This window comes from Hypanus sabinus, chromosome 9 (genome assembly GCF_030144855.1).
Source record: "Hypanus sabinus isolate sHypSab1 chromosome 9, sHypSab1.hap1, whole genome shotgun sequence".
Classification (NCBI taxonomy): Eukaryota; Metazoa; Chordata; class Chondrichthyes; order Myliobatiformes; family Dasyatidae; genus Hypanus; species Hypanus sabinus.
Window position 1 is genome coordinate 109,031,523 of NC_082714.1, and position 72,089 is coordinate 109,103,611.

General features: G+C 52.6%; 1 long non-coding RNA gene across 1 annotated transcript; it reads right to left on the reverse strand.

Annotated features, from left to right (window-relative positions):
• Positions 1-42,790: 42,790 nt before the first annotated feature.
• LOC132398894 (uncharacterized) lies at positions 42,791-49,966 on the reverse strand. Its single transcript, XR_009513834.1, has 3 exons — positions 49,873-49,966; positions 46,670-46,726; positions 42,791-43,341 (listed from the first exon to the last, which is right to left on the reverse strand). It is a non-coding gene; the product is annotated as an uncharacterized LOC132398894 (long non-coding RNA).
• Positions 49,967-72,089: the final 22,123 nt, after the last annotated feature.

Genomic DNA, 72,089 nt, shown 5'->3' on the forward strand with positions numbered 1-72,089 from the left:
TCCGGGAGCAGCGAGAGGGACTGTCACACACAGACACCTTCCTCCGGGAGCCGTGAGAATGTTACACACTGACTGATGCCACCAGGAGAAGCAGGAGAGTCCGTCACACACAGGCACCTTCCTCTACAGGCAGCGAGTGAGACTGTCACACACAGACACCTTACTCCAGGAGCAGCGTGAGGGACTGTCGCACACAGACACCTTCCTCCGGGAGCAGCGAGTGAGACAGTCACACACAGACACCATCCTCCGGGAGCAGTCAGGGAGACAGTCACACACAGACACCATCCTCCGGGAGCAGCAAGTGAGACTGTCACGCACAGACACCTTCCCCTACAGGAAGCGAGTGAGACAGTCACACACAGTCAACTTCCTCCAGGAGCAGCCCAAGAGACAGTCACACACAGAAACATTCCCCTGGGAGCAGAGAGCAAGATTGTGTGAAACAGACACTTTCCTTCTGGAGCAGATAGCGAGACTGTCAGACGAAGTCATCTTCCTCCGGGAACAGGAAACGTGGCTGTCCCACACAGGCCGATTCCTCCGAGGGTATCCAGTAAAATTTTCACACTCAGACACCGTCCTCCACGAGCAGCTAGCAAGACTGTCACACAGGGAATTTCCTCCGAGAACAGCCAGGGAGACAGTCACACCCAGACTCCTTGCTCCGGGAGCAGCCAGGGAGACAGTCACACACAGACACCTTCCTACGGGAGCAGCGAGTGAGACTGTCACACACAGACACATTCCTCCTGGAGCAGCCAGGGAGACAGTCACACACAGACACATTCCTCCGGGAGCAGCCAGGGAGACTGTCACACACGGACACCGTTCTCCGGGAGCAGCCAGGGAGACAGTCACACACAGACACCTTCCTCCGGGAGCAGTCAGGGAGACAGTCACAGACAGACACATTCCTCCGGGAGCAGAGAGTGAGACTGTCACACATAGACACCTTCCTCCGGGAGCAGCCAGGTAGACAGTCACACACTGACACCTTCCTCCGGGAGCAGCCAGGGAGACAGTCACACACAGAAACCTTCCTCCGGGAGGAGCATGTGAGACTGTCACACAGGGAATTTCCTCCGAGAACAGCCAGGGAGACTGTCACACCCAGACTCCTTGCTCCGGGAGCAGCCAGGGAGACAGTCACACACAGACACATTCCTCCGGGAGCAGCCAGGGAGACAGTCACACACAGACACATTCCTCCGGGAGCAGCCAGGGAGACAGTCACACACAGACACATTCCTCCGGGAGCAGCCAGGGAGACTGTCACACACAGACACCATCCTCCGGGAGCAGCCAGGGAGACAGTCACACACAGACACATTCCTTCGGGAGCAGCCAGGGAGACAGTCACACACAGACACCTTCCTCTACAGGAAGCGAGTGAGACAGTCACACACAGTCAACTTCCTCCACGAGCAGCCCAAGAGACTGTCACACACAGAAACATTCCCCTGGGAGCAGAGAGCAAGATTGTGTGAAACAGACACTTTCCTTCTGGAGCAGATAGCGAGACTGTCAGACGAAGTCACCTTCCTCCGGGAACAGGAAACGTGGCTGTCCCACACAGGCCGATTCCTCCGAGGGCATCCAGTAAAATTTTCACACTCGGACACCGTCCTCCCCGAGCAGCTAGCAAGACTGTCACACAGAGAATTTCCTCAGAGAACAGCCAGGGAGACTCTCACACAGAGACACCTTCCTCTGAGTACAGCGATCGAAACTGTCAGACACAGACACGTTCCTCTCGGATCAGCGACTGACTCTGTCACACACTGACACCTTCCTCCGGGAGCAGCCAGGGAGACAGTCACACACAGACAACTTCCTCCGGGAGCAGAGAGCCAGATTGTCACAAACAGAAACTTCCCTTCAGGAGCAGATAGTGAGACAGTCACCTTCCTCCGGGAGCTTTGAGACTGTTACACACCGACAGATTGCAACAGGAGAAGCAGGCCAGTCCGTCACACACAGGCATCTTCCTCTACAGGAAGCGAGTGAGACACTCACACACAGTCGCCTTCCTCCAGCAGCAACCCAAGAGACTGTCACACACAGAAATCTTCCTCCGGGAACAGCCAGCGAAACTGTCACACATCGTCACCAATCTCCGGGAGCAGTATTTGAGACTGACACACACACCTTACTCCGGGAGCAGCGAGAGGGACTGTCACACACAGACACCTTCCTCCGGGAGCCGTGAGAATGTTACACACTGACTGATGCCACCAGGAGAAGCAGGAGAGTCCGTCACACACAGGCACCTTCCTCTACAGGCAGCGAGTGAGACTGTCACACACAGACACCTTACTCCAGGAGCAGCGTGAGGGACTGTCGCACACAGACACCTTCCTCCGGGAGCAGCGAGTGAGACAGTCACACACAGACACCATCCTCCGGGAGCAGTCAGGGAGACAGTCACACACAGACACCATCGTCCGGGAGCAGCAAGTGAGACTGTCACACACAGACACCTTCCTCCGGGAGCAGTCAGGGAGACTGTCACGCACAGACACCTTCCCCTACAGGAAGCGAGTGAGACAGTCACACACAGTCAACTTCCTCCAGGAGCAGCCCAAGAGACTGTTACACACAGAAACATTCCCCTGGGAGCAGAGAGCAAGATTGTGTGAAACAGACACTTTCCTTCTGGAGCAGATAGCGAGACTGTCAGACGAAGTCATCTTCCTCCGGGAACAGGAAACGTGGCTGTCCCACACAGGCCGATTCCTCCGAGGGTATCCAGTAAAATTTTCACACTCAGACACCGTCCTCCACGAGCAGCTAGCAAGACTGTCACACAGGGAATTTCCTCCGAGAACAGCCAGGGAGACAGTCACACCCAGACTCCTTGCTCCGGGAGCAGCCAGGGAGACAGTCACACACAGACACCTTCCTACGGGAGCAGCGAGTGAGACTGTCACACACAGACACATTCCTCCTGGAGCAGCCAGGGAGACAGTCACACACAGACACATTCCTCCGGGAGCAGCCAGGGAGACTGTCACACACGGACACCGTTCTCCGGGAGCAGCCAGGGAGACAGTCACACACAGACACCTTCCGCCGGGAGCAGTCAGGGAGACAGTCACAGACAGACACATTCCTCCGGGAGCAGCCAGGGAGACTGTCACACACGGACACCGTTCTCCGGGAGCAGCCAGGGAGACAGTCACACACAGACACCTTCCTCCGGGAGCAGTCAGGGAGACAGTCACAGACAGACACATTCCTCCGGGAGCAGCGAGTGAGACAGTCACACACAGACACCCTCCTCCGGGAGCAGCCAGGGAGACTGTCACACACAGACACCTTCCTCCGGGAGCAGCGAGTGAGACTGTCACACACAGACAACTTCCTCCGGGAGCAGCCAGGGAGACGGTCACACATAGACACATTCCTCCGGGAGCAGCCAGGGAGACTGTCACACACAGACACCTTCCTCCGGGAGCAGCCAGGGAGACAGTCACACACAGACACCTTCCTCCGGGAGCAGCCAGGGAGACAGTCACACACAGACACCTTCCTTCGGGAGCAGCCAGGGAGACAGTCACACACAGACACCTTCCTCTACAGGAAGCGAGTGAGACAGTCACACACAGTCAACTTCCTCCAGGAGCAGCCCAAGAGACTGTCACACACAAAAACATTCCCCTGGGAGCAGAGAGCAAGATTGTGTGAAACAGACACTTTTCTTCTGGAGCAGATAGCGAGACTGTCAGACGAAGTCACCTTACTCCGGGAACAGGAAACCTGGCTGTCCCACACAGGCCGATTCCTCCGAGGGCATCCAGTAAAATTTTCACACTCGGACACCGTCCTCCCCGAGCAGCTAGCAAGACTGTCACACAGAGAATTTCCTCAGAGAACAGCCAGGGAGACTGTCACACAGAGACATCTTCCTCTGAGTACAGCGATCGAAACTGTCAGACACAGACACGTTCCTCCCGGATCAGCGACTGACTCTGTCACACACTGACACCTTCCTCCGGGAGCAGCCAGGGAGACAGTCACACACAGAAACCTTCCTCCGGGAGGAGCATGTGAGACTGTCACACAGGGAATTTCCTCCGAGAACAGCCAGGGAGACTGTCACACCCAGACTCCTTGCTCCGGGAGCAGCCAGGGAGACAGTCACACACAGACACATTCCTCCGGGAGCAGCCAGGGAGACAGTCACACACAGACACATTCCTCCGGGAGCAGCCAGGGAGACAGTCACACACAGACACCATCCTCCGGGAGCAGCCAGGGAGACGGTCACACATAGACACATTCCTCCGGGAGCAGCCAGGGAGACTGTCACACACAGACACCTTCCTCCGGGAGCAGCCAGGGAGACAGTCACACACAGACACCTTCCTCCGGGAGCAGCCAGGGAGACAGTCACACACAGACACCTTCCTTCGGGAGCAGCCAGGGAGACAGTCACACACAGACACCTTCCTCTACAGGAAGCGAGTGAGACAGTCACACACAGTCAACTTCCTCCAGGAGCAGCCCAAGAGACTGTCACACACAAAAACATTCCCCTGGGAGCAGAGAGCAAGATTGTGTGAAACAGACACTTTTCTTCTGGAGCAGATAGCGAGACTGTCAGACGAAGTCACCTTACTCCGGGAACAGGAAACCTGGCTGTCCCACACAGGCCGATTCCTCCGAGGGCATCCAGTAAAATTTTCACACTCGGACACCGTCCTCCCCGAGCAGCTAGCAAGACTGTCACACAGAGAATTTCCTCAGAGAACAGCCAGGGAGACTGTCACACAGAGACACCTTCCTCTGAGTACAGCGATCGAAACTGTCAGACACAGACACGTTCCTCCCGGATCAGCGACTGACTCTGTCACACACTGACACCTTCCTCCGGGAGCAGCCAGGGAGACAGTCACACACAGAAACCTTCCTCCGGGAGGAGCATGTGAGACTGTCACACAGGGAATTTCCTCCGAGAACAGCCAGGGAGACTGTCACACCCAGACTCCTTGCTCCGGGAGCAGCCTGGGAGACAGTCACACACAGACACATTCCTCCGGGAGCAGCCAGGGAGACAGTCACACACAGACACATTCCTCCGGGAGCAGCCAGGGAGACAGTCACACACAGACACCATCCTCCGGGAGCAGCCAGGGAGACAGTCACACACAGACACATTCCTTCGGGAGCAGCCAGGGAGACAGTCACACACAGACACCTTCCTCTACAGGAAGCGAGTGAGACAGTCACACACAGTCAACTTCCTCCAGGAGCAGCCCAAGAGACTGTCACACACAGAAACATTCCCCTGGGAGCAGAGAGCAAGATTGTGTGAAACAGACACTTTCCTTCTGGAGCAGATAGCGAGACTGTCAGACGAAGTCACCTTCCTCCGGGAACAGGAAACGTGGCTGTCCCACACAGGCCGATTCCTCCGAGGGCATCCAGTAAAATTTTCACACTCGGACACCGTCCTCCCCGAGCAGCTAGCAAGACTGTCACACAGAGAATTTCCTCAGAGAACAGCCAGGGAGACTGTCACACAGAGACACCTTCCTCTGAGTACAGCGATCGAAACTGTCAGACACAGACACGTTCCTCCCGGATCAGCGACTGACTCTGTCACACACTGACACCTTCCTCCGGGAGCAGCCAGGGAGACAGTCACACACAGAAACCTTCCTCCGGGAGGAGCATGTGAGACTGTCACACAGGGAATTTCCTCCGAGAACAGCCAGGGAGACTGTCACACCCAGACTCCTTGCTCCGGGAGCAGCCAGGGAGACAGTCACACACAGACACCTTCCTCCGGGAGCAGCCAGGGAGACTGTCACACACAGACAACTTCCTCCGGGAGCAGCCAGGGAGACAGTCACACACAGACACATTCCTCCGGGAGCAGCCAGGGAGACAGTCACACACAGACACATTCCTCCGGGAGCAGCCAGGGAGACTGTCACACACAGACACCGTTCTCTGGGAGCAGACAGGGAGACAGTCACACACAGACACCTTCCTCCGGGAGCAGAGAGTGAGACTGTCACACTCAGACACCTTCCTCCGGGAGCAGTCAGGGAGACTGTCACACACAGACACCTTCCTCCGGGAGCAGAGAGTGAGACAGTCACACACAGTCACCTTCCTCCGGGAGCAGCGTGTGAGACTGTCACACAGACACCGTTCTCCGGGAGCAGCCAGGGAGACAGTCACACACAGACACCTTCTTCCAGGAGCAGCCAGGGAGACTGTCACACACAGACAACTTCCTCCGGGAGCAGAGCGCCAGATTGTCACAAACAGAAACTTCCCTTCAGGAGCAGATAGTGAGACAGTCACCTTCCTCCGGGAGCTGTGAGACTGTTACACACCGACAGATTGCAACAGGAGAAGCAGGCGAATCCGTCACACACAGGCACCTTCCTCTACAGGAAGCGAGTGAGACACTCACACACAGTCGCCTTCCTCCAGGAGCAACCCAAGAGACTGTCACACACAGAAATCTTCCTCCGGGAACAGCCAGCGAAACTGTCACACATCGTCACCAATCTCCGGGAGCAGTATTTGAGACTGACACACACACCTTACTCCGGGAGCAGCGAGAGGGACTGTCACACACAGACACCTTCCTCCGGGAGCCGAGAGAATGTTACACACTGACAGATTCCACCAGGAGAAGCAGGCGAGTCCGTCACACACAGGCACCTTCCTCTACAGGCAGCGAGTGAGACTGTCACACACAGACACCTTACTCCAGGAGCAGCGAGAGGGACTGTCGCACACAGACACCTTCCTCCGGGAGCAGCGAGTGAGACAGTCACACACAGACACCATCCTCCGGGAGCAGTCAGGGAGACAGTCACACACAGACACATTCCTTCGGGAGCAGCCAGGGAGACAGTCACACACAGACACCTTCCTCTACAGGAAGCGAGTGAGACAGTCACACACAGTCAACTTCCTCCAGGAGCAGCCCAAGAGACTGTCACACACAGAAACATTCCCCTGGGAGCAGAGAGCAAGATTGTGTGAAACAGACACTTTCCTTCTGGAGCAGATAGCGAGACTGTCAGACGAAGTCACCTTCCTCCGGGAACAGGAAACGTGGCTGTCCCACACAGGCCGATTCCTCCGAGGGCATCCAGTAAAATTTTCACACTCGGACACCGTCCTCCCCGAGCAGCTAGCAAGACTGTCACACAGAGAATTTCCTCAGAGAACAGCCAGGGAGACTGTCACACCCAAACTCCTTCATCCAGGAGCAGCAAGCGACACAGTCACACAGAGACACCTTCCTCTGAGTACAGCGATCGAAACTGTCAGACACAGACACGTTCCTCCCGGATCAGCGACTGACTCTGTCACACACTGACACCTTCCTCCGGGAGCAGCCAGGGAGACAGTCACACACAGAAACCTTCCTCCGGGAGGAGCATGTGAGACTGTCACACAGGGAATTTCCTCCGAGAACAGCCAGGGAGACTGTCACACCCAGACTCCTTGCTCCGGGAGCAGCCAGGGAGACAGTCACACACAGACACCTTCCTCCGGGAGCAGCCAGGGAGACTGTCACACACAGACACATTCCTCCGGGAGCAGCCAGGAAGACAGTCACACACAGACACATTCCTCCGGGAGCAGCCAGGGAGACTGTCACACACAGACACCGTTCTCCGGGAGCAGCCAGGAAGACAGTCACACACAGATACCTTCCTCCGGGAGCAGCGAGTGAGACAGTCACACACAGACACCTTCCTCCGGGAGCAGCCAGGGAGACGGTCACACACAGACACAGTTCTCCGGGATCAGTCAGGGAGACAGTCACACACAGACACCTTCTTCCAGGAGCAGCCAGGGAGACTGTCGCACACAGACACCTTCCTCCAGGAGCAGCGAGTGAGACAGTCACACACAGACACCATCCTCCGGGAGCAGTCAAGGAGACAGTCACACACAGACACCATCCTCTACAGGAAGCGAGTTAGACAGTCACACACAGTCAACTTCCTCCAGGAGCAGCCCAAGAGACTGTCACACACAGAAACATTCCCCTGGGAGCAGAGAGCAAGATTGTGTGAAACAGACACTTTCCTTCTGGAGCAGATAGCGAGACTGTCAGACGAAGTCACCTTCCTCCGGGAACAGGAAACGTGGCTGTCCCACACAGGCCGATTCCTCCGAGGGCATCCAGTAAAATTTTCACACTCCGACACCGTCCTCCCCGAGCAGCTAGCAAGACTGTCACACAGAGAATTTCCTCAGAGAACAGCCAGGGAGACTGTCACACGGAGACACCTTCCTCTGAGTACAGCGATCGAAACTGTCAGACACAGACACGTTCCTCCCGGATCAGCGACTGACTCTGTCACACACTGACACCTTCCTCCGGGAGCAGCCAGGGAGACAGTCACACACAGAATCCTTCCTCCGGGAGGAGCATGTGAGACTGTCACACAGAGAATTTCCTCCGAGAACAGCCAGGGAGACAGTCACACCCAGACTTCTTGCTCCGGGAGCAGCCAGGGAGACAGTCACACACAGACACATTCCTCCGGGAGCAGCCAGGGAGACTGTCACACACGGACACCGTTCTCCGGGAGCAGCCAGGAAGACAGTCACACACAGATACCTTCCTCCGGGAGCAGCGAGTGAGACAGTCACACACAGACACCTTCCTCCGGGAGCAGCCAGGGAGACGGTCACACACAGACACAGTTCTCCGGGATCAGTCAGGGAGACAGTCACACACAGACACCATCCTCCGGGAGCAGTCAGGGAGACAGTCACACACAGACACATTCCTTCGGGAGCAGCCAGGGAGACAGTCACACACAGACACCTTCCTCTACAGGAAGCGAGTGAGACAGTCACACACAGTCAACTTCCTCCAGGAGCAGCCCAAGAGACAGTCACACACAGAAACATTCCCCTGGGAGCAGAGAGCAAGATTGTGTGAAACAGACACTTTCCTTCTGGAGCAGATAGCGAGACTGTCAGACGAAGTCACCTTCCTCCGGGAACAGGAAACGTGGCTGTCCCACACAGGCCGATTCCTCCGAGGGCATCCAGTAAAATTTTCATACTCGGACACCGTCCTCCCCGAGCAGCTAGCAAGACTGTCACACAGGGAATTTCCTCCGAGAACAGCCAGGGAGACAGTCACACCCAGACTCCTTGCTCCGGGAGCAGCCAGGGAGACAGTCACACACAGACACCTTCCTAAGGGAGCAGCGAGTGAGACTGTCACACACAGACACCTTCCTACGGGAGCAGCCAGGTAGACAGTCACACACAGATACCTTCCTCCGGGAGCAGCGAGTGAGACAGTCACACACAGACACCCTCCTCCGGGAGCAGCCAGGGAGACTGTCACACACAGACACCTTCCTCCGGGAGCAGCGAGTGAGACTGTCACACACAGACAACTTCCTCCGGGAGCAGCCAGGGAGACTGTCACACACAGACACCTTCCTTCGGGAGCAGCCAGGGAGACAGTCACACACAGACACCTTCCTCTACAGGAAGCGAGTGAGACAGTCACACACAGTCAACTTCCTCCAGAAGCAGCCCAAGAGACTGTCACACACAGAAACATTCCCCTGGAAGCAGAGAGAAAGATTGTGTGAAACAGACACTTTTCTTCTGGAGCAGATAGCGAGACTGTCAGACGAAGTCACCTTACTCCGGGAACAGGAAACGTGGCTGTCCCACACAGGCCGATTCCTCCGAGGGCATCCAGTAAAATTTTCACACTCGGACACCGTCCTCCCCGAGCAGCTAGCAAGACTGTCACACAGAGAATTTCCTCAGAGAACAGCCAGGGAGACTGTCACACAGAGACACCTTCCTCTGAGTACAGCGATCGAAACTGTCAGACACAGACACGTTCCTCCCGGATCAGCGACTGACTCTGTCACACACTGACACCTTCCTCCGGGAGCAGCCAGGGAGACAGTCACACACAGAAACCTTCCTCCGGGAGGAGCATGTGAGACTGTCACACAGGGAATTTCCTCCGAGAACAGCCAGGGAAACTGTCACACCCAGACTCCTTGCTCCGGGAGCATCCAGGGAGACAGTCACACACAGACACATTCCTCCGGGAGCAGCCAGGGAGACAGTCACACACAGACACATTCCTCCGGGAGCAGCCAGGGAGACTGTCACACACAGACACCGTTCTCCGGGAGCAGACAGGGAGACAGTCACACACGGACACCTTCCTCCGGGAGCAGCGAGTGAGACTGTCACTCAGACACCTTCCTCCGGGAGCAGCCAGGGAGACTGTCACACACAGTCACCTTCCTCCGGGAGCAGCGTGTGAGACTGTCACACAGACACCGTTCTCCGGGAGCAGCCAGGGAGACAGTCAAACACAGACACCTTCCTCCAGGAGCAGCCAGGGAGACTGTCACACACAGACAACTTCCTCCGGGAGCAGAGAGCCAGATTGTCACAAACAGAAACTTCCCTTCAGGAGCAGATAGTGAGACAGTCACCTTCCTCCGGGAGCTGTGAGACTGTTACACACCGACAGATTGCAACAGGAGAAGCAGGCGAGTCCGTCACACACAGGCACCTTCCTCTACAGGAAGCGAGTGAGACACTCACACACAGTCGCCTTCCTCCAGGAGCAACCCAAGAGACTGTAACACACAGAAATCTTCCTCCGGGAACAGCCAGCGAAACTGTCACACATCGTCACCAATCTCCGGGAGCAGTATTTGAGACTGACACACACACCTTACTCCGGGAGCAGCGAGAGGGACTGTCACACACAGACACCTTCCTCCGGGAGCCGTGAGAATGTTACACACTGACAGATTCCACCAGGAGAAGCAGGCGAGTCCGTCACACACAGGCACCTTCCTCTACAGGCAGCGAGTGAGACTGTCACACACAGACACCTTACTCCAGGAGCAGCGAGAGGGACTGTCGCACACAGACACCTTCCTCCGGGCGCAGCGAGTGAGACAGTCACACACAGACACCATCCTCCGGGAGCAGTCAGGGAGACAGTCACACACAGACACATTCCTTCGGGAGCAGCCAGGGAGACAGTCACACACAGACACCTTCCTCTACAGGAAGCGAGTGAGACAGTCACACACAGTCAACTTCCTCCAGGAGCAGCCCAAGAGACAGTCACACACAGAAACATTCCCCTGGGAGCAGAGAGCAAGATTGTGTGAAACAGACACTTTCCTTCTGGAGCAGATAGCGAGACTGTCAGACGAAGTCACCTTCCTCCGGGAACAGGAAACGTGGCTGTCCCACACAGGCCGATTCCTCCGAGGGCATCCAGTAAAATTTTCACACTCGGACACCGTCCTCCCCGAGCAGCTAGCAAGACTGTCACACAGAGAATTTCCTCAGAGAACAGCCAGGGAGACTGTCACACCCAAACTCCTTCATCCAGGAGCAGCAAGCGACACAGTCACACAGAGACACCTTCCTCTGAGTACAGCGATCGAAACTGTCAGACACAGACACGTTCCTCCCGGATCAGCAACTGACTCTGTCACACACTGACACCTTCCTCCGGGAGCAGCCAGGGAGACAGTCACACACAGAAACCTTCCTCCGGGAGGAGCATGTGAGACTGTCACACAGAGAATTTCCTCCGAGAACAGCCAGGGAGACAGTCACACCCAGACTCCTTGCTCCGGGAGCAGCCAGGGAGAAGGTCACACACAGACACCTTCCTACGGGAGCAGCGAGTGAGACTGTCACACACAGACACATTCCTCCGGGAGCAGCCAGGGAGACAGTCACACACAGACACATTCCTCCGGGAGCAGAGAGTGAGACTGTCACACACAGACACATTCCTCCGGGAGCAGCCAGGGAGACTGTCACACACGGACACCGTTCTCCGGGAGCAGCCAGGGAGACTGTCACACACAGACACCTTCCTCCGGGAGCAGCCAGGGAGACAGTCACAGACAAAAACATTCCCCTGGGAGCAGAGAGCAAGATTGTCTGAAACAGACACTTTCCTTCTGGAGCAGATAGCGAGACTGTCAGACGAAGTCACCTACCTCCGGGAACAGGAAACGTGGCTGTCCCACACAGGCCAATTCCTCCGAGGGCATCCAGTAAAATTTTCACACTCGGACACCGTCCTCCCCGAGCAGCTAGCAAGACTGTCACACATAGACACCTTCCTCCGGGAGCAGCCAGGTAGACAGTCACACACAGATACCTTCCTCCGGGAGCAGCGAGTGAGACAGTCACACACAGACACCTTCCTCCGGGAGCAGCGAGTGAGACTGTCACACACAGACACATTCCTCTGGGAGCAGCCAGGGAGACAGTCACACATAGACACATTCCTCCGGGAGCAGCCAGGGAGACTGTCACACACAGACACAGTTCCCCGGGAGCAGCGAGTGAGACTGTCACACACAGACACATTCCTCCAGAAGCAGCCAGGGAGACAGTCACACACAGACACCTTACTCCGGGAGCAGCCAGGGAGACTGTCACACACAGAAACATTCCTCTGGGAGCAGCCAGGGAGACTGTCACACACAGACACATTTCTCCGGGAGCAGCGAGTGAGACTGTCACACACAGACACCGTTCTCCGGGAGCAGCCAGTGAGACTGTCACACATAGACACCTTCCTCCGGGAGCAGTCAGGGAAACTGACACACACAGACACCGTTCTCCGGGAGCAGCCAGGGAGACAGTCACACACAGACACCTTCCTCCGGGAGCAGTCAGGGAGACTGTCACACACAGACACCTTCCTCCGGGAGCAGCCAGGGAGATGGTCACACACAGACAACTTCCTCCGGGAGCAGCCAGGTAGACGGACAGACACAGACACATTCCTCCGGAAGCAGCCAGGGAGACAGTCACGCACAGACACCTTACTCTGGGAGCAGCCAGGGAAACTGTCACACACAGACACCTTCCTCCGGGAGCAGCGAGTGAGACTGTCACACACAGACACCTTCCTCCGGGAGCAGTCAGGGAGACTGTCACACACAGACACCTTCCTCCGGGAGCAGTCAGGGAGACTGTCACACACAGACACCTTCCTCCGGGAGCAGCCAGGGAGACTGTCACATACAGACACCTTCCTCCGGGAGCAGCCAGGGAGACTGTAACACACAGACACCATTCTCCCGGAGCAGCCAGGGAGATGGTCACACACAGACACTTTCCTCCGGGAGCAGCGAGTGAGACTGTCAGACACAGACACCATTCTCCGGGAGCAGCCAGGGAGATGGTCACACACAGACACTTTCCTCCGGGAGCAGCCAGGGAGACTGTCACACACAGACACAGTTCTCCGGGATCAGCCAGGGACACTGTCACACACAGACACCTTGCTCCGGGAGCAGCCAGGGAGACAGTCACACACAGACACATTCCTCCGGGAGCAGAGGTTGAGACTGTCACACAGGGAATTTCCTCCGAGAACAGCCAGGGAGACTGTCACACCCAGACTCCTTCCTCCGGGAGCAGTCAGGGAGACTGTCACACACAGACACCTTCCTCCGGGAGCAGCGAGTGAGACTGCCACACACAGACACATTCCTCCGGGAGCAGCCAGGGAGACAGTCACACACAGACACATTCCTCCGGGAGCAGTCAGGGAGACTGTCACACACAGACACCTTCCTCCGGGAGCAGCCAGGGAGATGGTCACACACAGACAACTTCCTCCGGGAGCAGCCAGGTAGACAGCCAGACACAGACACATTCCTCCGGAAGCAGCCAGGGAGACAGTCACGCACAGACACCTTACTCCGGGAGCAGCCAGGGAGACTGTCACACACAGACACCTTCCTCCGGGAGCAGCCAGGGAGACAGTCACACACAGACACCTTCCTCCGGGAGCAGCCAGGGAGACAGTCACACACAGACACCGTTCTCCGGGAGCAGCCAGGGAGACTGTCACACATAGACACAGTTCTCCAGGATCAGCCAGGGAGACTGTCACACACAGACACATTACTCCGGGAGCAGCGAGTGAGACTGTCACACACAGACTCCTTGCTCCGGGAGCAGCCAGGGAGACAGTCACACACAGACACATTCCTCCGGGAGCAGCCAGGGAGACAGTCACACACAGACACATTCCTCCGGGAGCAGCCAGGGAGACAGTCACACACGGAAACCTTCCTCCGGGAGGAGCATGTGAGACTGTCACACAGGGAATTTCCTCCGAGAACAGCCAGGGAGACTGTCACACACAGACACCGTTCTCCGGGAGCAGCCAGGGAGACTGTCACACACAGACACCTTCCTCCGGGAGCAGAGAGTGAGACTGTCACACACAGACACCTTCCTCCGGGAGCAGCCAGGGAGACAGTCAAACACAGACACCTTCTTCCAGGAGCAGCCAGGGAGACTGTCACACACAGACAACTTCCTCCGGGAGCAGAGAGCCAGATTGTCACAATCAGAAACTTCCCTTCAGGAGCAGATAGTGAGACAGTCACCTTCCTCCGGGAGCTGTGAGACTGTTACACACCGACAGATTGCAACAGGAGAAGCAGGCGAGTCCGTCACACACAGGCACCTTCCTCTACAGGAAGCGAGTGAGACACTCACACACAGTCGCCTTCCTCCAGGAGCAACGCAAGAGACTGTCACACACAGAAATCTTCCTCCGGGAGCAGCCAGGGAGATGGTCACACACAGACAACTTCCTCCGGGAGCAGCCAGGTAGACAGTCAGACACAGACACATACCTCCGGAAGCAGCCAGGGAGACAGTCACGCACAGACACCTTACTCCGGGAGCAGCCAGGGAGACTGTCACACACAGACACCTTCCTCCGGGAGCAGCGAGTGAGACTGTCACACACAGACACCTTCCTCCGGGAGCAGCCAGGGAGACTGTCACACACAGACACCATTCTCCGGGAGCAGCCAGGGAGATGGTCACACACAGACACTTTCCTCCGGGAGCAGCGAGTGAGACTGTCACACACAGACACCGTTCTCCGGGAGCAGCCAGGGAGACTGTCACACACAGACACAGTTCTCCGGGATCAGCCAGGGAGACTGTCACACACAGACACCTTGCTCCGGGAGCAGCCAGGGAGACAGTCACACACAGACACATTCCTCCGGGAGTAGCCAGGGAGACAGTCAAACACAGACACCTTCCTCCGGGAGCAGCGAGTGAGACTGTCACACACAGACACCTTCCTCCGGGAGCAGCCAGGGAGATTGTCACACACAGACACCTTCCTCCGGGAGCAGCGAGTGAGACTGTCACACACAGAAATCTTCCTCCGGGAGCAGCCAGGGAGATGGTCACACACAGACAACTTCCTCCGGGAGCAGCCAGGGAGATTGTCACACACAGACACCGTTCTCCGGGATCAGCCAGGGAGATTGTCACACACAGACACCTTCCTCCGGGAGCAGCGAGTGAGACTGTCACACACAGACACCTTCCTCCGGGAGCAGCGAGTGAGACTGTCACACACAGACACCTTCCTCCGGGAGCAGCCAGGGAGACAGTCACAGACAAAAACATTCCCCTGGGAGCAGAGAGCAAGATTGTCTGAAACAGACACTTTCCTTCTGGAGCAGATAGCGAGACTGTCAGACGAAGTCACCTTCCTCCGGGAACAGGAAACGTGGCTGTCCCACACAGGCCGATTCCTCCGAGGGCATCCAGTAAAATTTTCACACTCGGACACCGTCCTCCCCGAGCAGCTAGCAAGACTGTCACACATAGACACCTTCCTCCGGGAGCAGCCAGGTAGACAGTCACACACAGATACCTTCCTCCGGGAGCAGCGAGTGAGACAGTCACACACAGACACCTTCCTCCGGGAGCAGCGAGTGAGACTGTCACACACAGACACCTTCCTTCGGGAACAGCCAGGGAGACAGTCAAACACAGACACCTTCCTCCGGGAGCAGCGAGTGAGACTGTCACACACAGACACCTTACTCCGGGAGCAGCCAGGGAGACTGTCACACACAGACACATTCCTCTGGAAGCAGCCAGGGAGACTGTCACACACAGACACATTACTCCGGGAGCAGCGAGTGAGACTGTCACACACAGACTCCTTGCTCCGGGAGCAGCCAGGGAGTCAGTCACACACAGACACATTCCTCCGGGAGCAGCCAGGGAGACAGTCACACACAGACACCTTCCTCCGGGAGCAGCCAGGGAGACAGTCACACACGGAAACCTTCCTCCGGGAGGAGCATGTGAGACTGTCACACAGGGAATTTCCTCCGAGAACAGCCAGGGAGACTGTCACACACAGACACCGTTCTCCGGGAGCAGCCAGGGAGACTGTCACACACAGACACCTTCCTCCGGGAGCAGAGAGTGAGACTGTCACACACAGACACCTTCCTCTGGGAGCAGCCAGGGAGACAGTCAAACACAGACACCTTCTTCCAGGAGCAGCCAGGGAGACTGTCACACACAGACACCTTCCTCCGGGAGCAGCCAGGGAGACTGTCACACACAGACAACTTCCTCCGGGAGCAGAGAGCCAGATTGTCACAAACAGAAACTTCCCTTCAGGAGCAGATAGTGAGACAGTCACCTTCCTCCGGGAGCTGTGAGACTGTTACACACCGACAGATTGCAACAGGAGAAGCAGGCGAGTCCGTCACACACAGGCACCTTCCTCTACAGGAAGCGAGTGAGACACTCACACACAGTCGCCTTCCTCCAGGAGCAACCCAAGAGACTGTCACACACAGAAATCTTCCTCCGGGAGCAGCCAGGGAGATGGTCACACACAGACAACTTCCTCCGGGAGCAGCCAGGTAGACAGTCAGACACAGACACATTCCTCCGGAAGCAGCCAGGGAGACAGTCACGCACAGACACCTTACTCCGGGAGCAGCCAGGGAGACTGTCACACACAGACACCTTCCTCCGGGAGCAGCCAGGGAGATGGTCACACACAGACAACTTCCTCCGGGAGCAGCCAGGGAGATTGTCACACACAGACACCGTTCTCCGGGATCAGCCAGGGAGATTGTCACACACAGACACCTTCCTCCGGGAGCAGCGAGTGAGACTGTCACACACAGACACCTTCCTCCGGGAGCAGCGAGTGAGACTGTCACACACAGACACCTTCCTCCGGGAGCAGCCAGGGAGACAGTCACAGACAAAAACATTCCCCTGGGAGCAGAGAGCAAGATTGTCTGAAACAGACACTTTCCTTCTGGAGCAGATAGCGAGACTGTCAGACGAAGTCACCTTCCTCCGGGAACAGGAAACGTGGCTGTCCCACACAGGCCGATTCCTCCGAGGGCATCCAGTAAAATTTTCACACTCGGACACCGTCCTCCCCGAGCAGCTAGCAAGACTGTCACACATAGACACCTTCCTCCGGGAGCAGCCAGGTAGACAGTCACACACAGATACCTTCCTCCGGGAGCAGCGAGTGAGACAGTCACACACAGACACCTTCCTCCGGGAGCAGCGAGTGAGACTGTCACACACAGACACCTTCCTTCGGGAACAGCCAGGGAGACAGTCAAACACAGACACCTTCCTCCGGGAGCAGCGAGTGAGACTGTCACACACAGACACCTTACTCCGGGAGCAGCCAGGGAGACTGTCACACACAGACACATTCCTCTGGAAGCAGCCAGGGAGACTGTCACACACAGACACATTTCTCCGGGAGCAGCGAGTGAGACTGTCACACACAGACACCGTTCTCCGGGAGCAGCCAGTGAGACTGTCACACATAGACACCTTCCTCCGGGAGCAGTCAGGGAAACTGACACACACAGACACCGTTCTCCGGGAGCAGCCAGGGAGACAGTCACACACAGACACCTTCCTCCGGGAGCAGTCAGGGAGACTGTCACACACAGACACCTTCCTCCGGGAGCAGTCAGGGAGACTGTCACACACAGACACCTTCCTCCGGGAGCAGCCAGGGAGATGGTCACACACAGACAACTTCCTCCGGGAGCAGCCAGGTAGACGGACAGACACAGACACATTCCTCCGGAAGCAGCCAGGGAGACAGTCACGCACAGACACCTTACTCTGGGAGCAGCCAGGGAGACTGTCACACACAGACACCTTCCTCCGGGAGCAGCGAGTGAGACTGTCACACACAGACACCTTCCTCCGGGAGCAGTCAGGGAGACTGTCACACACAGACACCTTCCTCCGGGAGCAGCGAGTGAGACTGTCACACACAGACACCTTCCTCCGGGAGCAGTCAGGGAGACTGTCACACACAGACACCTTCCTCCGGGAGCAGCCAGGGAGATGGTCACACACAGACAACTTCCTCCGGGAGCAGCCAGGTAGACGGACAGACACAGACACATTCCTCCGGAAGCAGCCAGGGAGACAGTCACGCACAGACACCTTACTCTGGGAGCAGCCAGGGAGACTGTCACACACAGACACCTTCCTCCGGGAGCAGCGAGTTAGACTGTCACACACAGACACCTTCCTCCGGGAGCAGCCAGGGAGACTGTAACACACAGACACCATTCTCCCGGAGCAGCCAGGGAGATGGTCACACACAGACACTTTCCTCCGGGAGCAGCGAGTGAGACTGTCACACACAGACACCATTCTCCGGGAGCAGCCAGGGAGATGGTCACACACAGACACTTTCCTCCGGGAGCAGCTAGGGAGACAGTCAAACACAGACACCTTCTTCCAGGAGCAGCCAGGGAGACTGTCACACACAGACAACTTCCTCCGGGAGCAGAGAGCCAGATTGTCACAAACAGAAACTTCCCTTCAGGAGCAGATAGTGAGACAGTCACCTTCCTCCGGGAGCTGTGAGACTGTTACACACCGACAGATTGCAACAGGAGAAGCAGGCGAGTCCGTCACACACAGGCACCTTCCTCTACAGGAAGCGAGTGAGACACTCACACACAGTCGCCTTCCTCCAGGAGCAACCCAAGAGACTGTCACACACAGAAATCTTCCTCCGGAAGCAGCCAGGGAGACAGTCACGCACAGACACCTTACTCCGGGAGCAGCCAGGGAGACTGTCACACACAGACACCTTCCTCCGGGAGCAGCGAGTGAGACTGTCACACACAGACACCTTCCTCCGGGAGCAGCCAGGGAGACTGTCACACACAGACACCATTCTCCGGGAGCAGCCAGGGAGATGGTCACACACAGACACTTTCCTCCAGGAGCAGCGAGTGAGACTGTCACACAAAGACACCGTTCTCCGGGAGCAGCCAGGGAGACTGTCACACACAGACACTTTCCTCCGGGAGCAGCGAGTGAGACTGTCACACACAGACACCTTACTCTGGGAGCAGCCAGGGAGACTGTCACACACAGACACCTTCCTCCGGGAGCAGCCAGGGAGACTGTAACACACAGACACCATTCTCCCGGAGCAGCCAGGGAGATGGTCACACACAGACACTTTCCTCCGGGAGCAGCGAGTGAGACTGTCACACACAGACACCATTCTCCGGGAGCAGCCAGGGAGATGGTCACACACAGACACTTTCCTCCGGGAGCAGCCAGGGAGACTGTCACACACAGACACAGTTCTCCGGGATCAGCCAGGGACACTGTCACACACAGACACCTTGCTCCGGGAGCAGCCAGGGAGACAGTCACACACAGACACATTCCTCCGGGAGCAGAGGGTGAGACTGTCACACAGGGAATTTCCTCCGAGAACAGCCAGGGAGACTGTCACACCCAGACACCTTCCTCCGGGAGCAGCCAGGGAGATGGTCACACACAGACAACTTCCTCCGGGAGCAGCCAGGTAGACAGCCAGACACAGACACATTCCTCCGGAAGCAGCCAGGGAGACAGTCACGCACAGACACCTTACTCCGGGAGCAGCCAGGGAGACTGTCACACACAGACACCTTACTCCGGGAGCAGCCAGGGAGACTGTCACACACAGACACCTTCCTCCGGGAGCAGCCAGGGAGACAGTCACACACAGACACCTTCCTCCGGGAGCAGCCAGGGAGACAGTCACACACAGACACCGTTCTCCGGGAGCAGCCAGGGAGACTGTCACACATAGACACAGTTCTCCAGGATCAGCCAGGGAGACTGTCACACACAGACACATTACTCCAGGAGCAGCGAGTGAGACTGTCACACACAGACTCCTTGCTCCGGGAGCAGCCAGGGAGACAGTCACACACAGACACATTCCTCCGGGAGCAGCCAGGGAGACAGTCACACACAGACACCTTCCTCCGGGAGCAGCCAGGGAGACAGTCACACACGGAAACCTTCCTCCGGGAGGAGCATGTGAGACTGTCACACAGGGAATTTCCTCCGAGAACAGCCAGGGAGACTGTCACACACAGACACCGTTCTCCGGGAGCAGACAGGGAGACTGTCACACACAGACACCTTCCTCCGGGAGCAGAGAGTGAGACTGTAACACTCAGACACCTTCCTCCGGGAGCAGTCAGGGAGACTGTCACACACAGACACCTTCCTCCGGGAGCAGAGAGTGAGACTGTCACACACAGTCACCTTCCTCCGGGAGCAGCGTGTGAGACTGTCACACAGACACCGTTCTCCGGGAGCAGCCAGGGAGACAGTCAAACACAGACACCTTCTTCCAGGAGCAGCCAGGGAGACTGTCACACACAGACAACTTCCTCCGGGAGCAGAGAGCCAGATTGTCACAAACAGTAACTTCCCTTCAGGAGCAGATAGTGAGACAGTCACCTTCCTCCGGGAGCTGTGAGACTGTTACACACCGACAGATTGCAACAGGAGAAGCAGTCGAGTCCGTCACACACAGGCACCTTCCTCTACAGGAAGCGAGTGAGACACTCACACACAGTCGCCTTCCTCCAGGAGCAACCCAAGAGACTGTCACACACAGAAATCTTCCTCCGGGAGCAGCCAGGGAGATGGTCACACACAGACAACTTCCTCCGGGAGCAGCCAGGTAGACAGTCAGACACAGACACATTCCTCCGGAAGCAGCCAGGGAGACAGTCACGCACAGACACCTTACTCCAGGAGCAGCCAGGGAGACTGTCACACACAGACACCTTCCTCCGGGAGCAGCGAGTGAGACTGTCACACACAGACACCTTCCCCCGGGAGCAGCCAGGGAGACTGTCACACACAGACACCATTCTCCGGGAGCAGCCAGGGAGATGGTCACACACAGACACTTTCCTCCGGGAGCAGCGAGTGAGACTGTCACACACAGACACCGTTCTCCGGGAGCAGCCAGGGAGACTGTCACACACAGACACAGTTCTCCGGGATGAGCCAGGGAGACTGTCACACACAGACACCTTGCTCCGGGAGCAGCCAGGGAGACAGTCACACACAGACACATTCCTCCGGGAGCAGAGGGTGAGACTGTCACACACAGACAACTTCCTCCGGGATTAGCCAGGGAGACAGTCACACACAGACACCTTCCTCCGGGAGCAGCGAGTGAGACTGTCACACACAGACACCTTCCTTCGGGAACAGCCAGGGAGACAGTCAAACACAGACACCTTCCTCCGGGAGCAGCGAGTGAGACTGTCACACACAGACACCTTCCTCCGGGAGCAGCCAGGGAGATTGTCACACACAGACACCTTCCTCCGGGAGCAGCGAGTGAGACTGTCACACACAGACACCTTCCTCCGGGAGCAGCGAGTGAGACTGTCACACACAGACACCTTCCTCCGGGAGCAGTCAGGTAGACTGTCACACACAGACACAGTTCTCCGGGATCAGCCAGGGAGACTGTCACACACAGACACCTTGCTCCGGGAGCAGCCAGGGAGACAGTCACACACAGACACATTCCTCCGGGAGCAGAGGGTGAGACTGTCACACACAGACAACTTCCTCCGGGAGCAGCCAGGGAGACTGTCACACACAGACACCATCCTCCTGGAGCAGAGAGTGAGACTGTCACACTCAGACACCTTCCTCCGGGAGCAGCGTGTGAGACTGTCACACAGACACCGTTCTCCGGGAGCAGGCAGGGAGACAGTCACACATAGACACCTTCCTCCGGGAGCAGCCAGGGTGACTGTCACACACAGACACTTTCCTCCGGGAGCAGCCAGGGAGACTGTCACACACAGACACCTTCCTCCGGGAGCAGCCAGGGAGACAGTCACACACAGAAACCTTCCTCCGGGAGGAGCATGTGAGACTGTCACACAGGGAATTTCCTCCGAGAACAGCCAGGGAGACTGTCACACACAGACACCGTTCTCCGGGAGCAGCCAGGGAGACAGTCACACACAGACACCTTCCTCCGGGAGCAGAGAGTGAGACTGTCACACTCAGACACCTTCCTCCGGGAGCAGTCAGGGAGACTGTCACACACAGACACCTTCCTCTGGGAGCAGAGAGTGAGACTGTCACACTCAGACACCTTCCTCCGGGAGCAGTCAGGGAGACTGTCACACACAGACACCTTCCTCCGGGAGCAGAGAGTGAGACAGTCACACACAGACACCTTCCTCCGGGAGCAGAGAGTGAGACTGTAACACACAGTCACCTTCCTCCGGGAGCAGCGAGTGAGACTGTCACTCAGACACCTTCCTCCGGGTGCAGCCAGGGAGACTGTCACACACAGTCACCTTCCTCCGGGAGCAGCGTGTGAGACTGTCACACAGACACCGTTCTCCGGGAGCAGCCAGGGAGACAGTCAAACACAGACACCTTCTTCCAGGAGCAGCCAGGGAGACTGTCACACACAGACAACTTCCTCCGGGAGCAGAGAGCCAGATTGTCACAAACAGAAACTTCCCTTCAGGAGCAGATAGTGAGACAGTCACCTTCCTCCGGGAGCTGTGAGACTGTTACACACCGACAGATTGCAACAGGAGAAGCAGGCGAGTCCGTCACACACAGGCACCTTCCTCTACAGGAAGCGTGTGAGACACTCACACACAGTCGCCTTCCTCCAGGAGCAACCCAAGAGACTGTCACACACAGAAATCTTCCTCCGGGAACAGCCAGCGAAACTGTCACACATCGTCACCAATCTCCGGGAGCAGTATTTGAGACTGACACACACACCTTACTCCGGGAGCAGCGAGAGGGACTGTCACACACAGACACCTTCCTCCGGGAGCCGTGAGAATGTTACACACTGACAGATTCCACCAGGAGAAGCAGGCGAGTCCGTCACACACAGGCACCTTCCTCTACAGGCAGCGAGTGAGACTGTCACACACAGACACCTTACTCCAGGAGCAGCGAGAGGGACTGTCGCACACAGACACCTTCCTCCGGGAGCAGCGAGTGAGACAGTCACACACAGACACCATCCTCCGGGAGCAGTCAGGGAGACAGTCACACACAGACACATTCCTTCGGGAGCAGCCAGGGAGACAGTCACACACAGACACCTTCCTCTACAGGAAGCGAGTGAGACAGTCACACACAGTCAACTTCCTCCAGGAGCAGCCCAAGAGACTGTCACACACAGAAACATTCCCCTGGGAGCAGAGAGCAAGATTGTGTGAAACAGACACTTTCCTTCTGGAGCAGATAGCGAGACTGTCAGACGAAGTCACCTTCCTCCGGGAACAGGAAACGTGGCTGTCCCACACAGGCTGATTCCTCCGAGGGCATCCAGTAAAATTTTCACACTCGGACACCGTCCTCCCCGAGCAGCTAGCAAGACTGTCACAAAGAGAATTTCCTCAGAGAACAGCCAGGGAGACTGTCACACCCAAACTCCTTCATCCAGGAGCAGCAAGCGACACAGTCACACAGAGACACCTTCCTCTGAGTACAGCGATCGAAACTGTCAGACACAGACACGTTCCTCCCGGATCAGCAACTGACTCTGTCACACACTGACACCTTCCTCCGGGAGCAGCCAGGGAGACAGTCACACACAGAAACCTTCCTCCGGGAGGAGCATGTGAGACTGTCACACAGAGAATTTCCTCCGAGAACAGCCAGGGAGACAGTCACACCCAGACTCCTTGCTCCGGGAGCAGCCAGGGAGAAGGTCACACACAGACACCTTCCTACGGGAGCAGCGAGTGAGACTGTCACACACAGACGCATTCCTCCGGGAGCAGCCAGGGAGACAGTCACACACAGACACATTCCTCCGGGAGCAGCCAGGGAGACTGTCACACACGGACACCGTTCTCCGGGAGCAGCCAGGGAGACAGTCACACACAGATACCTTCCTCCGGGAGCAGCGAGTGAGACTGTCACACACAGACACATTCCTCCGGGAGCAGCCAGGGAGACAGTCACACACAGACACATTCCTCCGGGAGCAGCCAGGGAGACTGTCACACACAGACACCTTCCTCCGGGAGCAGCCAGGGAGACAGTCACAGACAAAAACATTCCCCTGGGAGCAGAGAGCAAGATTGTCTGAAACAGACACTTTTCTTCTGGAGCAGATAGCGAGACTGTCAGACGAAGTCACCTTCCTCCGGGAACAGGAAACGTGGCTGTCCCACACAGGCCGATTCCTCCGAGGGCATCCAGTAAAATTTTCACACTCGGACACCGTCCTCCCCGAGCAGCTAGCAAGACTGTCACACAGGGAATTTCCTCAGAGAACAGCCAGGGAGACTGTCACACCCAAACTCCTTCATCCAGGAGCAGCAAGCGACACAGTCACACAGAGACACCTTCCTCTGAGTACAGCGATCGAAACTGTCAGACACAGACACGTTCCTCCCGGATCAGCGACTGACTCTGTCACACACTGACACCTTCCTCCGGGAGCAGCCAGGGAGACAGTCACACACAGAAACCTTCCTCCGGGAGGAGCATGTGAGACTGTCACACACAGACATCTTCCTCCGGGAGCAGTCAGGGAGACTGTCACACACAGACACCTTCCTCCGGGAGCAGAGAGTGAGACTGTCACACACAGTCACCTTCCTCCGGGAGCAGCGTGTGAGACTGTCACACAGACACCGTTCTCCGGGAGCAGCCAGGGAGACAGTCAAACACAGACACCTTCTTCCAGGAGCAGCCAGGGAGACTGTCACACTCAGACAACTTCCTCCGGGAGCAGAGAGCCAGATTGTCACAAACAGAAACTTCCCTTCAGGAGCAGATAGTGAGACAGTCACCTTCCTCCGGGAGCTGTGAGACTGTTACACACCGACAGATTGCAACAGGAGAAGCAGGCGAGTCCGTCACACACAGGCATCTTCCTCTACAGGAAGCGAGTGAGACACTCACACACAGTCGCCTTCCTCCAGGAGCAACCCAAGAGACTGTCACACACAGAAATCTTCCTCCGGGAGCAGCCAGGGAGATGGTCACACACAGACAACTTCCTCCGGGAGCAGCCAGGTAGACAGTCAGACACAGACACATTCCTCCGGAAGCAGCCAGGGAGACAGTCACGAACAGACACCTTACTCCGGGAGCAGCCAGGGAGACTGTCACACACAGACACCTTCCTCCGGGAGCAGCGAGTGAGACTGTCACACACAGACACCTTCCTCCGGGAGCAGCCAGGGAGACTGTCACACACAGACACCATTCTCCGGGAGCAGCCAGGGAGATGGTCACACACAGACACTTTCCTCCGGGAGCAGCGAGTGAGACTGTCACACACAGACACCGTTCTCCGGGAGCAGCCAGGGAGACTGTCACACACAGACACAGTTCTCCGGGATGAGCCAGGGAGACTGTCACACACAGACACCTTGCTCCGGGAGCAGCCAGGGAGACAGTCACACACAGACACCTTCCTCCGGGAGCAGCGAGTGAGACTGTCACACACAGACACCTTCCTTCGGGAACAGCCAGGGAGACAGTCAACCACAGACACCTTCCTCCGGGAGCAGCGAGTGAGACTGTCACACACAGACACCTTCCTCCGGGAGCAGCCAGGGAGATTGTCACACACAGACACCTTCCTCCGGGAGCAGCGAGTGAGACTGTCACACACAGAAATCTTCCTCCGGGAGCAGCCAGGGAGATGGTCACACACAGACAACTTCCTCCGGGAGCAGCCAGGGAGATTGTCACACACAGACACCGTTCTCCGGGAGCAGCCAGGGAGATTGTCACACACAGACACCTTCCTCCGGGAGCAGCGAGTGAGACTGTCACACACAGACACCTTCCTCCGGGAGCAGCGAGTGAGACTGTCACACACAGACACCTTCCTCCGGGAGCAGTCAGGTAGACTGTCACACACAGACACAGTTCTCCGGGATCAGCCAGGGAGACTGTCACACACAGACACCTTGCTCCGGGAGCAGCCAGGGAGACAGTCACACACAGACACATTCCTCCGGGAGCAGAGGGTGAGACTGTCACACACAGACAACTTCCTCCGGGAGCAGCCAGGGAGACTGTCACACACAGACACCATCCTCCTGGAGCAGAGAGTGAGACTGTCACACTCAGACACCTTCCTCCGGGAGCAGCGTGTGAGACTGTCACACAGACACCGTTCTCCGGGAGCAGGCAGGGAGACAGTCACACATAGACACCTTCCTCCGGGAGCAGCCAGGGAGACTGTCACACACAGACACCTTCCTCCGGGAGCAGCCAGGGAGACAGTCACACACAGAAACCTTCCTCCGGGAGGAGCATGTGAGACAGTCACACAGGGAATTTCCTCCGAGAACAGCCAGGGAGACTGTCACACACAGACACCGTTCTCCGGGAGCAGCCAGGGAGACTGTCAAACACAGACACCTTCCTCCGGGAGCAGAGAGTGAGACTGTCACACTCAGACACCTTCCTCCGGGAGCAGTCAGGGAGACTGTCACACACAGACACCTTCCTCCGGGAGCAGAGAGTGAGACTGTCATACACAGTCACCTTCCTCCGGGAGCAGCGTGTGAGACTGTCACACAGACACCGTTCTCCGGGAGCAGCCAGGGAGACAGTCAAACACAGACACCTTCTTCCAGGAGCAGCCAGGGAGACTGTCACACACAGACAACTTCCTCCGGGAGCAGAGAGCCAGATTGTCACAAACAGAAACTTCCCTTCAGGAGCAGATAGTGAGACAGTCACACACAGACACCTTCTTCCGGGAGCAGCGAGTGAGCCTGTCACACACAAACACCGTTCTCCGGGAGCAGCCAGGGAGACTGTCACACACAGACACCTTCCTCCGGGAGCAGCCAGGGAGACGGTCACACACAGACAACTTCCTCCGGGAGCAGCCAGGGAGACAGTCACACACAGACACCTTCCTCCGGGAGCAGCCAGGGAGACTGGCACACACAGACACATTCCTCCGGGAGCAGTCAGGGAGACAGTCACACACAGACACCTTCCTCAGGGAGCAGTCAGGGAGACTGTCACACACAGACACCTTCCTCAGGGAGCAGTCAGGGAGACTGTCACACACAGACACCTTCCTCCGGGAGCAGCGAGTGAGACTGGCACACACAGACACATTCCTCCGGGAGCAGTCAGGGAGACAGTCACACACAGACACCTTCCTCAGGGAGCAGTCAGGGAGACAGTCACACACAGACACCTTCCTCAGGGAGCAGTCAGGGAGATGGTCACACCCAGACACATTCCTCCGGGAGCAGCCAGGGAGACAGTCACACACAGACACCTTCCTCCGGAAGCAGCCAGGGAGACAGTCACACACAGACACCTTACTCCGGGAGCAGCCAGGGAGACTGTCACACACAGACACCTTCCTCCGGGAGCAGCGAGTGAGACTGTCACACACAGACACCTTCCTCCGGGAGCAGTCAGGGAGACTGTCACACACAGTCACCTTCCTCCGGGAGCAGCGTGTGAGACTGTCACACAGACACCGTTCTCCGGGAGCAGCCAGGGAGACAGTCACACATAGACACCTTCTTCCAGGAGCAGCCAGGGAGACAGTCACACACAGACACCTTCCTCCAGGAGCAGCGAGTGAGACTGTCACACACAGACACCTTCCTCCGGGAGCAGCCATGGAGACAGTCACACACAGAGACCTTCCTCCGGGAGCAGCGAGTGAGACTGTCACACACAGACACCTTCCTCCGGGAGCAGCCAGGGAGATTGTCACACACAGACACCGTCCTCCGGGATCAGCCAGGGAGACAGTCACACACAGACACCTACCTCCGGGGGCAGCGAGTGAGACTGTCACACACAGACACCTTCCTCCGGGAGCAGCCAGGGAGACAGTCACACAGAGACACCTTCCTCCGGGAGCAGCGAGTGAGACTGTCACACACAGACACCTACCTCCGGGAGCAGCCAGGGAGATTGTCACACACAGACACCTTCCTCCGGGAGCAGCGAGTGAGACTGTCACACACAGACACCTTCCTCCGGGAGCAGCGAGTGAGACTGTCACACACAGACACCTTCCTCCGGGAGCAGCCAGGGAGATTGTCACACACAGACACCGTTCTCCGGGATCAGCCAGGGAGATGTTCACACACAGACACCTTCCTCCGGGAGCAGTGAGAGAGACAGTCACACACAGACACCTTCCTCCGGGAGCAGCCAGGGAGACAGTCACACACAGACACATTCCTCCGGGAGCAGCCAGGGAGACTGTCACACACGGACACCGTTCTCCGGGAGCAGCCAGGGAGACAGTCACACACAGATACCTTCCTCCGGGAGCAGCGAGTGAGACTGTCACACACAGACACATTCCTCCGGGAGCAGCCAGGGAGACAGTCACACACAGACACATTCCTCCGGGAGCAGCCAGGGAGACTGTCACACACAGACACCTTCCTCCGGGAGCAGCCAGGGAGACAGTCACAGACAAAAACATTCCCCTGGGAGCAGAGAGCAAGATTGTCTGAAACAGACACTTTCCTTCTGGAGCAGATAGCGAGACTGTCAGACGAAGTCACCTTCCTCCGGGAACAGGAAACGTGGCTGTCCCACACAGGCCGATTCCTCCGAGGGCATCCAGTAAAATTTTCACACTCGGACACCGTCCTCCCCGAGCAGCTAGCAAGACTGTCACACAGGGAATTTCCTCAGAGAACAGCCAGGGAGACTGTCACACCCAAACTCCTTCATCCAGGAGCAGCAAGCGACACAGTCACACAGAGACACCTTCCTCTGAGTACAGCGATCGAAACTGTCAGACACAGACACGTTCCTCCCGGATCAGCGACTGACTCTGTCACACACTGACACCTTCCTCCGGGAGCAGCCAGGGAGACAGTCACACACAGAAACCTTCCTCCGGGAGGAGCATGTGAGACTGTCACACACAGACATCTTCCTCCGGGAGCAGTCAGGGAGACTGTCACACACAGACACCTTCCTCCGGGAGCAGAGAGTGAGACTGTCACACACAGTCACCTTCCTCCGGGAGCAGCGTGTGAGACTGTCACACAGACACCGTTCTCCGGGAGCAGCCAGGGAGACAGTCAAACACAGACACCTTCTTCCAGGAGCAGCCAGGGAGACTGTCACACTCAGACAACTTCCTCTGGGAGCAGAGAGCCAGATTGTCACAAACAGAAACTTCCCTTCAGGAGCAGATAGTGAGACAGTCACCTTCCTCCGGGAGCTGTGAGACTGTTACACACCGACAGATTGCAACAGGAGAAGCAGGCGAGTCCGTCACACACAGGCACCTTCCTCTACAGGAAGCGAGTGAGACACTCACACACAGTCGCCTTCCTCCAGGAGCAACCCAAGAGACTGTCACACACAGAAATCTTCCTCCGGAAGCAGCCAGGGAGACAGTCACGCACAGACACCTTACTCCGGGAGCAGCCAGGGAGACTGTCACACACAGACACCTTCCTCCGGGAGCAGCCAGGGAGACAGTCACACACAGAAATCTTCCTCCGGGAGCAGCCAGGGAGATGGTCACACACAAACAACTTCCTCCGGGAGCAGCCAGGTAGACAGTCAGACACAGACACATTCCTCCGGAAGCAGCCAGGGAGACAGTCACGAACAGACACCTTACTCCGGGAGCAGCCAGGGAGACTGTCACACACAGACACCTTCCTCCGGGAGCAGCGAGTGAGACTGTCACACACAGACACCTTCCTCCGGGAGCAGCCAGGGAGACTGTCACACACAGACACCATTCTCCGGGAGCAGCCAGGGAGATGGTCACACACAGACACTTTCCTCCGGGAGCAGCGAGTGAGACTGTCACACACAGACACCGTTCTCCGGGAGCAGCCAGGGAGACTGTCACACACAGACACAGTTCTCCGGGATGAGCCAGGGAGACTGTCACACACAGACACCTTGCTCCGGGAGCAGCCAGGGAGACAGTCACACACAGACACCTTCCTCCGGGAGCAGCGAGTGAGACTGTCACACACAGACACCTTCCTTCGGGAACAGCCAGGGAGACAGTCAACCACAGACACCTTCCTCCGGGAGCAGCGAGTGAGACTGTCACACACAGACACCTTCCTCCGGGAGCAGCCAGGGAGATTGTCACACACAGACACCTTCCTCCGGGAGCAGCGAGTGAGACTGTCACACACAGAAATCTTCCTCCGGGAGCAGCCAGGGAGATGGTCACACACAGACAACTTCCTCCGGGAGCAGCCAGGGAGATTGTCACACACAGACACCGTTCTCCGGGATCAGCCAGGGAGATTGTCACACACAGACACCTTCCTCCGGGAGCAGCGAGTGAGACTGTCACACACAGACACCTTCCTCCGGGAGCAGCGAGTGAGACTGTCACACACAGACACCTTCCTCCGGGAGCAGTCAGGTAGACTGTCACACACAGACACAGTTCTCCGGGATCAGCCAGGGAGACTGTCACACACAGACACCTTGCTCCGGGAGCAGCCAGGGAGACAGTCACACACAGACACATTCCTCCGGGAGCAGAGGGTGAGACTGTCACACACAGACAACTTCCTCCGGGAGCAGCCAGGGAGACTGTCACACACAGACACCATCCTCCTGGAGCAGAGAGTGAGACTGTCACACTCAGACACCTTCCTCCGGGAGCAGCGTGTGAGACTGTCACACAGACACCGTTCTCCGGGAGCAGGCAGGGAGACAGTCACACATAGACACCTTCCTCCGGGAGCAGCCAGGGAGACTGTCACACACAGACACTTTCCTCCGGGAGCAGCCAGGGAGACTGTCACACACAGACACCTTCCTCCGGGAGCAGCCAGGGAGACAGTCACACACAGAAACCTTCCTCCGGGAGGAGCATGTGAGACAGTCACACAGGGAATTTCCTCCGAGAACAGCCAGGGAGACTGTCACACACAGACACCGTTCTCCGGGAGCAGCCAGGGAGACTGTCAAACACAGACACCTTCCTCCGGGAGCAGAGAGTGAGACTGTCACACTCAGACACCTTCCTCCGGGAGCAGTCAGGGAGACTGTCACACACAGACACCTTCCTCCGGGAGCAGAGAGTGAGACTGTCACACACAGTCACCTTCCTCCGGGAGCAGCGTGTGAGACTGTCACACAGACACCGTTCTCCGGGAGCAGCCAGGGAGACAGTCAAACACAGACACCTTCTTCCAGGAGCAGCCAGGGAGACTGTCACACACAGACAACTTCCTCCGGGAGCAGAGAGCCAGATTGTCACAAACAGAAACTTCCCTTCAGGAGCAGATAGTGAGACAGTCACACACAGACACCTTCTTCCGGGAGCAGCGAGTGAGCCTGTCACACACAAACACCGTTCTCCGGGAGCAGCCAGGGAGACTGTCACACACAGACACCTTCCTCCGGGAGCAGCCAGGGAGACGGTCACACACAGACAACTTCCTCCGGGAGCAGCCAGGGAGACAGTCACACACAGACACCTTCCTCCGGGAGCAGCCAGGGAGACTGGCACACACAGACACATTCCTCCGGGAGCAGTCAGGGAGACAGTCACACACAGACACCTTCCTCAGGGAGCAGTCAGGGAGACTGTCACACACAGACACCTTCCTCAGGGAGCAGTCAGGGAGACTGTCACACACAGACACCTTCCTCCGGGAGCAGCGAGTGAGACTGGCACACACAGACACATTCCTCCGGGAGCAGTCAGGGAGACAGTCACACACAGACACCTTCCTCAGGGAGCAGTCAGGGAGACAGTCACACACAGACACCTTCCTCAGGGAGCAGTCAGGGAGATGGTCACACCCAGACACATTCCTCCGGGAGCAGCCAGGGAGACAGTCACACACAGACACCTTCCTCCGGAAGCAGCCAGGGAGACAGTCACACACAGACACCTTACTCCGGGAGCAGCCAGGGAGACTGTCACACACAGACACCTTCCTCCGGGAGCAGCGAGTGAGACTGTCACACACAGACACCTTCCTCCGGGAGCAGTCAGGGAGACTGTCACACACAGTCACCTTCCTCCGGGAGCAGCGTGTGAGACTGTCACACAGACACCGTTCTCCGGGAGCAGCCAGGGAGACAGTCACACATAGACACCTTCTTCCAGGAGCAGCCAGGGAGACAGTCACACACAGACACCTTCCTCCAGGAGCAGCGAGTGAGACTGTCACACACAGACACCTTCCTCCGGGAGCAGCCATGGAGACAGTCACACACAGAGACCTTCCTCCGGGAGCAGCGAGTGAGACTGTCACACACAGACACCTTCCTCCGGGAGCAGCCAGGGAGATTGTCACACACAGACACCGTCCTCCGGGATCAGCCAGGGAGACAGTCACACACAGACACCTACCTCCGGGGGCAGCGAGTGAGACTGTCACACACAGACACCTTCCTCCGGGAGCAGCCAGGGAGACAGTCACACAGAGACACCTTCCTCCGGGAGCAGCGAGTGAGACTGTCACACACAGACACCTACCTCCGGGAGCAGCCAGGGAGATTGTCACACACAGACACCTTCCTCCGGGAGCAGCGAGTGAGACTGTCACACACAGACACCTTCCTCCGGGAGCAGCGAGTGAGACTGTCACACACAGACACCTTCCTCCGGGAGCAGCCAGGGAGATTGTCAGACACAGACACCGTTCTCCGGGATCAGCCAGGGAGATGTTCACACACAGACACCTTCCTCCGGGAGCAGTGAGAGAGACAGTCACACACAGACACCTTCCTCCGGGAGCAGCGAGTGAGACTGGCACACACAGACACATTCCTCCGGGAGCACTCAGGGAGACAGTCACACACAGACACCTTCCTCAGGGAGCAGTCAGGGAGACTGTCACACACAGACACCTTCCTCAGGGAGCAGTCAGGGAGATGGTCACACCCAGACACATTCCTCCGGGAGCAGCCAGGGAGATGGTCACACACAGACACCTTCCTCCGGAAGCAGCCAGGGAGACAGTCACACACAGACACCTTACTCCGGGAGCAGCCAGGGAGACTGTCACACACAGACACCTTCCTCCGGGAGCAGCGAGTGAGACTGTCACACACAGACACCTTCCTCCGGGAGCAGCCAGGGAGACTGTTACACACAGACACCATTCTCCGGGAGCAGCCAGAGAGATGGTCACACACAGACACTTTCCTCCGGGAGCAGCGAGTGAGCCTGTCACACACAGACACCGTTCTCCGGGAGCAGCCAGGGAGACAGTCATACACAGACAACTTCCTCCGTGAGCAGTCAGGGAGACTGTCACACACAGACACCTTCCTCAGGGAGCAGTCAGGGAGACTGTCACACACAGACACCTTCCTCCGGGAGCAGTCAGGGAGACTGTCACACACAGACACCTTCCTCCGGGAGCAGCCAGGTAGACAGTCAGACACAGACACGATCCTCCGGAAGCAGCCAGGGAGACAGTCACGCACAGACACCTTACTCCGGGAGCAGCCAGGGAGACTGTCACACACAGACATCTTCCTCCGGGAGCAGCCAGGGAGACTGTCACACACAGACACCATTCTCCGGGAGCAGCCAGGGAGATGGTCACACACGGACACGTTTCTCCGGGAGCAGCGAGTGAGACTGTCACACACAGACACCGTTCTCCGGGAGCAGCCAGGGAGACAGTCACACACAGACACCTTCCTCCGGGAGCAGCCAGGGAGACTGTCACACACAGACACAGTTCTCCGGGATCAGCCAGGTAGACTGTCACACACAGACACAGTTCTCCGGGATCAGCCAGGGAGACTGTCACACACAGACACCTTCCTCCGGGAGCAGCCAGGGAGACAGTCACACACAGACACATTCCTCCGGGAGCAGAGGGTGAGACTGTCACACACAGACAACTTCCTCCGGGAGCAGCCAGGGAGACTGTCACACACAGACACCTTCCTCCGGGAGCAGCCAGGGAGACTGTCACACACAGACACCTTCCTCCGGGAGCAGCCAGGGAGACAGTCACACACAGACACCTTCTTCCAGGAGCAGCCAGGGAGACAGTCACACACAGACACCTTCCTCCAGGAGCAGCCAGGGAGACAGTCACACACAGACACCTTCCTCCGTGAGCAGCGAGTGAGACAGTCACACACAGACACCTTCTTCCAGGAGCAGCCAGGGAGACAGTCACACACAGACACCTTCCTCCAGGAGCAGCGAGTGAGACTGTCACACACTGACACCTTCCTCCGTGAGCAGCGAGTGAGACTGTCACACACAGACACCTTCCTCCGGGAGCAGCCAGGGAGACAGTCACACACAGACACCTTCCTCTGGGAGCAGCGAGTGAGACTGTCACGCACAGACACATTCCTCCGGGAGCAGCCAGGGAGACTGTCACACACAGACACCTTCCTCCGGGAGCAGCGAGTGAGTCTGTCACACACAGAAACATTCCTCCGGGAGCAGCCAGGGAGACTGTCACACACAGACTCCTTGCTCCGGGAGCAGCCAGGGAGACAGTCACACACAGACACCTTCCTCTGGGAGCAGCGAGTGAGACTGTCACACACAGACACATTCCTCCGGGAGCAGCCAGGGAGACTGTCACACACAGACACCTTCCTCCGGGAGCAGCCAGGGAGACAGTCACACACAGACACCTTCCTCCGGGAGCAGCGAGTGAGACTGTCACACACAGACACCTTCCTCCGGGAGCAGCCAGGGAGACAGTCACACACAGACACCTTCCTCCGTGAGCAGCCAGGGAGATTGTCACACACAGACACCTTCCTCCGGGAGCAGCGAGTGAGACTGTCACACACAGACACATTCCTCCGGGAGCTGCGACTGAGACACTCACACACAGACACCTTCCTCCGGGAGCAGTCAGGGAGACTGTCACACACAGACACCGTCCTCCTTGATCAGCCAGGGAGACAGTCACACACAGACACCTTCCTCCGGGAGCAGTCAGGGAGACTGTCACACACAGACACCGTCCTCCTTGATCAGCCAGGGAGACAGTCACACACAGACACCTTCCTCCGGGAGCAGCGAGTGAGACTGTCACACACAGACACCTTCCTCCGGGAGCAGCCAGGGAGACAGTCACACACAGACACCTTCCTCCTGGAGCAGCGAGTGAGACTGTCACACACAGACACCTTCCTCCGGGAGCAGCGAGTGAGACTGTCACACACAGACACATTCCTCCGGGAGCTGCGACTGAGACACTCACACACAGACACCTTCCTCCGGGAGCAGCGAGCGAGACTGTCACACACAGACAACTTCCTCCGGGAGCAGTCAGGGAGACTGTCACACACAGACACCTTCCTCCGGGAGCAGTCAGGGAGACTGTCACACAGAGTCACCTTCCTCCGGGAGCAGCGTGTGAGACTGTCACACAGACACCGTTCTCCGGGAGCAGCCAGGGAGACAGTCACACATAGACACCTTCTTCCAGGAGCAGCCAGGGAGACAGTCACACACAGACACCTTCCTCCAGGAGCAGCGAGTGAGACTGTCACACACAGACACATTCCTCCGGGAGCAGCCAGGGAGACAGTCACACACAGACACCTTCCTCCGGGAGCAGCGAGTGAGACTGTCACACACAGACACCTTCCTCCGGGAGCAGCCAGGGAGATTGTCACACACAGACACCGTTCTCCGGGATCAGCCAGGGAGATGTTAACACACAGACACCTTCCTCCGGGAGCAGTGAGAGAGACAGTCACACACAGACACCTTCCTCCGGGAGCAGCGAGTGAGACTGTCACACACAGACACATTCCTCCGGGAGCAGTCAGGGAGACAGTCACACACAGACACCTTCCTCCGGGAGCAGCCAGGGAGATCGTCACGCACAGACACGTACCTCCGGGAGCAGCGAGTGAGACTGTCACACAGACACCTTCCTCCGGGAGCAACCAGGGAGACTGTCACACACAGACACCTTCCTCCGGGAGCAGCCAGGGAGACAGTCACACACAGACACCTTCCTCCGGGAGCAGCGAGTGAGACTGTCACACACAGACACCTTCCTCCGGGAGCAGCCAGGGAGATTGTCACACACAGACACCGTCCTCCGGGATCAGCCAGGGAGACAGTCACACACAGACACCTTCCTCCGGGAGCAGCGAGTGAGACTGTCACACACAGACACCTTCCTCCGGGAGCAGCGAGTGAGACTGTCACACACAGACACCTTCCTCCGGGAGCAGCCAGGGAGATTGTCACACACAGACACCGTTCTCCGGGATCAGCCAGGGAGATGTTAACACACAGACACCTTCCTCCGGGAGCAGTGAGAGAGACAGTCACACACAGACACCTTCCTCCGGGAGCAGCGAGTGAGACTGTCACACACAGACACATTCCTCCGGGAGCAGTCAGGGAGACAGTCACACACAGACACCTTCCTCCGGGAGCAGCCAGGGAGATCGTCACGCACAGACACCTTCCTCCGGGAGCAGCCAGGGAGACAGTCACACACAGACACCTTCCTCCAGGAGCAGCGAGTGAGACTGTCACACACAGACACCTTCCTCCGTGAGCAGCGAGTGAGACTGTCACACACAGACACCTTCCTCCGGGAGCAGCCAGGGAGACAGTCACACACAGACACCTTCCTCTGGGAGCAGCGAGTGAGACAGTCACACACAGACATCTTCCTCCGGGAGCAGCGAGTGAGACTGTCACACACAGACACCTTCATCCGGGAGCAGCCAGGGAGACAGTCACACACAGACACCTTCCTCCGGGAGCAGCGAGTGAGACTGTCACACACAGACACCTTCCTCCGGGAGCAGCCAGGGAGACTGTCACACACAGACACCATTCTCCGGGAGTAGCCAGGGAGATGGTCACACACAGACACGTTTCTCCGGGAGCAGCGAGTGAGACTGTCACACACAGACACCGTTCTCTGGGAGCAGCCAGGGAGACAGTCACACACAGACACCTTCCTCCGGGAGCAGCCAGGGAGACTGTCACACACAGACACGTTTCTCCGGGAGCAGCGAGTGAGACTGTCACACACAGACACCGTTCTCCGGGAGCAGCCAGGGAGACAGTCACACACAGACACCTTCCTCCGGGAGCAGCCAGGGAGACTGTCACACACAGACACCTTCCTCCGGGAGCAGTCAGGTAGACTGTCACACACAGACACAGTTCTCCGGGATCAGCCAGGGAGACTGTCACACACAGACACCTTCCTCCGGGAGCAGCCAGGGAGACAGTCACACACAGACACATTCCTCCGGGAGCAGAGGGTGAGACTGTCACACACAGACAACTTCCTCCGGGAGCAGCCAGGGAGACTGTCACACACAGACACCTTCCTCCGGGAGCAGCCAGGGAGACAGTCACACACAGACACCTTCTTCCAGGAGCAGCCAGGGAGACAGTCACACACAGACACCTTCCTCCAGGAGCAGCGAGTGAGACTGTCACACACAGACACCTTCCTCCGTGAGCAGCGAGTGAGACTGTCACACACAGACACCTTCCTCCGGGAGCAGCCAGGGAGACAGTCACACACAGACACCTTCCTCTGGGAGCAGCGAGTGAGACTGTCACGCACAGACACATTCCTCCGGGAGCAGCCAGGGAGACTGTCACACACAGACACCTTCCTCCGGGAGCAGCGAGTGAGTCTGTCACACACAGAAACATTCCTCCGGGAGCAGCCAGGGAGACTGTCACACACAGACTCCTTGCTCCGGGAGCAGCCAGGGAGACAGTCACACACAGACACCGTCCTCCTTGATCAGCCAGGGAGACAGTCACACACAGACACCTTCCTCCGGGAGCAGCGAGTGAGACTGTCACACACAGACACCTTCCTCCGGGAGCAGCCAGGGAGACAGTCACACACAGACACCTTCCTCCGGGAGCAGCGAGTGAGACTGTCACACACAGACACCTTCCTCCGTGAGCAGCCAGGGAGATTGTCACACACAGACACCTTCCTCCGGGAGCAGCGAGTGAGACTGTCACACACAGACACCTTCCTCCGTGAGCAGCCAGGGAGACAGTCACACACAGACACCTTCCTCCGGGAGCAGCGAGTGAGACTGTCACACACAGACACCTTCCTCCGGGAGCAGCCAGGGAGACAGTCACACACAGACACCTTCCTCCGGGAGCAGCGAGTGAGACTGTCACACACAGACACCTTCCTCCGTGAGCAGCCAGGGAGATTGTCACACACAGACACCTTCCTCCGGGAGCAGCGAGTGAGACTGTCACACACAGACACCTTCCTCCGGGAGCAGCGAGTGAGACTGTCACACACAGACACCTTCCTCCGGGAGCAGCGAGCGAGACTGTCACACTCAGGCACCTTCCTCCGGGAGCAGTCAGGGAGACTGTCACACAGAGTCACCTTCCTCCGGGAGCAGCGTGTGAGACTGTCACACAGACACCGTTCTCCGGGAGCAGCCAGGGAGACAGTCACACATAGACACCTTCTTCCAGGAGCAGCCAGGGAGACAGTCACACACAGACACCTTCCTCCAGGAGCAGCGAGTGAGACTGTCACACACAGACACCTTCCTCCGTGAGCAGCGAGTGAGACTGTCACACACAGACACCTTCCTCCGGGAGCAGCCAGGGAGACAGTCACACACAGACACCTTCCTCCGGGAGCAGCGAGTGAGACTGTCACACACAGACACCTTCCTCCGGGAGCAGCGAGTGAGACTGTCACACACAGACACCTTCCTCCGGGAGCAGCCAGGGAGACAGTCACACACAGACACCTTCCTCCGGGAGCAGCCAGGGAGATTGTCACACACAGACACCGTCCTCCGGGATCAGCCAGGGAGACAGTCACACACAGACACCTTCCTCCGGGAGCAGCGAGTGAGACTGTCACACACAGACACCTTCCTCCGGGAGCAGCGAGTGAGACTGTCACACACAGACACCTTCCTCCGGGAGCAGCCAGGGAGATTGTCACACACAGACACCGTTCTCCGGGATCAGCCAGGGAGATGTTAACACACAGACACCTTCCTCCGGGAGCAGTGAGAGAGACAGTCACACACAGACACCTTCCTCCGGGAGCAGCGAGTGAGACTGTCACACACAGACACATTCCTCCGGGAGCAGTCAGGGAGACAGTCACACACAGACACCTTCCTCCGGGAGCAGCCAGGGAGATCGTCACGCACAGACACGTTCCTCCGGGAGCAGCTAGTGAGACTGTCACACACAGACACATTCCTCCGGGAGCAGTCAGGGAGACTGTCACACACAGACACCTTCCTCCGGGAGCAGTCAGGGAGACTGTCACACACAGACACCTTCCTCCGGGAGCAGTCAGGGAGACTGTCACACACAGACACCTTCCTCCGGGAGCACTCAGGGAGACTGTCACACACAGACACCTTCCTCCGGGAGCAGCCAGGTAGACAGTCAGACACAGACACGATCCTCCGGAAGCAGCCAGGGAGACAGTCACGCACAGACACCTTACTCCGGGACCAGCCAGGGAGACTGTCACACACAGACACCTTCCTCCGGGAGCAGCGAGTGAGACTGTCACACACTGACACCTTCCTCCGGGAGCAGCCAGGGAGACTGTCACACACAGACACCATTCTCCGGGAGCAGCCAGGGAGATGGTCACACACAGACACGTTTCTCCGGGAGCAGCGAGTGAGACTGTCACACACAGACACCGTTCTCCGGGTGCAGCCAGGGAGACAGTCACACACAGACACCTTCCTCCGGGAGCAGCCAGGGAGACTGTCACACACAGACACCTTCCTCCAGGAGCAGTCAGGTAGACTGTCACACACAGACACAGTTCTCCGGGATCAGCCAGGGAGACTGTCACACACAGACACCTTCCTCCGGGAGCAGCCAGGGAGATTGTCACACACAGACACATTCCTCCGGGAGCAGAGGGTGAGACTGTCACACACAGACAACTTCCTCCGGGAGCAGCGAGTGAGACTGTCACACTCAGACACCTTCCTCCGGGAGCAGCCAGGGAGACAGTCACACACAGACACCTTCCTCCAGGAGCAGCGAGTGAGACTGTCACACACAGACACCTTCCTCCGTGAGCAGCGAGTGAGACTGTCACACACAGACACCTTCCTCCTGGAGCAGCCAGGGAGACAGTCACACACAGACACCTTCCTCTGGGAGCAGCGAGTGAGACTGTCACACACAGACACCTTCCTCCGGGAGCAGCCAGGGAGATTGTCACACACAGACACCGTCCTCCGGGATCAGCCAGGGAGACAGTCACACACAGACACCTTCCTCCGGGAGCAGCGAGTGAGACTGTCACACACAGACACCTTCATCCGGGAGCAGCCAGGGAGACTGTCACACACAGACACCTTCCTCCGGGAGCAGCGAGTGAGACTGTCACACACAGACACCTTCCTCCGTGAGCAGCCAGGGAGATTGTCACACACAGACACCTTCCTCCGGGATCTGCCAGGGAGATGTTCACACACAGACACCTTCCTCCGGGAGCAGCCAGGGAGACTGTCACACACAGACAACTTCCTCCGGGAGCTGCGAGTGAGACTGTCACACACAGACACCTTCCTCCGTGAGCAGCGATTGAGACTGTCACACACAGACACCTTCCTCCGGGAGCTGCGAGTGAGACTGTCACACACAGACACCTTCCTCCGGGAGCAGCGAGTGAGACTGTCACACACAGACACCTTCCTCCGGGAGCAGCCAGGGAGATTGTCACACACAGACACCATTCTCCGGGATCAGCCAGGGAGATGTTCACACACAGACACCTTCCTCCGGGAGCAGCGAGTGAGACTGGCACACACAGACACATACCTCCGGGAGCTGCGAGTGAGACTGTCACACAGACACCTTCCTCCGGGAGCAACCAGGGAGACTGTCACATACAGACACCTTCCTCCGGGAGCAGAGAGTGAGACTGTCACACACAGACACCTTCCTCCAGGAGCAGCCAGGGAGAGAGTCACACACAGACACATTCCTCCGGGAGCAGCCAGGGGGACTGTCACACAGAGACACCTTCCTCCGGGAGCAGCCGGTCAGACTGTCACAGACAGACACCTTCTGCTGGGAACTGCGACAAAGATGGAGTCACACAGACACGTTCCTCAGAGAGCAGCCAGATAGACTATCACAGACGACTTCCTCTGGGAGTAGCGATTGAGACTGTCACCAACAGACACCTTCTCCCTGGAGCAGCGAGAGGCTGGTAGAAGATGCTGAACACCCGCTCGTCTTGCACTACCGCCTTCATTATTTTAATCTTCCTGCACGCATGAGTTGTTGAGATCCTCGTGAAATGGGGTCTGTCATGGTCTCGCATGGTCAGCAGGCCGAAGGTGCATGCCGCATGGAAACCCTCAGATTGCTCAACTCGTTTGAAAGCACACCAGCAAAAATGCAGATCATACGGTCCAGCAGTAGCAGAACCAGACTTGAAAGAAATAGATTTAAAAGGAGTGAAAGAAGTAATTTCCTGAACCACCTGGAGATATCACCCTTGGTCGCATTGCACACCGGCGCCATCTTACTCCGGAAGTTTGTTGATCTTATTTATAATAAAGAAGGTTGCCTCAGGTTACAGTTCGGGAAATGACTGAGGAATGGCAATTGTGTTTCAATACTAGCAAATGTGAGGAGATGCAGTTTGTAATGTCAAACCAGCATTGGACTCACAGTGGGAACGGTAGAGCTGTAGGGACTGGAATTGAAGAAAGGAAGCTGTGAGTACAACAGCATTGTTTATTGAAAGTGGCATCACAGGTACATTCTGGTGAAAGAGATGCTTCGCAAGCTCCCCTTCAACAGTTAGTGCAATGAGTGTTCAAATAGGACATTACGTTGTAGTTATATTCACTGAGCGGCCACTTTATTAGGTACCTTTTTAAGTGGCCACTGAGTTTATGCTGCAGCCCATCCACTTCAAAGTTTGACATGTTGTGCATTCAAGGATGCTGTTCTGCACTCAGCTGTTTTAATGCGAGGTTATTTGAGTTACTGTGGAATGCTCTGCCACAGTCTGCGGTAGAGGCCAAGTTTGTGGGTATATTTAAAGCAGAAGTTGATCATTTCCTCACCAGTCAGGGCATCAAAGGATATGGTGAAAAGGCAGGTGTAAGGGGTTGAGTGGGATCCGGGATCAGCCATGATGGAATAGCAGAGCAGACTCATTGGGCTGAATGGCTTAATTCTGCTCCTATGTCTTATGGTCACCTTCTTGTGGGCTTGACCAGTCTAATTATTCTCCTTTAATCTCTCTCAATCTACCCTGTCCAGCATCAACAACCATTGACCACATTCTTCCGCATTCTGATGTTTGGTCTGAATAACAACTGAACCTCTTGACCATGTTTGCACGCTCTTCTGCACTGAGTTGCTGTCACATGATAGGCTGATTAGATAACTGCATTAATGAGCAGGTGTACAGGCATATCTAATAAAGTGGCCACTGAGTGTAAGTCAATGATGAGGCCACACTTGAGCGCTGAGCGCAGTTTTCATCACTGTGTTACAGGGAAAATGTGGCTAAATTGGAAAGAGTGCAGAGCTTTATGAAGATGTTGCCAGGACTAGAAGGCCTGGATTCCAGGGGGAGATAGACCAGGCTGGGTCTTTACTCCTTGGAAGGTAGGAAAATAAGAGGTGGCCTTGTAGAAGTGTTTACGATTATGAGAGGTATAGATCAGGTGGATGGTGGCAGTCTTTTCCTCAGTGTGGGGCAGGCCAAAACTAGAAGGTGTAGGTTTAGGGTGAGCAGGGAAAGAATTTAAACAGGATATGGAATGAATTGCCAAAGGAAGTGGTTGAGGCAGGTACAATAGGATCATTTAAGACATACTCGGGCGGGTTCATGGAGGACGGGCCTTAGAGGAATATGAGCTGCACACAGGAAATCAGTTCTCGCTGGCTGGTATGGACTGGTCACCAAAGGGTCTGTATCTGTGCTGTATTGCTCTGTGACTCTAATCCAGTTCAGAGACCCTTTATCACAACTAATGCAGTGGAGTGGTCCATTCACCTCTTAATGTGACTCTTAATGAGAGCACCCTGAGCAACTGCATCACTGCCTGGTTCAGAAATTGCACCATCTCGGATCGCAAGACCCTGCAGCGGATAGTGAGGTCAGCTGAGAAGATCATCGGGGTCTCTCTTCCCGCCATCACGGACATTTACACTACACACTGCATCTGCAAAGGAAACAGCATTATGAAGGACCCCACACATCCCTCATACAATCTCTTCTCTCTCCTGCTGTCTAGGAAAAGGCTCCGAAGCATTCAGGCTCTCACGACCAGACTATGTAACAGTTTCTTCCCCCAAGCTATCAGATTCCTCTATACTCAAAGCCTGGACTGACACCTTGCCCTACTGTCCTGTTTATTATTTATTGTAATGCCTGCACTGTTTTTGTGCACTTTATGCAGTCCAGTGTAGGTCTGTAGTCTAGTGTAGCTTTCAGTGTTTTTTTTAAATTACATAGTTCAGTCTAGTTTTTTGTACTGTGTCATGTAACACCATGGTCCTGAAAAACATTGTCTCATTTTTATTATGCACTGTACCAGGAGTTATGGTCGAAATGACAATAAAAGTTGACTTGATCACAACTAATGCAGTGGAATTGTCCATCTGCTTCTTTTAGTGCGAAACCAAGTCAGCAAGGCAACCTTACCTGCTCAGGGAGGAGGACCTTTGTGGAGCATCTATTAGTCTTTGAAATATTTTGCTGTAGGATATTTTACCCTGACCTCGGAGGACACAAGGGCCCATGGTCTACTCTGACATCTACGACTTGGCCGCTGCTACAATGCAGCACTGTCCCAGCCAGATGTCCTACTGAGTCTGTGCCTTCCTGTATTGAGATCTTCATGCAGACAAAGCCAGACTCGAGACTAAGGTAGAAAGTAACAGAGGATTTACTTGAAGAACACAACAGCAGAACAACAAATGACTCAGAGTGTACTTCCTCGAAAGGAGTAGAGTACACAGAATGTTCATTCACTTGGAGCCCAAATTCAGGACTTAGCGATGAACACTAGTCATGGTGAACTTAAATAGTGCATCTACCACAAGAACCCATGCTCATCAAGATCAATAAACTAAAAACAGGATGCATGAGGAACCCACATTCAAAAAGCAAGTAATACAAAAAACACAAGGAAAGCTTAACGACTAAACCAGTCACTTAACAAGTTCTAGTTAAAGCAAATCAGTGATGGTCAGGTGAGTCAGAGCACTGAGACATGGTGCTCTCCAGCACCCTGCACTGGTCAGAAGAGTTCATGACACTTCCCTGAAGCACTGATTTTGTGGCGAATGTTGCTGGCTAATATTCCACCCCTCGACAACCAGGAGTCAGTCCCAGGAAAACCACAGAGTGGCGGGTAAAGCTCAGCACATCACGGAAACCCTACCTCTCCTACATGGGACTTTGTCTACAGTTCCCACTACCTCACTTGAGATATCACTTGAAGATATCCTCAATGGAGTCTTTAAGAAACTGCAGAGAGTAGTGGACATCGCTTAGCACATCATGAGCTCTGACTATACTCACTACCTCTGTAAACAGCCAGCATAATCAAAAACCCTTTCTACTCCAGAGATTCTCTCTTCTTCCCCTTTCATCGTGCAGAGTACAGCAAAGCCTGAAAGCATGTACTACTAGGTTCAAGGAAGCTCCTACCCCACTGTTGTAACACTATTGAATGCTTCCCTAGTATGTTAAGAATAGACTCTTGACCTTACAATCTACCTTGTTATAACTTTGTACAGTATCTTATTGTCTTAAACAAGACATTCCTGCAGATGCTGGAAAACTTGCTGAAAGTTGCTGAAATGATGAAAGTAACGCAAACAAAACGTTGGAGGAACTCAGCAAGTGAGGCAGCATCCTTGGAGGGAAATAAATAGCTGACATCTTGGCCTGAAACACCATCTGTTTATCTCTCTCCAAGGATGCTGCTTGACTTTCTGAGTTTCTCCGGCATTTTCTGTGTCCAACTTATTATCTGTCTGTGCTGCACTCTGTCTGTAACTGTAACACCTTATTCTGAGTTCTGTAATCATTTTACTTTGTTCTACTTCAATGCACCGTGTAATGATTTGATCTTGCTGAACAGTATGCATGACAAGTTTTTCTCTGCATCTTTGCACATATGACAATAATACGAGTTTAAAAGATGATCCTCGACTTCTCTTTCCACTGAAACTCGGAAAACCTCCTGGAGTGGACCCTTATTCTGGGAAGAATGTCAGTGCAGGAGGGCTTTGGATAAAGCCATGGTTCATCACAGACTCTGCATTCCCTTGACTGATGGCTAAATTGCCATTGCATTAATCTCATTGCTCAGCACCAGAGGATGGGCCTTTCAGTAGTGCCTGGCTGTCTGTCAAGTGCTTCCCAGGGAGTTGTTCTTTATCACAGCCACATCTGTAAAAGGGTATTAAAAGTTTACATTGCAAACACATCAGGGTGAAAGGAGCAGGGGTGTGGCTCTGTACATCTCTCCGGCTCCCTGCATCTAACTAAGTGGTCCTTGGTGCAAGAGAAGCGTTGGCTTGTTTCCTAGAGTATCAAAAGTTTTTACCTGGTCCTAACCCCCTATTCCTGGCTTCCAACTTGGAAGTTCAGCACATGGAATTGAAGAAAGCTTTAGAGAGTCTGCTGTAGAACTGACAAAGCTCATTCAGGCAAGTCATTGGTTGTTGTATTGAGGGGAGAGAGTATATAAGAATAGAATTAGAGTTATGCTAGGCCTAGAGCTCTTTCCCTGGCCCATTATATTTTGGTGGTAATCCCTGTAGATTCCATTGGACCCATTGACTTTTATCAGGTCAGGTTAAAAGCTTTGCCAAGGTACTTTGAACCAGAGCCCAAAGTGCCCGATGTAGACCTAATATACTGAGGTGGGCACCACTAACTGCCTTTGAATAATCTCAGTGCATACGATGAGACAGTTCCGTAGTGACAGGCTGGAGAGCTCCATATTTCTGATCATGATTCAGGAGAGGACTCTGGGGAAGAAGTGTCATTTGGAGAGCAAGGAGCTTCCATGTGCTCATGACCTTGATGGTCCAGGCAAGGTTTGGGACTTGACGGTGCACCTTATGAAAAGTTTTATCTGCTACTCTGGATCATTTTACAGCATAATGCAACTCGATTACAAACTCTTCGATATCATCCCTTCTGCCACCAGTGATAAAAGCACGTGCAACAAGAGCCCCCAGGCAGCGTGGATAATTAATAATTATACCCATAATTAACCTTGGTCAGGGTCTCGCTCCCCTCACTGAAACAAGAAAATTCCCACAGCAAAATATTGAAATCGTAACCAAAATCAAGTCCTTTGGCTTCCTGAAAAGGAAGGAACAATTGCTGACATTATTAGAGACGCAACAGCAGAGTACAGCAGAACTTCTCCTGCATGTTTATGTGGGTCAACTCAGAGTGGACTTTAAACCTCCTATTAGAAGTGTGTGAGCTATACACAGTTGACACTGGCGGATGGACAGGCTCACCTCCATGACATTCCAAAATGTCTGATATCCAACATGGCACACTTGAAAGTCAGGCACCTGTGGAGAGAGAAACAATAAATATTTCAGTTTGACTTGCCATATTTTTTCCTTTGGACTTACGCTGCCCCTTCACCTGGTCAGTGGTTTCTGTTTCTCCCCTTTGTTTGTGACGCAGGGTTGACCAATTCTCCCTTTCACAGCTGCATGAGCTTCATAGTGAATGGAAGGTCACTGACGTAAAGCAACACACACACAATCTGGGGGAACTCAGCAGGTCTGGAGGGAAAGGTGCAATTGATATTTGGGCCAAGGTGCTTTTCAGGACTGGAAATGAAGGGGGCAGAAGTCAGAATAAGGAGGTGGAAGAGGAAGGAGTACAGGCTGAAAGATCCCAACCCCTTCCCTTTAGTCCGTGGTCCACTGTCCTTCTCCTTCAGCTCTTTACCTCCCAACTCCTCACCATCACCCCTCCCCCCACCTGCTCTTGTCGATCACCTGCCAGATTATACTCCTACTGCTGGTTGCAGGTCCGTAAGTCATTGTGAGTCAGGAGTTCTGTCAGAATGCAACATGTATTTTCCAACCTCTGACTCCTAGACCAAAGGTAACCCTCTCACCCTCTGAGGGGCTGGCATCAGCCAGAGTGATTGCAAAGGGTATCAGATACCGTCCACAGCACAATGTGACATGTTTTAGAAGGACCTCAGCTGTTACATACTTCTACCAGTTGCTTGCCCACTCACTGTTAGAGTACCGAGTCCCACACTGGACCCTCACTGTCAGAGTACCGAGCCCTACACTGGATCCTCACTGTCAGAGTACGGAACCCTACACTGGATCCTCACTATCAGAGTACGGAACCCAAACACTGGATCCTCACTGTCAGAGTACCGAGCCCTACACTGGACCCTCACTGTTAGAGTACCGAGTCTCACATTGGACCCTCACTGTTAGAGTACCGAGCCCTACACTGGACCCTCACTGTCAGAGTACCGAGCCCTACACTGGATCCTCACTGTCAGAGTACGGAACCCTACACTGGATCCTCACTATCAGAGTACGGAACCCAAACACTGGATCCTCACTGTCAGAGTACCGAGCCCTACACTGGATCCTCACTGTCAGAGTACCGAGTCCCACACTGGACCCTCACTGTCAGAGTACCGAGCCCTACACTGGATCCTCACTGTCAGAGTACGGAACCCAAACACTGGATCCTCACTGTCAGAGTACGGAACCCAAACACTGGATCCTCACTGTCAGAGTACGGAACCCAAACACTGGACCCTCACTGTCAGAGTACGGAACCCAAACACTGGACCCTCACTGTCAGAGTACCGAGCCCTACACTGGATCCTCACTGTCCGAGTACAGAACCCAAACACTGGATCCTCACTGTCAGAGTACCAAGCCCTACACTGGATCCTCACTGTCCGAGTACCAGGCCCTACACTGGATCCTCACTGTCAGAGTACCAAGCCCTACACTGGATCCTCACTGTCAGAGTACGGAACCCAAACACTGGACCCTCACTGTCAGAGTACCGAGCCCTACACTGGACCCTCACTGTCAGAGTACCGAGCCCTACACTGGACCCTCACTGTCAGAGTACCGAGCCCTACACTGGACCCTCACTGTCAGAGTACCGAGCCCTACACTGGACCCTCACTGTCAGAGTACCGAGCCCTACACTGGATCCTCACTGTCAGAGTACCAAGCCCCACACTGGATCCTCACTGTCAGAGTACCAAGCCCCACACTGGATCCTCACTGTCAGAGTACCAAGCCCCACACTGGGTCCTCACTGTCAGAGTACCAAGCCCCACACTGGGTCCTCACTGTCAGAGTACCAAGCCCCACACTGGGTCCTCACTGTCAGAGTACTGAGTGGCCTCACACCAGATCCTCACTGTCAGAGTACCAAGCCCTACACTGGATCATCACCGTCAGAGTACCAAGCCTCACACTGGATCCTAACAGTCAGAGTACTGACACCACACTGGATCCTAACAGTCAGAGTACTGAGGTCACCACATACTGGATCCCCACTGTCAGAGTACTGAGACCCACACTAAGCCCTCACTGTTAGAACAATAAGTGGCACACTGTTCTGACAAGAAAAGAACAGAATTGTAAAAGGTTCCACTGAATTACAGTGCTGCCAATCATATCTAATACTTTACTAGGTACAGGTGATACTTAATAAAATGGCCACTGAGTTTAGAATGGATCAATGCCAACACTCCCAATTGAACTCTTAATTCCGAATCCAACTCTCACCTGCTGCATTTACATTCTTTGATGACATCATTGGGTTTGTAACCAGGTCAGAACATCACAGATGAATGTACACATCACCTTCATAAATGGGGAACTTGCAAATCATTAACACAAGATATTGTGCAGATGCTGGAAATCATGAACAACACACAAAGCTGCTTACTCTGCTTACTGTTCCCTTCAGTTCCAGTCCGGATGAAGGGCCTCGTTCTGAAAAGCTAACTGTTCATTTCCCTCCATAGATGCTGCCTGACCTGCTGAATTGTGTGTGTGTGTTGTTAAAAGGAGCCTGGATAAGATTGTGGCTGTTCAATCCAAACTGTAGAGAGCTTAGGAAGTTTCATTCCTTCATGTGTCAACAGAGGAATAACAAGGTTACACAAAGCCCCTCATAACCCTCTTCAATGTCAAGAGAGCTTGACACAGACACAGGGATCATGACTGTACTGCCTCCACAGAATGGTGATAATAATTCGACATGCAGCACATCGAGATGCACTGAGATTGGTAATTATGAGCTTTCCCTTGTTCAGTGTGCTACACCCTGCAGACCAGATACTTCCATGCTACTTTCTCAATTTCAGAAGCACATTTTCTATTGTTTTCAGAGGTAGAGAGCTTGAATCACCTCACATTTGCTTTGTATGCTCAAATCACAGGAAAAACTACTTAAAACAAGAGTATATTGCACTAATAATCACTTTCCTTTGAAATAATACCCCACCGAGAAACTGGACCAGGCACTTACATAAAATAGGATAAAGTCATTCAGCCCCTTAAATCTATTCCAACGTTTGTCTCCATCATGACCGACCTTTCCACCATTTTCCTGCTCTGCCCCCTCAGCCCCCGATTCCTGAAATCTATCCATCCCCACATTAAATGCAGTCAGTGATTGTGCCTTGAGCAGCCGCCCATCAGACCTGATGTGCATGTAGATGCCTTCTGTCGACGTCCCAAACATGTCCTTCAATAACAGAAGAAGATGCTGAATAATGTTGGGGCCATCACGCATCCTTGTTTGACTCCACTACAAATAGCGAAGGGTTCTGATGAGCTGCCATCATACTGAACAGTAGCCCTCATGTCATCATGGAATGACTTGATGATACTCAGGAGTTTCGGGGGACAGCCGATCTTGAGGAGAATCTGAAAGAGCCCATCCCTGCTGACAAGGTCGAATGCCTTGGTCAAGTCGATGAAAGCAACAGAGGAGTTTCTGTTGTTCCTTGTACTTCTGGAGTTGACAGAGTGAGAAAATCATGTCGACAGTTGACCTCCTCGCGCGAAAACCACATTGGGACTCAGGGCAGACCCGTTCTGCCACAGTTTGTAGACCCTGCGCACCTGAGAGCAAGAACAAAGGTGCGAAAGATGTTAGTACGTGATGTGCTCTTTGCCAATGATGCTGCAATAACCTTGCTCACCAAACAGCAACTACAAACTCTCGTGGACCTCTTCTCTAAGGCATGCAAGGACTTCAGGCTTACCATAAGCCTAAAGAAAACAAATGTCCTTGCCCAGAACGTAGTGGAGACACCAGTCATTACCATCGACAATTAGGGTCTAGAAGTGGTCCACGAGTTCACATACTTGGGGTCGACCATTAGCGAAACTCTCTCCCTCAATGCTGAAATCAATAGGTGTTTCAGCAAAGCAACGTCAATCCTTGCTCGACTCTCCTCACAGGTCTGGGAGAATCCGACACTCGCTATAAAGACCAAGACTGTCGTGTACATTGCATGCGTTATCAGCGCCCTCCTGTATGGTAGCGAGACTTGGACCATCTACTCCAAACAGGAGAGGAAACTCAATAGTTTTCACCTGCACAGCCTTTGCCACATCCTCGGCATCACCTGGAGAGACAAAGTCCCAAACTCTGAGGTCCTCTCCAGCGCTGGACTTCCCACGATGTTCACGCTTTTAAGACAGTGCAGACTGTGCTGGCTGGGCCATGTCCGTCATATGAAGGATGGCAGACTGCCAAAGGACATCCTCTCCGGAGAACTAGCAACAGGCAAGGGAAATGTTGGTAGACCCCAGCTTCACTTCAAGGACCTCTGCAAGTGTGACATGAAAGCCTTAAAAGTCAACACAGAGTGCTGGGAGGACACAGCTTCTTTAGCTCTACAGTTCTTTCATGCTTATCCCCTCCCCCTTTTATCTTTCCTTAGATTGGTTTTCCACCTGGCACCTCTAGGCCCTACCCCCTCCCCTCTCTATTACTGGGCTTCGGCCCTCTCTTCCCCCCATTCATGATGAAGGGTCTCGACACGAAATGTCGGCTACTCTTTTCTCACGGATGCTGCCTGACCTGCTGAGTTCTTCCAGCGTTGCGTACGTATTCTTTGATCCACAGCACCTGCAGTTGTATTTTTGTGAGCCGAGTGTGTAAGCCTCCTCCTGCCAGTGCAGAGCCTCTCCACCACCAAGACGCCCACAGTACCTCCTTGGGGCCACACACACGCGGAATGTGCCTCTTACAGCACCTTTGAGAGGAGAGGACCAAAGGTTAATCTCTAATTAATTTTTCTTCACATTAGTACTATATAGCCTACATATCCTGAGAATGCGACCCCAGTTTCTCAACTCTTAAGCCAAAGAGAAACACTCTCTCTGTTGAGCTCTGTAAGAGTTGTGTAGGTCTCAACAGAGTCACCTCTTATTCTTCTAAGCCCTCGGTATGACAGATCTAGTCCATTGTTCCCTCTAATTTGTAATAACCGCTGAGCAGAAAAATCTTATGCTGTGCAAATTTACCGAATACCAACAATATGTGCGCACTGAATTTTTAAGATCAAGGGTTCAAAGATCCAATTTAATGTCACAAATGTATACAACATGCATCCTGAAATGCTTTTTCTTCACAAAACATCCATGAAAACAGAAGAGTGCCCCAAAGAATGAAAGACAGTTAAATGTTAGAACCTCAAAGTCCTCACCCCAAGCTCCCCTCCCTCACATGAATAAGTGGCAGCAAGCAACAATCCCCCCTCCCCGCCGGCAATAAAAAGCACTGGCACCCGCCACTGAGCACTCAAAAATGAGCAAAGCAACAGCAAAGACAGATTTGTAGTTACCCCAAAGACTTTGCATTTCACCCGGTATACGACATACTGCAGGCTCTCTCTCTCTCTCTCTCTCCCTAATGAAAGAAGGTGGTGTCTGCGTTTTCACTGGTTTACGATGTTAAAAGTCCACTGTGTCACTTTTCTCGAGCTCTGTGCCTGAAGGTCTTGGGTCTCCAGGCACACAATCAGGGCTCAAAGTATTCTAAAGATTATAAGCAATTCTCTTTTAAATGAAGTAGCAGTTCTTTTGCGCTTCACACCCTTTGTTTCTTTGGAATTTAACAATAATTCCAATAATTTAATAATTTCTTCAATAAAAGCAGTATAAATAAGCCAGTTCTAAAATCTGCAGACAAATCATTGCAAGCTCCACATTGTCAACACCGTTCGCATCAGAAACCAGAAAAGGAAATGTGATTGTGTACGATCGTGAAATATACTGAACATGCCAACGAGGTAGAAGGTGGCAACCTTTTGTTCAGAGTTTAAATCCCTTTGTGCACCAGTAGCAAAAGATGTGTGTGCATGTGCACACTTTAGAGGAAACATTGATCTAGCCCACTCAGTCACTACTCCCATCAGATACCTGTCACTCCTGAATGGTGATTATCGTGAATCTTCACTCATCTGCTCTTGTAACAGGTAACTCTTATATGAACGAGTCCAAATTGTACACAACACTCAGGGTGTGGTCTCACCTAGACCTTTTATATTGGAGTAAGTTAGCCTTCCACTGTGCTCAAATCCTCTTGTACTTTTGCTAATATAGCAATTGTCTTCTGAATTGCTTGCTATACCTCTCAATGTATTGGCTCTCAATGGCTTGCGTACAAGAACAACTAGGTCCCTTTGAATATCAATGTTGCCAAATTTCTCACCATTTGTAATATACAGCACACAATATGTCTATTTTTCCCTCTACTGAAGTGAATAACTTCAACTTTTTCTATTTTGGACTCCATCTGCCATGTGGTTACCCACTCATATCCTCTTGAAGTCTTTTTGTGTCTTCACTGCTGCTCACATTTCCCTCTTACTTTTGTGTCAGCAACAAAGTTGGGAATGTTCCATATGGTCCCATCAGCCAAGTCACCAACTTGGATTGAGAATAGCTGGGATCCAATCACCAATTTCTCCACCACGCAACTAGTACACTACCTCCAACTCCTCGTGCTTTAATCCCGCTGTCTGGCTTTCTGGGAGCGTCACCATTTTCCAAGTTGTTCACCAACCGAGAAACATATTTCTTCTTCTTCATCATCATCATCTGGACCCTTAGACTTCCTTCCTGACAATTCACTGGGGGTCCTTTTCCAAATGGAATGCTGCAGTGTAAGGCTCTGATTCGCCACTGCCTTATCAAAGGCAATTAAAGATGGACTACCACACCCTAAAATGAAAATAAGATAGATTTAGGCTCTACTGACTAAAATGCCCCCTCCCTGCCCAGTGATCAAATAACCATCGGCATTTTTGAAACACTTTTCCTGCACCTGTCATCTCTCCTGCCTTGTGAATTATTACCTATAGTCTAATTGATTATGCTCTCCTCTCACTTGGTTTGGACTCCAGATGTGGCTTCTATCCAGATGACAATGCCTAAGTGCATAAGCTAAAGTTTTATGTTAGTCAACTGTATAACTGACTGATGCTTAGGAGGAGAAATCACAACTGATTGAGAGCCATCACTGACATTCTTTTGCGAGTCTGCGGTGAGGTTCATACTGCTTATGAAAGTATAATGGTTGACAAAAGAGCTATATATGTACCATATATAAAAAACAGATTAGCCCTTTGAACACCTACCAGCTACTTGTGTGTTATATTTAGATACTGGAGATTGGACAATGGGGAATTTTCTCAATAATCATTAACTCTCTAACCCATTCAGTTATATTTAGGACATGAAACTGCACTAACCCAGATTTCTGCTGCAGCTCTCCTCAGCCTTTGCTAATGATGAGAAAATGAGATGTTTGTGCTACATGGATTGGGAGAATGAACTGGATGGTGGTGTCAGTGCCCCTTAGTTACAGGTGGGGAAGGGGTAGGGAGCCTCACAAAGGTACATCCTGCTGATTACTATCCATTGCTTTTGTAGATAGATACAGGGCACACATGTAGCCCAGCTCCACTAAATCCACTGATGGCATGCAACAATATAGACAAAGAGCAATCAATATTTCATTGACTGGCACTGCAAAGAAATACAGAACTTAAAAAGTCCCCAAGAGGCTCAGCGTGGTAGATTTAAGGATTAAGTTTCCTATGACTGGGGCCACAATCTTAAAATAACTGGCCATTCAGAACAGGGATGGGAAGAAATTTCTTCATTCAGAGACAGTGAACTCTTGGGATTTTCTACACAAACAGCTGAGGAGGTCTGGGCTCTGAGAACATTCATAGTCCCTGTCCAACCAATCCTGCCAATTCATGGTGCACTCAAGCCTAAACATTGTCACTGTAGGCCTTTGTTCACTTGTCCCTTACTTGTTCACAGTTCAACTACCTCCCCCTCATCCCCTCCCCCACTCTATCCTGCAGCAGTATGCAAACATAAAAAAATAGAAGCAGGGCTAAACCATTCATCTCCTCGTACCTTCTCCACCATTCAATACTGTCATGGCTGATCTTTCACTTCAGTCCCAACTATTCAAAAAACTCCAATGACCTTTATCCTGAATGTACTTGGTGTCCAAACCTGCACTGCCCTCTGTGTAGAGAATCCCAAAAATTCACCAGCTCTGAATGAAGAAATTTCTTCACATTCTTGTCCTGTCTCAGGCCCTGATAGTGTATCTAGTAGGGCACTGAAAACATGTTGCCAGCAACTGCTAGGAGTGGTCAAGGGCATCTTCAATCTCTCACTGCTACAGTTGGAGGTTCCCACCTGCTTCAAAGGGGTGATGATCATACCAGAGTCACAACCACGGATTCAGCAGCGCAGTAGATACAGCAATGGTGCTTGTGTATTTACACATGTCAGCTAATTATTATTTAATCGTGATAGTATTGAACTCCATACTTGTCGTCGTAGTGCTTATCAAGACTTGGACAGAGCACAGCAACGTTTTGCTGCCTGTTTGCTTTTGGCCTTCCTTGAGAAATTGGACTTTTGAAGACTAACGGTATTCATTTAATGTTTAGATGCTCTTTTCAGCCGCAGTGTAGGCTTCGTTTCCCACTTGAGAGTTTTAGTTAATGGCCCTGTTTGGCCTAGCATTTATTGTTTATTTTCCCTTTAACACTGTTCGCAATCAACCTGCTTCAGTGTCTCTTACTCCGCACTTGGGCCATATCCGAAACTGGTAACAGCCAGTATCCAAGGAGAGCAGGGCGAGCTGCCTCACTGACTATTGCCCAGTTGTACTCACACATCTACTGTGATGAAGTGCTTTGAGAGGCTGACCAGAATCAACTCCTACCTTAGCAAGGACCTGGATTTGCAGCTATTTGCCTGCCACCACAATAGATCTACAGCGGATGCAATCTCACTGGCTCTCCACTCGGCCTTGTATCATCTGAACAATAACAAGACCTACATCAGCCTGATACTCACTGATTGCAGTTAACATTCAACACAATAATGCCCTCAGTTTTAATTAACAAGCTCCAAAACCTGGACCTCTGTACATCCTTCTGCAACTGGATCCTTGACTTCCACAGCGGGAGACCACAGTCAGTGCGGATTGGAAATAACATCTTTTCACTGACAATCTACACTGGCACACTTCAAGGATGCATGCTTAGCCCACTGCTCTACCCTCTCTGCACCTATGACTGTGTAGCCAGGCACAGCTCAAAGGGCATCTATACATTTGTCAATGATACAACGATCCTTTGCAAAATTTCAGATGGTAACAAGGAGGTGTAAAGGAGTGAGATAGATCAGCTGGTTGAGTGGTGTAGCAGCAACAACCTTACACTCAATGTTAGTAAGACCAAGGAATTGATTGTGGACTTCAAGAAGGGGAAGTCAAAGGAACACACAGCATTCTCATCAAGAGATCAGCAGTGCAAAGGGTTAGCAGTTCCAAGTTCCTGGGTGTCAACATCTCTGAAGGTCTGTCCTGGGCCTACGTATTGAAGCCATGACAGTGGCTATATTTCATTAGGAGTTTGAGGAGCCTTGTTATGTCACAAAAGACTCTTGCTAATTTCTACAGATGAAATGTGGAGAGCATTCTAATTGGCTGCATCACCACTTGGTATGGAGGGGCCACATCACAGGATTGGAAAAAGCTGCAGAAAGTTGTAAACTCAGCCAGGTCCTTCATGGGCACTACCCTCTGCAGCAAAAGGCGATAACTCAAAAAAGTGGCATCCATCATTAAAAACCCTATCACTCGGGGCATGTCCTCTTTCTATTGCTACTATCTGAAGACACAGTGTTTCAGGAACAGCTTCTTCCCCTCTGCCATCAAACTTCTGAATGGACAATAAGCCCATGAATACAATCTCACTATTCTTTTCTCGCTCTTTTTGCACAATTGATTACTTAAATGTTTTAATTTTTATTTCTTTCATAATTTATAGTTTTCATTATTTTGTATTGCAATGTACTGCTGCCACAAAACATCAAATTTCGCAATATATTGCCAGTGATGTTAAACCTGATTCTAAAGCTGAATGAGGAAACCTAATCATTAAATCTACTGCTTTAACTCCATGAGGACTTAAGGTTCTGTGGGGTCATCCCTCATTCTTCAGAATTCAGTGGAATACAGGCCCAGTGTCATTACTTGCTTGTCATAGAAGTTAGCTGAAGGAATGAGTTCTCGGACCAAGCACAGATGTTTGTAAGAACCTCCACTTCTTAACTTCTACCTTTCCTCACCAGATGATTGTGATTTTTTTTTCCTTTCCCTGTCTAGGCTGTAGGGCATTGAGGGAGCCTTTAAGACAGGTTCCCCTCCGCTAGCGATCTCCTTAGAACGCAGTACTTAGAACGTGGTACATCACACAGGAACAAGATAGCGGCTGACATTTGTTAATGAAACCTGACAGGCAAGCACATGTCAAAGCAGCGTGGAAAGGAACGGATAAATAGACTGAGGAGCAGACAGGTGCAAATACTAATCAGATCTGACAGTCTTGGAATATGTGGATTCCAGCTGTGAATTCATTAAAAGCCTCAAATATACGTTTACAGTATCTAAGAACTTTATGATCATTTCTATTAAGTGAATTCATCAACACTATTTTCTCAAGGCTGCACATACAGGACTGGCTGATTTTGCTTAAAGGGACAGGGTGACTGAAGCTTTAATCTGTATCTAATTCTAGCTGGGAGAACTTGACAGGACAATGTATCTAACGAGGGCTGTAGTTGCCTCAGAGCATGTGCATGGGATGGTTTAGGGCAGCAACTTGTGCAGTTTCACTGAGCTGGACTCATTTCTAACTTCAGTCTGTGTAGAGCCTGCACCTTCTCCCTCCCATTGGGCATGTTCAGCAATACAGGGAAATGGGAGAGGGTGAATGGGATTGACAGGGCTGCCCTACTGGGAGCTAGCATGAACTTGATAGACTGAATGTCATTCTACATTATAGTAAGTAGGTGTTGGGTACATTGGTGACATAATGTTTTAGTTACCAGATTAATAACCAAGAAGCCATAGGTTGCTGATCTACCATTGTTTGTCATAGACAAATAGAGCCATTCAGCACAGGAACTGACTCCTTTTGTCAACCTAGATTCAATTTAGATTAGATGTGTTTTTTATTAATCCCATGTATATTGAAACGTGAAACTCATTTGCAGTAACAATGAGTATGTGCTTGGGGCAGCCCAGAGGCGTCACCACATATTCTAGTGATAACTCACTGTAGCATGCCCACAACGTCCAACAGAACAGCATGCAGCCAACATACAACACAACAAACCCTTTTCCCGTGCCCCCGCACCCATACACACAGACAGGCTTCAAACCCCAGGGCAGCCTGCCTCCCGGCCCCCAGTCACCTGACTGAGACCCCAGATGCTCAGACGCTGGGCTCACCAGCATAGACTTTCACACTCTCAGCCACTGGACTTCAGTCCCAGAGCTCACCATTCATGGGCGGCTGACCTCAGAACCCACCCATCACAGTACTCATCTAAAATATTGCCCTTTGCTTACATCAGAACTGTATCCTTCTGTGTCTTCTTATTTTTGGTAGGCAGGATCATCAGAAGTTAAAATGACTTACTTACTTGGACCCTTAGTTCCCAAGTGGAGTGGAGGCGCTTGATGACCTCCATTGCTCATTGTCCTCCGAAGCTGATGATTTGGAACGCTTTTGCAATTGTATCCACTGTACAGCTTCTCCAGAGTCCAGTTAGTCAGCCACCTCTCATGAGGGGGTTGGACTTTGAGAAGCAGAAGTTAAAATTACTCCCATTTAATTCTAAATCTATGTCCATTCTGACCAATTTCCCCCTTGCTGCTGTTTTGTTCTATTCTGCCTACCAACGTTCACAACACAGATGTACGGTGGAGAGAATTCCAGCTGCTTGCACTGCACGGGTTCACAAGAGACCGCAGAGGTTGTAGAGGGAGCAGCTCCATTACTGGCCCAACCCTCACCACCCTGGGGGACAATTTGTCTCAAGAAGGTAGCATTCATTATGAGAGATCACCACCATCGGGACAAGCCCTCTTCTCCTGACTACCATCAGCAAGGAGGTACAGGAGCTTTAGGAACAGCTTCAATCAATGCTTTAGGAACAGCTTCTTCCCCTCCACCATCAGATTTCTGAACAGTCCATGAACCCATGGACAGTGTTGCACAATTTATTCTTGTAACTTATAGTAATTTTTGTGTCTCACTCTGCTCTGCTGCCACTGAACAACACAGCTCATAACATATGTTAGTGATAATAAACTTGATTCTGATCTGATCTCAGATTACCACATCCATTATGAACAAATCTAAGTTAAAATAATCTACTGTTGATCAAACTAAAACACCAATGTGTCTTTCAAAAGCACAGTAAGGTTTCCGCTGATTGCATTTGTGAAAGGGGGCACCACGGTTGTGTAGGGGCTAGTTTGATGTTATTATAGCTCAGGGTGTTGGAGCTTGGAGCTCAATTCTGGCCTCCTCTCTAAGAAAGTTTGATGCACGTGATTTCCTCCAGATGCTCCAGTTTCCCCCCACAGTGCAAGGACATGCTAGTTAGTAGATTAATTGGTCATTGTAAATTGCCCTGCAATTAGGCTAGAGTTAAATAGGGTCAATGGGTTAGGAGGGCCTGTTCCAGTGTTGTATTTCTAAATAAATAATTCCTAGTCGCTGGTCTTCAAGTGCAGAGCAGACGTCTAGTGCACAATCTGTGCACTACAAGACCAACCAGGCAGTACCAGCTTCACATTCAGATTTATCTATGATGTGTCCATCAAAACATACAGTGAAATGTGCTACTTGCGGTAACAACTACACACCCAGGGATTTGCTGGGGGTGGGGGGGAGGGGGGAGGTTGCCCGCCAGTGTTGGCACACATCCTGGCACCAAAATAGCATGCCCGCAACACTCGGTAGAACACAGAACACAATAGGCAACAAAACAACAGCAAAACAAATCCTTTCCTCTCTCCCATAAGGACAATCCTCCAGATTCAGAGCAGGCCTCTAGCCTCCCGGCTTTGGCCGTCAGGCTTCGACATCCAGACTACCAATCAACCTCCGGGATCCGATCTTTGGTATTGACCCCAGGACTAGCTGATGGGATCCTGAACTTCAGGCTCAAGCTCCAGACCGACCAGCCCTCGTACATACTCGTGCCTGCTGCTCGCACAGACTCGCGGTTGCTGGCCTTTGAGTGCAGAGCAGGAGCCTCGACTGTGATGTCCTTCGTCACCTGTCTAACAGAGATTAGCTGCTGTGTTTTAGGACAGTGAACACAGACATTAATTGCATTCAACTTGCTACTTATTCCCCATTACTGAAGTTTTCCAATATATCGCAGGAGTCTTCTGTGCACCTCCATGAAGATCCCTGGATACCGGTGTGCTCCTGACTCCCTGAAATGCCTTTCCATTTTATCTTTCACCTCTGAATATGTAGGAAATAAAATCAGGAGTGGACCTGACTATTCGAGTTCAGTTTGATCAATCTGAATGTCAGCCTCAACTCCATTCTCCTGCTTAATACCAACAAGTTTTCAATAAGTTTCACTGTGGAGGAACAGAGGGATCTCAGGGTCCATGTCTGTAGATCCTTCAGAGTTGCTGCACAGGTTGATAGGGTGGCTAAGAAGGTGCATGGTCTGTTGTCCTTTATTAGCTGGAGGATTGTGTTCAAGAGCCACAAGTTAACTTGCAGCTCCATAAAGTTCTGGTTAGACTACACTTGGGGCATTGTATTCGGTTCTGGTTGTCTCATTATAGGACTGATGTGGAAGTTTTGAGAGGGTGCAGAGGAGATTTACCAGGATGCTGCCTGGATTACAGAGCAAATCTAGTGAAGATATGTTAAGCAAGCTAGGACTTCTCTCTTTGGAGCAAAGGGGACAAGAGGTGTCTTGGTAGACCACAAGACATAGGAGCAGAATTAGGCCATTTGGCCCATCAAGTCTGCTCTGCCATTCAACCATGGCTGATTCTTTTATTTTCTCCTCCTCAACCCCAGTTCCCGGCCTTCTTCCCGTAACCTTTGATGCCACATCCAATCAAGAACCTATCAACCTCTGCTTTAAATACACCCGCAGACCAGTCCTCCACAGCTGCATGTGGCAACAAATTCCACAAATTTACCACCCTTTGGCTAAAGAAATTTCTCCACATCTGTTTTGAAAGGGCACCCCTCAATCCTGAGGCTGTGCCCTCTTGTCCTAAACTCTCCTACCATGGGAAACATCCTTTCCACAACTACTCTGTCTAGGCCTTTCAACATTCAAAAGGTTTCAATGAGATACCCCCTCATCCTTCTGAATTCCAGTGAATAAAGACCCAGAGCCATCAAATGTTCCTTGTACGATAATCCTTTCATTCCTGGAATCATCCTTGTGAACCTCCTCTGGACCCTCTCCAATGCCAGCACATGTCTTTTAAGATGAAGAGCCCAAATCTAGACAATATTCAGGTGAAGCCCCACCAGTTCCTTATAAAGCCTCAGCATCACATCCCTGCTCTTGTATTCTAGACCTCTTGAAATGAATGTTAACATTGTATTGCCTTCCTCACCACCGACTCAACCTGCAAGTTAACCTTTGGGGTGTTCTGCAGAAGGACTCCCAAGATCCTTTGCGTCTCTGTTTTGGATTTTCTCCCCATTTAGATTCTGATTCAGTTTACTGTCATTTAGAAACCACGAATGCAATGCAGTTTAAAAAATGAGACTACGTTCCTCCAGAATGATATCACAAAAGCACATGACAAAACAGACTACACCAGAAAATCCACATAACATCTGCTTGAACATCGGAAGGTTAGAAACAGTCCCACTGACCTGCACCTGGACCACAGGCTTCCACAACCCTCCCATCCATGTACCTATCCAAACTTATCTTAAACGTTGAAATCAAGTCCACATCCACCATTTTCCAATGGCTGCTCTTTGGGCCTGTGTTCTTTGACCTTTAGAAGAATAAGAGGGGTGATCTTATTGAGACACAAAGGTTGTGATAGGATAGATGCAGAGATATTTTCATTCACGGGAAAGGGATCTAACTCTAAGATAAGGAGCATGGAAATTTAACAGACAGCGGCCAATCCTCTTCTCCAGAAGACTGTGGAGGCCAAATCATTAGATATGTTTGCAATGGAGATAAAATAAATATTTGAAAGATCAAGGAATCCTTGGGAAACTGGCATAGAAGAGGAGTTGAAACCAGCTCCAATCAGCCTTGATCACAGTGAATGGAGAAGCAGGCTTGAGGGGCCAAATAGCCTACTTCTGTTCCTTTACTCTTAAATCCAATTCCCACTTAAACCCAGCACGATCTACAGACCCTGCAAATGAGAATTTCACTCAAACACTTGTGCTCAGGGCCTTTTCTCCAAAGCAGGAGCCAAATTACCCAAGCCCTCTGTTTACAAATCAAGCCAGCACCTGGAGCAACTTGCAGGAGTCATTTAGTAATATCTTGGCAAGGTGTACAGAGTTACCTTTAAACTATTTAGCCCATTTGTGATCTGCTGTGATCACTAGCCTTAGGCTTGAAGGAATAGGTACCAGGAATTTTTATTACATTTTTTGTTCATTCAACAATACAGAACACAAACGAATGAAATAAAACCTGTCACAGCTACTTGAGTTGAAGGCATTTCCAGAGCAATTCAACTGAAATACTATGTCATTGATGTCAGAGTCCCATTTCCAAAGAAACATCCTGCTATTTTGAATTCTAATCGTTTAATGTCATACTGCTGACTGTCTGATGACATATTTTGAAAGGGCTGTCATGGGGAATCGCATGAGATTTGAAATATTTAACTATTAATTTATTTAGAGATACAGACCCTTCTAGCCCTTTGGCACACACCACCCAGCAACCCACAACAACCCTGATTTAACACTAATCCAATCATGTGACAATTTACAATGACCAATTAACCTGCCTGGTACATTTACTGTAACTTCCAGCATTTCCAATGGGATCCCACCACCAAGCTCATCTTTCCCTCCCTCCAAATTTCTGCTTTCTGTAGGTGGCTCCCTTATCCATTCATCCCTCTCCACTGATCTCCCTCCTTGCAAGCGGTCCTTCCAGGTGAGGCGACGCTTCACCTGTGAGTCTTTTGGGGTCATCTACTGTGTCCGGTGCTCCCAGTGTGGCCTCCTGTATATTGTTAAGACCTGATGTAGATTGGTAGACTGCTTCTCTGAACACCATGGTGCTTTCTCTGGTGCTCCATGCACCAGAAAAAGCAGGATCTCCCAGTGGCCACCTATTTTAAATCCGCTTGCCATTCCCACATGTCAGTCCATGTGCTCCTCTAACACCGGAATGAGGCCACACTCAGGTTGGAGGAGCAACACCTTATATTCCATCTGGGTAGCCTCCAATCTGATGGCAGGAACATTGATTTCCTGAACTTCCAGTGATACCCCCTCTCTCACCTTGTCTCCTTACCTGCCCGTCACCTCCCTCTGGTGCTGCTCTCCTTTTTCTTTCTTCCATGGCCTTCTGTCTCCGCAGGAAATGACGACTCTTTACTCTTTTTTATAGATGGTGGGAGGATAGTCCCTGAGATGAGTCGTATTGGTGGGAGAGCGCGTCCGGCTTCCCGTTCTTGGACCCCAGACGGTATGTGAGGGAAAATTTGAACCGTCTAAAAAAAAATGCCCAACGGGCCTGGCGGGAGTTCAAACGTTTAGCGGTCTGAATATGTCTCAGGCTTTTATCAGTCCATACCACAAACGGGTGTTCCGCCCCCTCCAGCCAGTGCCTCCATTCTTCCAATGCTAGTTTGACCGCCCGGAGTTGTCGATTCCCGACGCCGTAATTCCACTCGGCGGGGAACAGTCGGCGAGAAAAGGAGGCGCAGGGGTGAAGCTTTTCGTCCGAAGTTGATCGTAGGGACAGATCTGCTCCTATCGCGGAGTCAGAGGCGTCCACCTCGACAGTGAATTGACGGGCTGGGTCCGGATGGACCAGGATGGGAGCGGTGGATAAACGCCTCTTCAGGTCGGTGAAAGCCGAGTCAGCTTCGGAGTCCCAGCAAAACGGTGTGGTAGGCGAGGAAAACCGGGTAAAGGGGGCCGCCACTCGACTGCAGTCTGATAAATAGTCCGCAAACCCCAGGAGTCGTTGAAGTTGTTTGCGGGTCGTGGGCCTGGGGCACTCTTCCACTGCCCGGATCTTCTCGGGGTCTGCTCTCCATGATATAGCCCAGGAACGTGGAGCTCACATTTCTCCGCCGTCACAAATAATTGGTCTCCGGGGGGGGGGGGGTACGCTGGAAAATATCAGGATATCATCGAGGTAAACAAATACCAACCGGTTAATAAAGTCCCTCAGTACGTCATTGATGAGGGCTTGAAAAACGGCGGGAGCATTGGAGAGGCCTAAAGCATGACCAAACATCGGCAGTGGCCCAGAGGTGTATTAAAGGCCGTCTTCCACTCGACCCCCTCCCTCCCTCACCCTGACTAGATGGTATGTGTTCAGAAGGTCCAGCTTTGAGAAAATGGTGGCTCCATGCAGTGGTTTAAAAGCCAAACTAATGAGGGGTAGAGGGTACTTATTCTTAACTGTTATACTGTTTAGGTCTCTAATCAATACAAGGATGAAGCAACCCCTCCTTTTCTACAAAGAAACTGGCACCTACCAGGGAAGGTGAAGGTCTGATAATGCCCGCGTGAGGGACTCACTGATGTATTTCTCCATGGCCTCTCTCTCCAGTCGGGATAGGTTAAAAAGGCGACTGGTGGGTAGCGAGCCCTGGGGAGAAGGTCAATGGCACAATCATACGAGGCAGGGAAAGGGCCCATTGTTCACTGAATGTCCCAGGTCATGGTATTCGGTGGGGACTCAGGACAAATCGAGGGTTTCTGGGACAGGCAGGGTCACAGTACTTCCCTGGGAGAAGGGGCTGACCGCAGACAGTTGGCATGGCAAGACTGGCTCCTTTGGCTATCCTCCTGGTAGACCAGGTTGATGTGGGGATTGTGTTGGGTCGGCCACAGATACCCTAGAGCTACCGGGGCTTGAGGTGAACAAATGAGACTGAATCGTACTGCCTCCCGATGGTTGCCAAATAGGATCAAGGTCAGTGGCGGTGTACAGTGGGTCACCCAAGCCAGCAGTTTTCTGTCCAGGGCCCGGGCCACCAAGGGGGGTAGTTAGCGGCTCCTGAGGTATTCCAGCCTGGTAGGCTATGTCTTCATCCAGCAGATTGCCTTCAGCACCGGAATTCACCAAAACAGATAGGGACAGAGACTGTCGTTAATTCACAGTGATCTGTATCAGACTCTGGGGGGCTGAAGGGAATATCATCCAGCTCACCAGGGCCCCCTTTTTCCACTGGCGAGTCCTTCCCTTTTGGCCGCTCAGGGCAGGTGTCCTGGCTGGCCATAATAGAAACAATCCCCAGCTCTCCACCTCCGAAATCGTTCAGCCAGGGAAAGGCAGCTGCATCAGTTCCTCCCCCAGGGTGGTGGGGACAGTCGGAGCAGGAGCTACACTTGGAGTGGCTGGGGAAGGGAGGCTGGCTGGGACTGACAAGGTGGACTGTGGGCTTACCCGAGGAGCGAGGCAACTGGTCTTTTCTCTCAGATGGTCTTGAAGTGTATGATCTAGCTTGGTGGCTAAAGAGATCAGAGAGTCCAGACTGTCCGTGTCATCCCTCGCCGCCAGTTCATCTTATCTGAGAGGCCCTGTCAGAACACCTCCCGTAGGGCCTCGTCATCCCACCGAGTCAGCCGCTACAATTCTAAACGCGATGGAGTACTTCGTTATGCTCTGTGAACCCTGTCAAAGGGTCAGCAAGCACCTTTGGGCATTCTTACCACGAATGGGCTGTTCAAAGACCTTTCTCATTTCCGAGACGAAGGAGGGGGAAGGAGAAACAGACCTCTAGTCAGTTATTCCGTATCACGGTTACCCAAGCCAAGGCATCCCCTCGTTACAGCCCCATAATGTACACAATCTTGGATTTATCTGAATTGTAGGTACATGGCAGTATCTCAAAGACTAGAGACCATTATAACAGAAAGGCCCTGCACCTCTCTAGGTCCCTAGTGTAGGGTTCAGACTCGAGTACATATGGCTCTCAAGGGGACTGTCCCTGGGATCAACAACACAACACCATCCCAAGCAGTGCAGTTTGGGAGGTTGGGATTCTTGGAGGGGACATAGAAAGTGAAGCAGAAACTCAGTCCACTGACCTGTGCATTCGTGGACAGCGTCCAAAGGTTTTCTGTGACCTCCCTAAGTAGTTGGTCGTGGACAACCAGTAGGTAGCCCTGGCTGGCGAGGGCCTGTTGTACGGGATCCATGTCCGCTGGGTTCATTATGGCCAGTTTGTTCTATCACAGGGACATGGCTGGGGACGAACCCAGGTGCAGGACACAGGCACTGAGGCAGAGTCATTAGGCATCAGCACCACTGCAAACAGAGAGCCAGTATTTCAGAGAGTCTTTATGCAGAGACAAGATTCACATAGAGAATCCAGGAAACGATGCAGAACTTAGAACTGATAGTCCTAGATAACCATGAAACAAGAGTTGACCAACAAACCAGCAGTTCCTTGCTGTGATTCCAGGGTTTTTATCCTGCGGTTACTGATGGGAAGCAGGTGTGTGTAATTTGCTGAATTGGGAACGATTGGAAATCAGGCAAGGGGGTGGGGGCCCAATTAGAGGTAATGGGGAATTGCCAGATGGGACCATGATACCTGCTGAGTTCCTCCAGCGCTGTGTGTGTGAGCAACCCGGTACATCCTTGGACTGTGGGAGAAAACTCACACCTTTCACAGGGACAGCATGCAAACTCCTCACAGAGAACACTATTTCTCTTTTTGCTACACACTGTAGCTGGCCAAAAACATCTGCGAGCTGTTTAACCATAAGCAAGCTGACTGCGCTTTCACACACATTATAAACTCAATCTTGACAAGGGAACCAGTTTCAGAAGTTAAAGTAGTAATATATCCCTGGCACTAACAGCTTAAGGGAAGGCCAGGACAAGCTCATAGGGAAGTGGAAGAGCAGATGTTTATATATATATACATCTTCTCCAGAGGAAGAGACCATGAGAGACTTTAAGTGGTTTATTTACTTATTTAGAGATGCAGTACAGTAGCAGGCCCCCTCCAGCCCAGCGGGACCACAGCACCCAATTACCCCCATATGTCTAATTAGCCTACTCACCCGTATGTCTTCAGGACTTGGGGAAAAAAACAGGGCACTCAGAGGAAACCCACGTGGCCACATGGAGAACCTGCAAACTCTGGTAGGAATCAAACCCAAGTTTCCAGTGCTGTAACAGTGTTACACTAACTGTGATGCTGCTGTGCTGACTGAAAGGATTTGATTCACTGATGCCCGTGACCTGTTTTTGCCACAGCATTGGCACACGTATGCCTGTAGCAGTCACTGTGTTTGTGAGCATGGGCAGGCACTGGGTTAGACCATAAGACCAGAAGGCATAGGAGAAGAATTAGGCCATTCCATCATGGCTGATTTATTAATCTCATTCTCCTGCCTTCTCCCCATAACTTCCCTCTGATTAAAGAAATTCCTCCTCATCTTTGTCCTTGTATTTTGAGTCTTTCCCTCTCGTCCTAGACCCTCCCACTACTAGAACAATCCTCTCCATGTTTCACTCTGTCTAGGCCTTTCAGTATTTGGTAGGTTTAAATGAGATTTGCCACCCCCCCCCACCCCCCATTCTTCAAACTCCTACAAGTACAGACCCAGGCCTCAGATGCTCCTCATAAAAGGTCCAGTGAATTTGAACCCACAGGCACTGTGCCTTCGACTTCTTCAGAGGTTCACAGACCGAGGCTTTGGCCATGAGATTTACGATCGACCTTCAGACTTCGATTTTCAACATCGAGCACAAGATTCACCAATGACTGAATGAGGATCCTGAACTCTTGGCCTTGCATTCTAGTCTCACCAACTCATGTAGCTGCTGGGGGGGGGGGGGGGGAGGTTGGATCACTGACCCTCATGCCTTCTTCCTGAGGGAGAGAGAGAGAGAGAGTAAAGCTGACCTCTCATCACAACTTGTAGTTACTTCTTTGATAGTTCTGCAGAGTGTCCCAAGGCAGGATAGGAGATATTGGGGAATGGCAGTGGCTTCAGCTTCCTAGCAATATTCCCTCTATGTACGGAGTGCTGATGTGTTCACACACACATCTTTTGCTACTAGTCCACAAAGGAATTTAAACTGCACACAAAAAGTTGTCAACCTCTAACTCATTGGCATGTTAAGTATATTTCAAAATTGAACACAATCAGATTTCCTTTTCTGGTTTCTGATGTGAACAGTGTTGACAATGTGGAGTTTGCGATGATATGTCTGCAGAATTTTAGAACTGGCTTATTTATACTGTTTTTATTGAAGAAACTATTCAGTGCGCACGTTGTTGTCACTGGGTGAAAAATTGGACAGCCCTAGATCTTTGCGTACACTGATCATTACAAGTTGGAGGGAACATTGCTTTCTAACTTAAGCAGCAGAGAGCCAGAGAGCTCCTATTCGGTTTGCCAGCTTTACACTGAACTGTAAAATATTCACAGTGAGGCCAGTGCAGTCGGTCGCTGATCTCTCTCGATCAGATCTGGTGCTGCTGACTCTCTCAGTTGTCAGTCAGTGCCATCCCAGGAGGTGATGTGCCAGGGGAACCCATGCTGGAAATGGAGAGACCTGTTCGTGCACAGTCACTGGGCACTCCTCCACAATGCTCACTTTCATTTCCAGCTGGCAGCACTGGGCTGTCTGTCTCACATGTGGTTTGTGGGAGCTTGCTGCACGCAGACCAGCTGCATGGTCCTGTACTTCCATAGTTTCTGCTCTTCATGGCAAACTCTCAATGGTGGGATCACCCTGAGGTGATGCAAGATCCCATTTGGCAACAGATCAGCATTTTCCCTTTCCTCTGGTCCTCTGCTCCTCTGCAGTTTCCCCTATCACTTCCTGGCCACTCCCTGGACCCACCTCCTGGAGTTCAAGTCAAGTCAAGTCACTTTTATTGTCATTTCGACCATTACTGCTGGTACAGTACATAGTAAAAATGAGACAATGTTTTTCAGGACCATGGTATTACATGACACAGTACACAAACTAGACTGAACTATGTAAAAGAAACAACACAGAGAAAGCTACACTAGACTACAGACCTACACAGGACTGCATAAAGTGCACAAAAACAGTGCAGGCATTACAATAAATAATAAACAGGACAATAGTGCAAGATGTCAGTCCAGGCTTTGAGTATTGAGGAGTCTGTTAGCTTGGGGGAAGAAACTGTTACATAGTCTGGTCATGAGAGCCCGAATGCTTCAGAGCCGTTTCCCAGACGGCAGGAGGGAGAAGAGATTGTATGAGGGGTGCATGGGGTCCTTCGTAATGCTGTTTCCTTTGTGGATGCATCGTGTAGCGTAAATATCTGTGATGGCGGGAAGAGAGACCCTGATGATCTTCTCAGCTAACCTCACTATTCGCTGCAGGGTCTTGCAATCCAAGATGTGCAATATCCGAACCAGGCAGTGATGCAGCTGCTCAGGATGCTCTCAATACAACCCCTGTAGAATGTGATGAGGATGGGGGGTGGGAGATGGACTTTCCTCAGCCTTCGCAGAAAGTAGAGACACTGCTGGGCTTTCTTTACTATGGAGTTGGTGTTGGGGGACCAGGTGAGTTTCTCCATCAGGTGAACACCAAGAAATTTGGTGCTCTTTACGATCTCTACCGAAAGGAGCCATTGATGTTCAGCGGGGAGTGGTCGCTCTGTGCCCTCCTGAAGTCAACAACCATCTCTTTTGTTTTGTTCACATTAAGAGACAGGTTGTTGGCTCTGCACCAGTCCGTTAGCCGCTGCACCTCCTCTCTGTAAGCTGACTCGTTCTTGCTGATGAGACCCACCACGGTGGTGTCATCGGTGAACTTGATGATGCGGTTCGAGCTGTGTGTTGCAGCACAGTCATGGGTCAGCAGAGTGAACAGCAGTGGACTGAGCACACCACCCCGGGGGGCCCCCGTGCTCAGTGTGATGGTGTTGGAGATGCTGCTCCCGATCCGGACTGACTGAGGTCTCTCAGTCAGGAAGTCTAGGATCCAGTTGCAGGGGGAGTTGTTCAGGCCCAGTAGGCTCAGCTTTCCAATCAGTTTCTGAGGGATGATTGTGATGAATGCTGAACTGAAGTCCATGAACAGCATCCGAACGTATGTGTATCTCTTTGTCCAGGTGAGTTAGGGCCAGGTGGAGGGTGGTGGCAATGGCGTCATCTGTTGAGTGTTTGGGACGGTACACAAACTGCAGGGGGTTCAGTGAGGGGGGCAGCAGGGTCTTGATATGCCTTATGACGAGCCTCCTGAAATACTTTATGATGATGGATGTAAGTGCAACGGGACAGTAGACATTTAGACAGGACACTGAGTTCACCAGTCATCATCAGATGCACTTGCCAGGACCCATTAAGGATTGCCCGAACTCACAGGATCTTGTGGGAGCTTACTTCCAGGAGATTAAAAGCAGAAACTTTGACTGTTTTGTGATATTTTATGAACACCCTTTACAGTTTACTGCAGACAGCATGTTCCACACAGCAGGTAACATCCATACTAATACATAGCACCTGGGTTAACAGGCATGAAGGCAGTGCAATAGGATTTTGGCAGTGGGTGCTTTAGATCTGAAATCTTTATATCTTATTGTGCTGTGAATTCAGACACAGTAACCTTCTTAATTAATCATTAAAGTAATGTACAACCTAAAATTAAGGTAGGACAAAGAACCTTTCAATCTCAGTTTTTAAATGGTGTGTGAAATTAAGCCATCAAGAGTAATAACAAGCTTAGCCCAACCACTGGCTCTATACACTTTGTAATTTTATATGGTTTGGAAGTAAATGAACAATTATGTCACACCCATTGAGATGAGAAGGTGCACACAGTAAATGACAATTTATTTGCAAGCCAATTGCAGCCCTAATCCTGAATTATGTCTGAGTAGCATAAAAACACAAATGGAAAATATTTCTTGTATAGGAAACTATTATTGAAAATTATCTGTCTCATGTCACCTATTATCTTTTGAAATTGTGTCCGTGTCTTCTGCTACTGAAATAGCTGTGAAAAAATGTTAATTTAGCACTTAGTCATTATTGTTCCTTGAATTTCCTCTCCTTAAAGGAGCATGGCTTCTGCAGGGAACAGTACAACCTTCATTTTTAAGAATGAAATTTTCTGATTAACGTCTTTTTACATTATTCTGTCAGAAGGCTTGGCTGATCTCCACTTATGTCTAAAATCCAACTGGAGAGAATTTACAATTAATCTGAGGACACCATTCTGCCCTTCTCAGATGCAGCAACAGGTTTATTGTTTTGTTGGTTTATTCTTGTCACACATGGGAGACAAGAATTAACAAAAAGATTTGGGGAGGATGTATTTCTTGTGGCAGTTGGTAAAATTCCCACTTCCTCAGAATAGAAGAATGAGAGTACAAAATTCTTATCAGGATAGATGAAGGGGCTTTCTTTCTTTTGTTGAGGTGCCTAGAACCTGGTTTTAAATCAAGGGATCAGTCATTGAGAAGAGTGATACAATATCTTCCAGTTGGTGTGCCTTGATGGCACACTTGGTCAAGAGCTGCCTCGATGCAGCAATTCGTAAAATTCCATCTTCCCTAGAACATACTGGTGCAATTTTGTGCTGCCTTCATAAAGAGCATCCTTACGTCAGCCATTACAGTCTGGTTTGGTGCAACTTCCTCTCACAATGTACAAGAACTACAGCAAACTATCAGGTCAGCAGGAAAGGTCACTGGCGGGGGGGTGGGGGGAGGTGGTGTGTTTAGGTACCATCACTGCTGGGCTTGTATATATCAAGGACGAAGAAGCAAGCAGGAAAAATTATTGTGGACATTTACCCACCCACTGCCTTTTCCAAACCTCCCTTCTGGAAAGTTTTACAGGATTATTAAAACAAAAACTTCACACAATTTAAAAACTTTCTTTCCTCAGGCAGTTAATCTGTGTAACTATTCTAGTTGAATGAACCCACCTCCACCCCTTTTCTACTACCTAAGTCACTGCACTGTACTGTAAATGCCTTAAACCACTTTTAATAATGCTGGTTACATGCTGGTATTTATGTATTTCTGCACATTTTGTTCAATACAGTGGATTTTGGTTATTTGGAACATCAATGAAGTTCATGAATGAATGGAAAGGACTCCTGTGACTTGTACTGCTTTTCCAGGAGTTCATCGGAGTACTGGCATATAGGCCACTTGGAGATTTCCAGCGGTACTGGATTTGATCTTTCTCTTTGTGGATCTTTCCTGGCTTTCCAGTTCATGCAGGTGACAAGTCAATGTTCAGCTGATGAGTTTTCTCTCTAGCTTTATGGAAAACTGTTATTATTTCTCCAGAACATGCTGCCCCATTGAGGTAGCGGGTGGTTGCTT